Source organism: Coenobita brevimanus, chromosome 71 (assembly GCF_032717465.1).
Source record: "Coenobita brevimanus isolate Jiangsu-jjx chromosome 71, ASM3271746v2, whole genome shotgun sequence".
NCBI lineage: Eukaryota > Metazoa > Arthropoda > Malacostraca > Decapoda > Coenobitidae > Coenobita > Coenobita brevimanus.
Genome location: NC_137024.1, coordinates 4,490,602 through 4,562,690, shown reverse-complemented (window position 1 = coordinate 4,562,690; position 72,089 = coordinate 4,490,602). Strand labels below are relative to the sequence as shown.

Genomic DNA, 72,089 nt, shown 5'->3' with positions numbered 1-72,089 from the left:
ATTTATTACGTTCAAGCCGCTCGTAGATAAATGAGTCACTTTCCCTCTTGACGTATCTTATCGACGAGCATGATTTATGGGAAGAGAATCATGCCATGTCCTAAGCCTTGGAATATTAATCAGCAGAAGTGAGGAGCATAAAGGGTGGAATATTTGGCGAAGTTTGATGAGCAGAAAAGGTGCAATATTTGGCGAAGTTTGATGAGCAGAAAGGGTGGAATATTTGGCGAAGTTTGATGAGCAGAAAGGGTGGAATATTTGGCGAAGTTTGAGGAGCAGAAAGGGTGGAATATTTGGCGGTTTGAGGAGCAGAAAGGGTGGAATATTTGGCGGTTTGAGGAGCAGAAAGGGTGGAATATTTGGCGAAGCTTCATCCGCCAATTCCATCATATTTCAGAACATTCAGATAACGACCTCCAAAAAGATCATTCTCACGCCGAAATAGCTGATGAAATGGTCTGTGATCTCTCAGTCTTTGCTATCAGTGCTCTCTCTCTCTCTCTCTCTCTCTCTCTCTCTCTCTCTCTCTCTCTCTCTCTCTCTCTCTCTCTCTCTCTCTCTCCAGTATACCAACACATAAATAATACTCACAATGAACTCTTCAACTTCCATCAAAACACACACACACACACACACACACACACACACACACACACACTACAGAGAGAGAGAGAGAGAGAGAGAGAGAGAGAGCGGGCTCACTAAGGGTCACTTATATAACATTCTCAGCACCCCCATCTCAGCGAATTATCCGAGTGTATACCTTGTATGAGTGACATCCGCTGCCATTACTCCTCCTCGCTGCCTAGACTCGGGGTATGGGAGGATTCTTAGCAAATCTTCCTATGTGATTTATTCTGTTTACTTCTCCTTATTCTCTTTATGTGCAATTTATTTCGTTTTAAAACCTACATAATTTGCATTAATAACAAGCAAGAAAAGAGATGTAACTTGAATAAATCGCTTAGAAAAAGGCGTTACAGAGGCTCAAAAGTCCCTAAATTCCCGCCCTTACTACAGACCGTCCTCTCATTGCCCCTAGATTCTTCGTAACACCTCTTCCTTGGCGATTTATTTTGCATAGAGTCCCTTTTAATCCTCGAGCATTAATGAGGCAAATAATATCGATCCTTAAAATATATCATCAAAGTAAAACACAGGAGAAAATCAATGTGTAGCGAAAAAAACATCGCCAAGAAAAATTTGCTGTGGTGTCGCTTATTCCACCATAAATACGTTTCTCGGGACATCATGTGACGGGAGACTTCATACCGTAGCACCTCTGCCTAAGTGATTTATTTTGTGCACTGGAACTTAACATTGTCTTAATAAACCCCTCCAGTACCACAGATCCTTCGTGAGCTGAATGAAATCGTCCGGTTGAAGCAAAACAGAAACTGAAAAATACACCATCGAAGTGAAGTGTTTAAAAGATCCTGCTTCTCTAACACCTTCTGCCAGAGGACAATTTTTTTCCCTTATTCTTGCTTTCAATCATGGTTTCATTCGCGCCTTTATTCGTGCTGGTGATGCTGTCCAGGTTTGGCGTCGCGTGCTAGGCTCAGGACTCTTATAGGTTAAGCTTTGGGGTTCAGGTATTCTTTTGAGGGGAAATGTATCACAAATTTAGTAACAAAAATTAAAAAATCTAGAAAAAAATCTTAATTGTGACCGTACGGTGTGAGTGATATCTAACATACTGATCCCAAATTACTGCAGTGATTCAAAATTGTAATGTTATTTATATTTCTTACTGTATTTCCTATTATAAACATGAAATCCACGTTAAATAATGTGCTGCATGCTACGGAATTAATGGCGGCAGTAGGTCTATCTATCTATCTATTGCCAGACGCCTCAGTCTCGTATGAGGTGGCCATAAACAAATCGTCTCCATGTCACCCTGTCCAATGCCACTTCACTGCCTTGCTCCCAGCTCACACCTGCCTCTCTCATATACCTCTCCGCTCCATCTCTTTTTCTCATCCTCGGCCTCCCTCTCCCTCTCCCACCTTCCACTTCACTCGCATACATCCGAAACCCGGAAGCGAAGCACGAGCCGCTCACTGTTCCCCGAAGCCCAGAAGCGAAACACGAGCCACCCACTATTGTTCGAAGCCAAGCAGTGAGACAGCAGCCACCGTCTCACTCACACTCTCACTTCCACACAGACAACACACCATTCCATCCGGCCTTGAAATCGTTGCTATCATGTCCATATCATTTTACACAATCATTGCTTCATCATACATTCATTAATTTTGTCACCATTAAATACAGTCTTCCTGTCCACAGAACTATATCTTTATTTCGATTACTCGGTACCTTAGCCATTCGATACCATTTGTCTGCTATTTTCCAACCAACCATACACATTCTCCACACTTTGCGTCTATAATCTCCACCTTACATTTAAGCACCTTCTTTGTCTTGGTAATAGTATCTGTGCTATTTGGCTGAAGATACTGCAGCTTTATGCCATCGTATTTTGTGATAATTTTCTTATTAGTTCGCTTCTCCCATCTCGTACTTATCCGATTTGTCATTTGGACTATATTGTCAAAATTACAAATACTCTGACCTTTTCTTGTCGTTCCCCCTGTGAGCCTTTGTGATGTCACTGAAATACACAAAAACGTCTCCCAGATTAGCCAGGAATCGACAAAGGTGCTTTTGATTACTGAATATACCATATAGAGAGATCCATAATACACTAACGTAGATTTCAAGACTAGTTTCGGAAAATCTATTTCATGTTGTTCAGGAGGTGCTGGAAATGGTGTGATGTGTGTTGATTACAGAATGTTATAAATTTTTCGTCATCCTAATCTCACTTCTTTCCTAAGGATGGGGTGATATAGGATCCAGAAAACAATGAAACAGCACAAGAATGGGAGAATACCAACAACATGCCCAGCTAAATGGGCCTATCCAGTCACACACCAGTCAACCCTCAGAATCCTGACTAACTCAGACCTATCCATCTACACTTTTTACCCCCCGACCTGACATGAAAAAAGTCAGAGGAGGGTGTTGTTATCACTGGTATCAATAGGTGTAGGTCCGTAAAGTTGGGCGGCAGGGCGGCTGGCCGGGCATAGAGATTTCGTTTATGGGCCAGAACTCAGAAAGTATTCACTATTGTCATGAAATTTCACATAGTTATGTTCTTATAGTGAATTGGTGCGTTTTGATAGGTAGAACGCTCTGTCATAAGTATTTTTTTTTTTTTAATAAAGTAAAAAATAATATTTCGTTTCCGGGCTAGGACTCGGAAACTAAGAAAGGTACAGGCTTCAAACTCTCCAGGAATATGTGTTAATATGCCTCCTGGTGCCTTTTGGTAGTTACAATGCCATGAGACTATATAATGTTATGAAATGACAAAAATACACAAAACTGATTCCTTTAATGCATTTTTCTACTAAAACATTGCAACTATTACACCTGGGAGGCAGAAATTGTACATGACAAATGATTATATGGATATTTAATTATGTATGAAGTTCCATGGCTGTACCTATTATGTAATCATAAAAAATGGCTACCAAAATGAAAAAGCATGAGTAATAATTTCATCAAATCTGCTCATAACTTCGTTGTTATTATGGATAAACTACTGAAATTTATAAGTTTTAATGTCCCTGTGTTGCACGGGGGAGGGGGGGGGTCGTTATGCACTTGGTTAGGTGTGAGGGGAGGTGGGGGGTATGTGCTTGGTCATATGGAGGGTTGCAACAGTGTCATGTTACCTATGTTTATTGATTATTATAATGTGCTCCTCTGTATATAATTCATTCATCCCATCACGATCCCCATCCAGTTCCTTAGCCTTACCAACTTCCATACCTCCTCCTCCTCCTACCATATGCATCCAGCTACTAAAATTGTTATATCTCCTCTCCACCTTCGAACTCGCTAGCAGATGTCCTTTCTTCATCACTGTCTACATCCATTCTACGCATAAGACCTAATCTGAGGACATTCTTATCTTTATACCCCCAAACCAACAGACTTCCCTGCTCTACATACTCCACTTTACGCATTCCACTCACATTCCTTAAGAATCCCATTTCCACTGCTCTGACTCTTGGTTTTTCTCTCTCATGCCGTGCTAGTGTCACACCCGTACGTTAATGTAGGCACTACCCACCTTCACGACAGTACATCACAACAAATTATAAAAGTGTGCGTCTCTTGTTTCCTTACGACAGTGTGAGGGAAAACGACAAAACATCCGTCTATATCCATCTGTCAGTCAGTCTGTTTACTTATCCATTGCCAGAAGCCTTAATCCCGGAAGGGGTGGCCACAAGCAAATCGCCTCCTTTCTACACTCCGTCGTCAGTCTGCCCTCTCTCTAACTCGCACCCCGCTCACACGTATACCTCTCCACCACATAATTTAACCTAGACAAAATGAGTGCTCATCATATGCGATAAATATTAGTCCCTGTCTTGGCCCTCACCAAACACATTTATTTGTGTTATTCATTTATTTATTTATTTATTTATTTATTTTTATCTATCTATTTACTTTTTATTTTGAGTATTTGTCTCCCAGAAAACCTGTGCCCGTCCCTTCAGGTGGTTAAATGTGACTCACGTACAATAAAAGGTGGACCCAGTGAGGCCGTGGGATGCAGGTGGTGGTGTGTGGTGGAGTGTGGTGGAGAGGGATGGACCTTACACTGGCCCCTTCTACTCCCTCATCAACACTGAACCTGGCGCGGAGTTTGAAAGAATGAAAATTGTCCGCCGTAACCTAGATATACAAAAAAAAAAAAAAAAAAGGTTACTTATTCTCGCCTCATCGTTCATTTTAATAATTTCCACATTTGGGGAGCCACGAATTTCTCTTGAGCTTATAGTAAAACCGTGTGTCGTTGGTCGAAGTAAACTGTAAAGAAATTCGCAGGTAAAGGACTTAGTGGAGAGTGGTTTTGTCTCTCAGTCTAGTATTTTATCCCTGAACTAAGTAAAATCATCCTTTATCCAAAAATATACAATACTAAGTTTATCATACTGAGGAAGTTAACCTATTTCTTCGCGGTGTTTGGTGCATTTGGATATTTTTTTTTCAGTTGAGAGGAACCCTGCTTGTGATAGTAGTTCAGTCGTCGTCATCATCATCATCATCATCATCATCAGAGCCCTATTTCTCACTCATACAAGGGGGTGCAGGAATCGTAGAATTAAATCAGGAAAGAGCATATGTTGAGAATCGCCAAAATGATACCGAGTAATATGAATTATCCACTTACTCATCACACCCCCATTTACTCATACTCACTCATATATATTCTTTCTTCACACTCTCATTTATGATGGGGACATTGTTATGACTGATAAATTGATGGCTTTCTTGAGAGAGACCGGACTGATCAGAGTGATGTGACTTTTTTACTGCGTGGTTATGGTTTTTATGAACAGTAAATATGTATATATTGTAATATTAATTAGGGTTGACAGTTGACATATTTTAAATAGTTCCTCCTCCCACCGATCTATTTCTAATATAGATGTCCCCTACATTAAGCCAAGTTCCTCGCCTGACAGTCACCAGCTGATGAGTGCAAGTGTGCAATATAGGAAGGTATTGGGCACTTGTAGTCGATGGTGGTCTGCTGGGCGAGGTTCTTCACTTTTTGTACAAATTATGTAAATACATTATATTATCTTGCTTAAGTTGTTCTAATTAGGGACGACAGCTGACGTATATGGAAATGTTCCTGACTCGTCTGGTTCCCTTTCATATATTGATGTCCCCTATATTAGGTTGTGCCTCGACTGACAGTCACCAGGTGATGAGCGCAGGTATGTCATGTAGAAAGTCATTACATATCTGCAGTCGATGGTGTTCTGTTAGTCGAGGTATTTTTACCATTAGTGTAGGTCTAGCTATTTGTCTCTGTAGGATTTAGTATAGGTTAGCGATTTGTCTGTTAGGTGATTAGTTTTAGGGTCTTTAGATTAGTTTGTCTTTATATTATAAGGTATAAAACATATAAAACCAAGAAAAAATTAAAAAATAAAAATACAAAAAAATAAATAAATAAGATTAAAAATATTATATATATATATATGTACGTTTGCATGAAAATGTGTCTGTATGTATGCATGGAAGTGTGTGTGTGTGTGTGTGTGTGTGTGTGTGTATATATATGTTTGTATATATATGTATATATATTTAAATGTATATACATATATATATATCCATGGCCTTAATAACCAGGGGCTTCGGCCCCGATGGTTGATAGGCCGGGTAAAAAAAAAAAAAAAAAAAAAAAAAACTCATTTATATCCAGGGCTCTCAGTTTTAACCCGTCACGTCCCGAGGTTTTCCGCACCTCCGACATCCCCCAGTCCCAAGGTAGTTTCGAAAAAAAAAAATTTGGCTAAAACCTCTGCTTTTGGTGAGAAACATCGAAAATTCATAGAGAAATCGCTCACCTGAGGTTTAAAATACTCAATCCAGGTAGGAGTTCCTCCTTACCTGACTGGGTTTTCTAACATGCTGGCACCAAAGAAAACGAGTTCTATGGGAGGGTAACTATTTTATCCACTCATAAACGGTATTTATTTATTTACTTGGTACGAATTTATATGTAGTATGAGAGTATATTGGTTTTCAAGCAGTAATATAGGCATTATAGGCATTGTTTCACTCACTAACTAATCACCATTCATGACCTTTTTTTCCCATATTACCTGATCATTATTTCTGACTGTTTTTTCCTCTAATGCTATGTAAACCTTATCCTCCACATTGTCATCGATTGGGGAATCACTCTGGCCCTGAATGTCTTTATTGGTCAGGTCACTGGTAACAGGTGAATTGCCGAGACAATGGCGTGAGGGGGGGAGGGGGGAGGTTATGCGGTGTAAGGCATTGTCCCTGCTTGGCATCTTGTAGAGGAATAGAGGAAGGTGTCCCGTGTATACGTACGAAAAATTACGTGCGAAAATTGAAAATTGTGCAAATTAGGGACCTTGCAATTGCACGACTTACCGGTACGTCACCGGGACTGGCAAATGCAAATCGTTGCAATGTACCCATACGTCGACGGGATGGGGCGGGTTAAGGAAATTTCCTTAGATTGAGAAACCTGAGGTTATATGAAGAAATTTTTAAGGATACGGGGATTTTAAAGAAAATCTGAAGAAATTTGATGGAATTTACTTGAAATATCTGAGGATTTTTAACAATTTTTCGAGAAAAGCAGAGTAGGCAGTGGCTGAATCGGTAGAGGCGGCCTACAGTCCTGATGGACCCAGGTTCGAATCCCGGCTGGGGCAGGGAACAGTTTAAGGATTTGAATTTCATAAAAAACAGACTTTCCTGATCTACCAGAAGACCCGCCAACATGTAAAAATACCCCCGCTAATACCAATACACCAGTCCTGTATGAGACAGCCCTAGCATGTATTCAATATGGACGGTGGGAGTTAGTGCGGAAGTGGTGACATGAGGAGGTGTAGGAGGACTACTGGGCCCTGGGACAGGCTACTGCCCCCGAGATATAGGCCCTCTAGCCTTTGCCCAGAGTCGGACACACACACACACACACAAAAAAAAAAATAACAATCAACTGTCAGGAGGAGGCTATATGATGTCTTTGTTTTTTTTTTTTTTTTATTATTATATCGCTATCAAGCGTTGGTGAAAAAAAAGATAATTCATTAAAAATTATTTACAATTAAGATTCATAAGTATGGTTATTATGCATTTGGAATTTTTTATTTGATTGTGAGTTATGGCAGTTATCGAATCGGACGATTTGCAGTATTTTGTATTGCATGTATTAACTGCAAAGCTTATGAATGTGTGGTCATTGTATTTTATTTTGTCTGCAAGTAAAAGTGATGTTATTATGTCTTTGTTTAAGAGTTTTGGCCTGCTCAATAATTTTTATACGTTCGATTTACTATCTGAGGAAATAGGATCAAATTTAGAAAAAATTTTACAACTTTCCAAGGAAATTCCGCGAACAAGAACTGAGAGCCCTGTTTATATCCATTCTCTTCATTAACAAAGCATCAAAACACACCCTTCCACCTTTTGATCACCATACCTCGTTACTACCCGTCTCAAGAATTGAGACGTTTTCTCATCATGTGCAGCTCAGGTAACTCGCATATACTCATTAATTCCTTTACTTCAATAGCATATCATTGTTTATTATTTTAGCTACCAGATTATTTATTTTATTTAGATTAGAAGAGCCTCCTTGTACTGAAGGGGTTAATAAGGGTGTATCTAACCCACCCACCCCGGTTCGGATAGTCTCTCTCAAGCAGGTAACTGATCATCTAATGGAAGCAAGAATGATCAGAATATACTCGAACGTAGTGAAGTGGCTGACAATTCCTTCTCAGAAACAAGTTACATCCTTATTATCGCCCGCCTTTAGCAAGGCGGAGCGATAATGTTTTTGCCCGCGTCTGTGTGTCTGTCGGTGTGTGTGTGTGTGTGTGTGTGTGTGTGTGTGTGTGTGTGTGTGTGTGTGTGTGTGTGTGTGTGTGTGTGTGTGTGTGTGTGTGTGTGTGTATTTTCTCATTATATCTCATGAATGGCTTGAGCTATCAACATGAAACCTTCAGGGTATCAAGATATGGCCAAAATCTTGGACGAGTTCGAAAATGGGCACTCGGGCCAAGGTCAAGGTGACCAAAACGGCAGCCAAAGGTCAACTAGTTTTAATATGGACTGGCTTTTGTGAAACGTGGTGACTGAATTCCGTGGAGTTTTGTGAATTTTCTTCACATTTGTTTGTAAGTAGCCTGTAACTTGGCCAACAGCATGTTCTGGCCACCGATTAGCATTCGGCTCCCGAATGCTTTTGTTTCATTAATTTGTTATCAAATTACAATTAGCCTACTATGTTATATTAGTGTAAACATTTGAAAACACTAGACGTCACTTTACTCAAACAGTATAACAAATGTGTATTGCCATATCTTTTTTTTTTTTTTTTTATGAGAAATGCAGAAACGTAACACTACACACATAGGCTTAAAGGGAAGATTAGATAAGTCTCTACAGTCGTATGAAGTTTATCTTCATGAACAAATGATAACGAAACTCATTAAATCCATGTTTCATCCAAATTATTGTACAGGACAACAGAACAAAATCACAAGGGAATCCGAGATTGAGGCACGATTTATTTATTTATTTATTGTAACGCAGTAGAATTATGATCCTCGTCCTTTGCAACAGTGAAAGTGAAGTGCTCATTTTCCCCCTAATCCCTCTTTATCCAACAGTGAAGCTGGGGACGTGTGTGTAAATGCCAAGGTTCTGTGTCGTATTCTAAGGGAAAAATTGTGACCAAGAATTTATCCAATGCCTTAAAGTCTCGTGCAGTCGATAGGCACAGATCCTAAGCCTTCCTCTTGACGCATTGTTCCATAATGACCTAAAGGGAACAAACGACAATATAATCATCACTCATTTACCTTCAGGATACATCATTTTAGGTTTAATATTTTAGGTTTTATAGGTTAGGTTTTATATTTTAGGTTTTTTATTTTAGGTTTTTTATTTTAGGTTTTATAGTTTAGGTTCTATAGTTTAGGTTTTCTAGTTTAGGCTTTTTATTTTAGGTTTTATATTTTAGGTTTTATATTTTAGGTTGTATATTTTAGGTTGTATATTTTTAGGTTTTTTATTTTAGGTTTTATATTTTAGGTTTTATAGTTTAGGTTTTATAGTTTAGGTTTTAGGTTTATATTTTTAGGTTTTATATTATAGGTTTTTATATTTTAGTTTTTTTTGTTTTTTATTTTAGGTTTTATAGTTTAGGTTTTATATTTTAGCCTTTATATTTTAGGTTTTATATTTTAGGCTTTATATTTTAGGTTTTATATTTTAGGTTTTATAGTTTAGGTTTTAGGTTTTAAGTTTTATAGTTTAGGTTTTAGGTTTTAGGTTTTATAGTTTAGGTTTTAGGTTTTAGGTTTTATAGTTTAGGTTTTAGGTTTTATATTTTAGGTTTTATATTTTGTTTTAGGTTTTAGGTTTTATATTTTAGGCTTTATAGTTTAGGTTTTATGTTTTTGGTTTTATAGTTTAGGTTTTATAGTTAAGGTTTTATGTTTTAGGTTTTATAGTTTAGGTTTTAGGTTTTATAGTTTAGGTTTTAGGTTTTAGGTTTTATATTTTAGGTTTTATATTTAGGGGAGTGCAAGGAACAGCGTGGTGGACTGAAAAGGTGAGACAGGCTGTGGCACAAAAGAAGAAAGCATACAATGAATGGATGAGAAATAGGGGCGTGGAAGAAGTTGAGAGGCGGAAGAGAGAGTTATATGTAGAAAGAAAGAGAGAGGTGAAAAGATTAGTAAGAGAGAGTAAGAAGAGAGTGGATAAGGAATTTGGAAGGAATTTGAGTGTAAAGTGGAGAGACTGTAAGAAAATGTTCTGGAAAGAGGTGAAAAAAGTAAGACAGGGTGGAAGTGAGGTTAGCAGGGGAGTGAAAGATAAAAATGGTAGATTACTAGTGGAGAAGGGAGAAAAAGTGAGCAGATGGAGAGAACACTTTAAGGAATTGTTGAACATAGAGGATGGAAGTAATGCGAGTATAAGTGGCTGGGGAATGGCTGGGAGAAGGAGGGAGGTGAGAAGACAGGAAGAAATCAGTAGGATAGAAGTTGTGGAAGCAATGAAGAAAGTTAAATCGGGCAAAGCCCCAGGAATTGATGGAGTGTGTGGTGAAATGCTGAAGCATGGGGGAGAGATAGTAGTAGAATGGATGTGGAAGATGTGCAGATTGGCCTGGGAGGAAGGTAGAGTCCCGGAGGATTGGAAGTCAGGTATAATTATTCCCTTGTACAAAGGAAAAGGGGAAAAAGAAGTGTGTGGTAATCATAGGGGCATTTGTCTTCTTAGTATAATAGGAAAAGTGTATGGTAGGATACTTATTGACAGAGTTAAAGAACAGAGGAATTAGTTGGAGAAGAACAGGGAGGCTTTAGGAAGGGAAGAGGTTGTGTAGATCAGGCATTCATTCTTAGATCTTTAGTGGAAAACTTTCTAGAGGAGGGAAAGAAGTTGTATGCGGCTTTCATGGATTTGGAGAAAGCATATGACAGGGTGGATAGACAAGGATTGTGGAAAGTATTAAGAATATATGGAGTAGACAGGAAGTTATTGAATGCTGTGAAGAGTATGTATGATGGTGCGAAGGCTGCAGTGCGTGTGGAATGTGAACTGAGTGAATTTTTCTCTTTGAAGGTTGGGTTGAAACAGGGATGTGTCATGTCTCCATGGTTGTTCAATCTGTACATGGATGGGGTAATAAAAGAGGTACAAGGTAGGGTAGTGGATGTTGGAGTGGCCCTGGTGAGAGAGGATAGTGTTTGGAAACTCCCTGTACTGTTGTTTGCAGATGATACTGTGTTGTTGAGTGAAGACGAAGGGGAGCTGCAAGGCTTGGTGGATGAGTTTGGGAGAGTGTGTAAGAAACGGAATCTAAAGGTGAATGTAGGGAAGAGTAAAGTGATAGTCTTTGAGAGAGGTGAAGTCAGTGAATGTACAGCGAGGTTGGATGGTGAGGAATTGGAAAATGTGAGTACGTTTAAGTACTTGGGTAGTGTGATGAGTAAGGATGGAGGTTTGGAGGGTGAAGTGCTTGAAAGGGTACAGCAGGGAAGAAAGGTTGCTGGTTCTTTGAAAGCATTGATAAGAAACAGAGAAGTGAGCATGCAAGTGAAAAAGTTACTACATGACAGTATTGTGATACCAACTCTAACGTATGGAAATGAAGCCTGGACGTTGTTGGAGGGACACAAGTCAAGAGTGAGAGCAGTGGAAATGAGTTATTTAAGAGGAGCCTGTGGAGTCACATGGAGAGACAGGCTGACGAATGAGGATATGAAGGAGCGTTGTGGTGTGGATGTGGATGTGATAGGAAGCGTTAGGAGGAACACACTGTTTGGCCATGTGGAGAGGATGGAGGGTGAGAGACTGACGAAGAGAGTGTATGTGAGTGAGGTGGAGGGGGGAAGAGGGAGGGAGAGGCCGAGGATGAGATGGAGGGATGGGGTGGAGAGGTATGTGAGAGAGGGGGGTGTGAGTTGGGAGCAGGGCAGTGAAATGGCGGGGGACAGGACGACGTGGAGGCGATTTGTTTGTGGCCACCCCAAACGGGATTGAGGCGTCTGGCAATAGATAGATAGATATGTTGTTATGATCCCGGCTCATCTGGACGTGGACCCAGTGGACTGCAGGCTGGAACTGCCCTCCCTCAGAGTACGATCCTCCCTGTAGGTGGTATGGAGGCTGGTGTGAGGGAGGTGAAGGACGTTTGTATGACTGGACAGCAAAGTTACCTGGTCATTTATGCTAGGACTCTGTAATCCATTCTCAGAGGGCAATATTAGCAAGCATGTTTATTGATAGAACGCGTACCTCATTCCTCCCCCCTACACAGACAGACAGACAGACAGGCAGAATGGGAATGAGAGTGCGAGTGAGAGGTGAAGAGAGAGAGGCGAAGGGGGTGCGAGAGGGAGAATTATTATGTACAGTCGCTGACAAGAATATCGCTCGGAATTAATGTGTCCAACCATTACGAAACGCATACTCAGTGTCTTACAAGCTTACGGGGCTCAGGGGATGGCACTACCGAGTTCAAAAGGTCGTTGTTGCTGTCTCGTTGTATATCGAAGGGAAGTGTATCGCTATTTATGCTCCTGTCTGTACTGGTGAGACACGGGGATATCCACTATGATATTTTTTGTGGTTTGTATTTAAAGCCTAACTACCCAGTGGTCACGATTTTATTTATTTAGTCATTTATTTGAGTGTGTGTGTGTGTGTGTGTGTGTGTGTGTGTGTGTGTGTGTGTGTGTGTGTGTTTCCAACTTGAGAGGTAGAGCTGCCAACCTGTTCCCTGACGACCATTGGTTCTCCTAAGTGCAATGCACCTTCACACGTAACCACTTCAGTGCTAATATCGACTCTTCATACTGAATACATGCTAGGGCCGTCTCCTTCGGGACTAGTGTACTAGTGTTAAAAATTGTATTTTTGCAGCACCCACTGGGGCGGCCAAATATTGTTTGTCCTTAACTGTGTCACTCACTTATGCACTCACTGAGTCTTCATACTGAGATTTAGTTTTAGTATGTGTCTAAGGAAACGCTTATGTTATTGAAGTACTATATACATATCTCTCTATCTGTCTATCGATCTATCTATCTATATCTATCTATCTACATCTATATCTATCTATCTATCTATCTATCTATATATATATATATATATATATATATATATATATATATATATATATATATGGTACAGTATCATCAAGTAATTAACTTCTTCAGTCCGATGACGGATATTCTGTTTTAATCTTGCTTGCCGGGGCAAGGAACTGGTCGGCTCTGCTGCCCGGTTTTACAAACGTCCCTTTACCCCTTCCCTGTCCACCGAAAGGGGGAGGGTGGATTGCAGGAGGAGGGTACCTTCAGCCCGCGGTCCACTGGGTTCACATGAAGATGAGGCTAGGGTTGCAAGTGGAACTACTGTTACTACCACTACTGCTACTACTACTACTAACAACAACAACAACAACAACTATACTACCACTAATAATAATTGGCAGAACACCGTAAAATTGTCCAAGAACGATTTTGATACAGGAAAATTTCCCACGTCCATTGCCTACTAGAACTCGAGCAATAGAGGAACCTTGAGATCAAGGTCACTGATCTTGTGCATGTCACCTTAGGCCATCACAGTGTATAAGTCCACCGAGTTTGGTGGCTCTGTCTTTACTCCTTCATGGAAAATTAGGCGACATCCGGAATATCTGGAAAAGTCCCAATTTTTGACCCCAGGTGATCTCAGAGGATAATCATCCAGTTGGAACCATACTGCCTTCCGGCCTGCGTCCACTTTAAGGTTAATTTGTAGCAAAATATCAGCTCCCTCTCTTAGGCAGTTTTTGAGACAATATGGCTGAGTCACTTTTCCGTGTTCCGGATAATATCCGGAGATCTGAATGACAGCTTGCCACGATATGTGGCCAAAAAAAACAGACAGCTGTCTGACAAAGTTGACCAAGTTTGAAGGCTCTGGCCCAAATAGCCTTTGAAGTATAACTAAATAAACAGTAGCAGTAGTAGTACTAGTATGGTAATAGTAGTAGTAGTAGTAGTAGTAGCAGTAGTAGTAGTAGAAGTAGTAGTAGTAATAGTAATAGTAATAATCTATCTATCTCTATCTATAGCCCGACGCCCTAATCTCGCAAAGGGTGGCCGCAGACAAAACGCCTCCAAGTCACTGTGTCACCCACCATTTGACTCCCCTCCCCCCAACTCACCCCCCCTCCCTCATATACCTCTCAACTCCATCCCTCCACCTCATCCTCGGTCTACCCCTCCCTCTCCCTCCCTCCACCTCACCTACATACACCCTCTTAGTCAGTCTTTCATTCTCCATTCTCTCCACATGTCCAAACCACCTCAGTGTATTTCTCCTAATCTTTTCAACCACATCCACATCTACCCCACAACGTTCCTTCACTTCTTCATTCGTCAACCTGTCCCTCCACGTCACTCCACATGCTCCTCTCAAGTAACTCATTTCCACTGCTCTCACTCTTGACTTGTTCCCCTCTTGCAAGGTCCACGCCTCGCTTCCATACGTCAGGGTAGGGATCACAATACCATCATGCAGTGACTTCTTAACTTCCATACTCACCTCCCTATTTCTCATCACTGCTTTCGGTGTACCAACAACCTTTCTTCCCTTCTGTACCCTTTCACGTACTTCATCCCCCAAAGTTCCATCCTTACTCATCACACTACCCAAGTACTTGAATGCATTCACATTCTCCATATCCTCACCATCCAACCTCACTGCACACTCTGTGACTTCATTCCTCTCAAACACCATAACTTTACTTTTGTTTACATTAACTTTCAGCTTCCTCCTCCTACACACTGTCCCAAATTCATTCACCAAACCTTGCAACTCCCATTCATCTTCACTCAACAATACTGTATCATCAGCAAACAGCAACACCGGAAGCTTCCAAATCTCACCCTCATTCATTAGGGCCACCCCCACATCCACTGCCCTACCTTGCACCTCCTTTACAACCCCATCCATATATATATTAAACAGCCATGGAGACATCACACACCCCTGTTTCAGTCCCACATTGAGATCAAAGAACTCACTCAGCTCACCATCCACTCGCACCGTAGCCCTAGCTCCCTCGTACATACTCTTCACAGCACTCAACAATTTCCCCTCCACTCCATATATTCTTAATACCTTCCACATACCTTGCCTATCTATTCTGTCATAAGCTTTCTCCAAGTCCATGAAGGCAGCATACACTTTCCTTCCCTTCTCTAGATACTTCTCCACTAAACATCTTAGAACAAATATCTGATCTACACACCCTTTTCCCTTCCTAAATCACCCTTGTTCTTCTCCAACTAGCTCCTCTGTCATATGCCTAACCCTATCAATGAGTATTCTACCATATATTTTACCAGTCACACTAAGAAGGCAAATACCCCTATGGTTACCACATACTTCTCTCCCCTTTTCCTTTGTACAGAGGAACAATTATACCTGATTTCCAGTCCTCTGGAACCCTTCCCTGTTCCCAAGCCAATCTACACAACTTCCATATCCACTCCACAACAATCTCACCCCCATACCTAAGCATTTCACCACACACTCCATCAATTCCTGGGGCCTTTCCCAGCTTAATCTTCTTCATCGCTTCCACTACTTCCGACCTACTGATCTCTTCCTCCCTCCTCTCATCTCTTCTTCTCCCAGCCATTCCCCAACCACTTATACTCACACTGCTCTCACTCTCTACATTCAACAAATCCTCAAAGTGCTCCTTCCATCTCCTCATTTCTCTCTCTTCTCCACCAACAATCTATTATTCCTATCTTTCACTCCCCTACTATTTCCCCTTTCACACTGCCTTACTTTCTTTACCTCCTTCCAAAACAGTTTCTTACTCTCCCTCCATTTCACACTCAGATTCCTCCCAAACTCTTCATCCACTTTCTTCTTACTCTCCTTCACCAGTCTCTTAACCTCCCTTCTCCTGCTCACATATACCTCTCTCTTCTCTCTCTCATCTTCTCCCCTACCTCTACTCGCCAACCATTCACCATATGACTTTTTCTTTTGTTCCACAGCTCGTTTCACCTCATCATTCCACCATGCTGTCCCTTGCACACCCTTGCATCTCCTCCTCACTCCACAAACCGCCTCACACGCTGCGCTTATCTCTTCCGTGAATATCTTACATACGTCTTCCACCCCTTCCATCTGCTCTAGCTCATACCTTCCCTATCTTTCTTCCACTATGCTCTTATACTCTGTCATTTTCTCACTATCTTGCAATTTCTCCACTCTTCTCACAGGAGCTGCTTCCTCCTGTCTTCCCCTTCGTCTCCTCAACCACTTTCTTTGCAGCTCTACCTTGGCCATCACTAAGTGATGGTCCGAGACTCCATTCCCCCACCCTCTCCACACCCTTGCATCCAACACTTGTCTTCTCATTCGCTCATCCACACACACGTAGTCTATCATTGCCTTTCGTTCAACAAGTTCACCATCCATCCTCCTCATTACTCTCCATGTATACCGGTGGATCATCTTATGACGAAAGTAGGTTTTGGCTATTGCCAACCCCTTACCAGCACAGATGTCCACCAAAGCACTACCATTCCCATCTACTTCAGCTGGCACACCCCACTGACCAACCACTCCATCCACTCGTACATTCCCAACTTTGCCATTCATGTCTCCAATCAACAGCACTCTCTCGCTCCTCTCAAACTTGTCCATACATGCTTCTACTCTCGCCCAAAACTCATCTTTCACTCTTGCCACTCGATCCTCTGTTGGAGCATACACACATACAATCGCCCATGCTTGTATACCTACTTTCATCCTCACCCATACAATCCTTGCACCCACTGTTCCATACTCTCTTATATTCTCCTTCCACTTCTTGCTTATCATCAGACATACTCCCTTTCTTGCCCTCTCATTCTCACTGACTCCCGCACATATACCTACACCGTATTCCCATTCTCTCATCCTTTCACCTTTCCATTTAGTTTCGGTCAATCCACATATATCCACTTTTGCGTCCTCAAGCACCTGGACAATCTCTCTCTCTTTCACTTCATCATTCACTCCTCTCACATTCCATATTCCTACCCTCAGAATGTCCTTTGTCCGTTCCTTAGTCGTCAACGTATGGTCCGTCCGGGTCCGAGGCGCTTTATTTGCTTTTTTAGTTAGTTCTTTTTACGGGGTGGGGCACTGACCCACCACCAACCCTTTTAGTCGCCTCGTACGACAAGCAGGGATACTGGGGGAGTATTCTTGAAACCCCCCTACCCCCAGGGGGTAGTAATAATAATAAATAATAATAATAATAATAATAATAATAATAATATTAATAATAATATTAATATTAATATTAATATTAATAATAAAATAATAATAACAATTATAATAATAATATTAACAAAAGAAAAAATCCCACAAGGATGTGGGAAGTTTTGATAATAATAATTAGAACGGCGTAAAATTGTCCAATGACAGTTTTGATACTAGAAGCCGTGCTATAAGCGAACCTTGAGGTCAAGGTCACTGGTCTTCTGCATGTCACCTTAAGTCATCACAATCCATGAGCCCACAAAGTTTGGTGGCTGTAGCTTAAATCCTTCATGGAAAATTAGAGAACATCTGGAATATTTGGAAAAGTCTCAGTTTTATAACCCAAGCGATCTCAGAGAATAGTCAACCGATTGGAACTATACTCCTTTCTGCAATGCCGCTGCCTTAAGACTACAGTATACTGTGTTGTGCTAAAAGTTCTGCTTCTTAGCTCAAGAGGTTCTTGAGATAGCGTGGCTCACTCACTTTTCTGTGTTCCGGGTATTATCCGGAAATCCGATTAATGAACTGTCCCTATATTTGGCCAAACGAAGCAGACAGCTGTCCGACTAAGTTGACCAGGTTTGAAGGCATTAAGCCAAATAGCCTTTGAAATATAGCAATTCTAAAATAAGAATAAGAATAATACTGACAATAATAAAACTTCATACAGGGATGTGCGAAGTTTCAATGATGATGATAATAATATTAATAATAATAATAATCGTTGTCCTTTTGCTTCCCAAAACTACCAGGGAATGAACTGCGCAATTTATGCCCAGAAATGTGTGAAAAGAAAAAATCAAACTGCTCTTCCTCGCATCTCCCTCATGAGGACATCTTTCGCTGGTTAATTAAGTCTGGTAGTAGGGATCAAGAATAAAACAAAAAAAAAATAGTTCTTAAAAGGAGTTAACGACCATTGTTTGACCCTAAAGTAGAAGAAAAAATCCAAACCTGAATAAAATCGTATGAAAAGAACTAGACTAAAAGAGAAATTCGTGTCATCTTTGAAAGCATTAAATCATTCAGTACGAGTATGTCTTGCTAACCGCTGAAGATCTTATGCAGTTTAAGGAGGATTTCTCAACAGTCTTGATGAAACCCTTCGCTAGGTTCTTCCCAGTATGTATAAGAAATGGTTCTGGAATCTGGTTCTACGGGACACATGAACCCTGCATGACAGACAGATAAAACCCAGTGTTTGTAATATAAACTGCACCCTGTAGAAGATGGAATAAGGGATAATCAAATTCACTTATGTTGCATTATCTGTTTACATAAGCTGTTGATTCACCATAATTATGTGTATCAAAAGAAAAGCACACATCCCACAAAATGTTGAAATACGTAACCTAACCTAACCTAACCTAACCTGAAAAACGCATTTGTTAGTCACGGCAGGTATACTTCTCCAGGTGGCCACAAAAGCAACGAAAACAGTAACAAGATGACGGGCAGCAGCAGCAACAAGTTCGACGACATTCTCTCCCGACTGGGCACTGGCAGATGGAACCTCTTCATCCTCTTTGCCATGTCTTACTGTGAGTCCATAACCCCAAGTTTAACCATTCCATCCGGATAACGTCGTGTGTTTGTGCTTTGATCTGTCTTCTCCCTGGCATAGAACAGATATTGGATGTGGAAGGTGCTGAGAATATGTGGAGTAGACAGGAAGTTGCTGAAAGCTGATAAGAGTTTGTATGAGTGTGCAAGGGCCGCAGTGCGTGTGGAAATTGAACTGTGTGAATTCTTTAGTCTGAATAATGGACTAAAACAGGGGTGTGTCATGCTTCCAAAGTAGATTAATTTATGCATATGGATGACTTTATAAAAACAAATCATAGGCAGAGCAGTGGATGTTGAAATGTCCCTTGTGAGGAAAGAAAGTGTTTGGAAATTGTCTGTACTGCTGTTTGTTGATGATGAGTTTTGGTTATGTGAATACGGGTGGGAGTTGCAAGGCTTAGTGAATGCATTTGAAAGTGTATGGAAGAAACTGAATTAGAATGTAATAATTTTGAGAAGAATAATAGTCAGGGAGTGTACAGTGAGGCTGAATAGTAAGGAAACGAAAAACATGCGTGTCTTCGCATATTTAAGGCTGTGTGATGAGCAAGAACATGGGTTGCCAGGATGAAGTGCAGAAAAGGGTGCAACAGTAAAGAAAGGCTGCAAGTTCGTTTGAGGTGGTAATGAAGAACAGGGAGGTGAGCATGGAAGTAATCATTGCAGGACAGTACTGTGATTCCCTCTCCAACGTATGGAAGTGAAGCATGGACTCTGTTGGAAGGATAATAGTCATGAATGAGAGGAATAGCAATGACATATCTGAAAGGAGCGTGTGAATTATGTGGAAAGACAGCCAGACAAATAAGGAAGGTCGGGAACGTTGTGGTGTCGTGTGGATTTGCTGGGAAGTGTGAGAATTACTCTGAGATGGTTGGTCGATGTGGAGAGAACAAAGAGACTGACTAGGAGGGTCTGTGAGCGAGGTAAAGGGAGAGAGGGGGAGGGGGAGACCGAGGATGAGGCGCAGGGATGTAGTGAAGAGGTATATGAATGAGGGTGGTGTGAGTTAGAGAAAGGGCAGGGTGATGGCGGAGGACAGGGTGACATGGAGGAGCTTTGTTCATGGCCACCCCCTCCGGGATTAAGGCATCTGGCTATAGACTGGTGGAAAGATTGATTGATAGATTTAATACTGACGCTGTTTATATCAATGGCTCTGTAGAAGAGATAAAAATTGATGACTCCAGTGTGGCATTACCAGTGATGATGATGATGATGATGATGATGATGAGAGAGAGAGAGAGAGACAGAGACAGAGACAGAGCATGTGTGTGTGTGTGTGTGTGTGTGTGTGTGTGTGTGTGTGTGTGTGTGTGTGTGTGTGTGTGTGTGTGTGTGTGTGTAAAACGCTTCTCACAGTCAAGTTGGAATCCACACCACATTCCTTTTCCTCACCCTTGAATTCACCACCCAAATGTAATCAGTTGTGTCCATGTGCATTTATTATCTACGTTACATCTAAAACAGTAAATAAACTTTTAGAAAACACAGTCCAGCTTAGGTATCTCCCATTAACCCCTTTAAACCCGCGAAGTATTTTTTTTTTTTTAATTTTCAGATCGTTTCATCCCGTATAAGAGCAAACTTTCAGAACCAGAGCTTTTTTCTTTTACCACTTCACTCCTAAAGATCCCTATTAAAGCAAAATAAAGCCATTTGGAGGCAGCAAGAATGAAATATAAAATACGTGATAGGAGTGATATGGTAAAGGATGAATTATTTGCACACACAGGGATGACACAGATACCGTTCCAAAGTTTGTCGGGCGCCTTCCTCACGCCGAAGGTCCCACACACCTGCCGCAGCCACTCACCCACCGCCAACGCCACCTCTATCACCAACACCACCGCGGCAAACTACACCCACGAGGAGTAAGTACATTGACTATAAATCCAGGTCACTAGCCTGTTGTGGGTTAATGTGAAACGTAAGTGACACGCAGCCTTTACTTGATGCATATGTTTACTCGACCTTATAGTCAGCAGTTTGAATCATCCATCCTCACCAGATACGTAACTACAACAATTACCTCTTTACTCTTTGTCAGTCCCTCTCTCTTCTGTAATTAACCCTTTGATTGCTGATGTCACACCTACTTCTACAAGGCCACCGCTTTCAATAGAGGGAAATGCTGGCCGTCAGAAGATTAAAACTGTCATTATTTTTTACCTATAATCGCATCAGGGTGACTCCTCTCCTAGCGAGTGAGCGGGAACAAGCACCAGCTTACAGGCCTTAGTTCCTCTGACGCGTAACATGGATGGAATGAATATCTTGAAGAACACGCGTGAAAATGAAGGAATTGGTCCTTCGGTTAGCTGCCCCATTTGCTTGTTGGAAGTGGTCGAAATAAGGATAATTCGTCCTTTCGTCTCAACACTTGCTAGTGCTAATTCAAAACGTATGGACTCGCCCCCATCCCATCTTTCTTTCTTTCATTAATGAGTGGATTTTCTAAATTGATTAGTCTCATTAATCATATATATTATAAATAATTCTGGTGTAGTATTTTTATTAGCAAAATGAAAAGGGCATTCTGAGAGACTTGGACAACTACATAATACAGCAAAAACATGATAAATCTTTGACAACAATTATCTGAAATTTTAGGTTACACTAAATTTTATACTACTACAAATGTTTTGAGACTATTGTACCGGCTAAAGCAGTATTTGATTGTTAAGTGAAAACATTAACACAAAAAAAAGTTTGCAGCCCTATTGAGTTCGCTGTAAATACCCTGTAACTAGCCTTGCACTGGTAAAGGGAGGGGAATATTGTGGTAGGGGCATCTCCTGTGATAATAAACAGCTGCCGTCAAAATTCCTGTCGCCTTTCCTGCTTTCCTCTCTCCAAGGACTCAGCAAATCAGTCTGGTGAGTCTGCAGCAACTGACACTAATAATTATGCCACAGAACCGGATTGTAGAGAGATTTTACAGCGCCTCTTCCTCAGCGATTTATTTCCTCATCTCTTTATCGTTTACTGCGGTACTGAGGAATAGTATGTCGATAGTAGAGGTATATAAGTAACATAAGAGAAAACATCGTGGATTCTTTGTGTACCTTACGTATTAAAATCACAAATAAAAGGGTCCCACAGTGTCTCCTATGCCACCTAGACCACGGCCCTCTTTGTCACCCTTGTCGGTTGTTGTGGGAGAGAGAAACTGGAGGCAACAGGACTTTTGCTGTGGATTGTACAGCACATAAAACCTGGGCTTGGATTCACAAACAAGCTTAAGACGAAATCCCTCTCGTAAAGCAGATTTTTTTTTTTTTTTATTGTCAGGAAGAACAAGGGAGGTATCTACATCCTCCATCCCTTGTCCTCGTTGGGGAAAAAAAAAAATGTGATAATTTTCGTTTCGTCACTGCTCTTTTCCTGTTACAAGAATGTCACTGAAAATTCAACACTTTGTCTTTCCTTCATAAACAAATCATTATAACGTGAGAGTTGATTGTAAATGTGAATCCGGTCCGTGGTTTTATTAAGTCAGAGAGAGAAAGTGTGGGCAAACTCTGAATAACATATGATTTCTAATGCACATGATGAAAATTGAACATGCCTATAGCTTGTTTATATCGTACCTGACTGCGCTTTTTTATTGTGGGATGGAGGCTAATCGGCTCTAATAACTTTTCCATAAACGACCATCAAAAAAGGAAGGCTTATCGACATACAGTATCTCCCCTCTCAGTGTTAATACTAATCCCGTGTCTTACCTCTTATGTGTCAGGTCTCAGTGTTCCTACTTGGTGATGGGCGCCAACGGCAGCGTGGAGGAACACCCCTGCACAGAGTGGGACTTTGACCAATCCATCTACGGCGTCACACTGACAGAGGAGGTGAGCATCAAGGACTTAGTTTGATTCCCCGTTGTCCCTCTTCACCCAACAGTAAAAATGGGGACCTGGTTGGAACACTATTACTATGAGAGTCATGTTGTACGTGGGGGAGGTTGGGATTCGGCAAAAATAAAATGTCTGGCTTCATAACCTTCGTACAGTTTATAGGTATATGAGTCTAATCCTTGTGACACGCCATCTATATCTATCTTGGATCTCCCTGATAGATATTAGAGGTTCAAGGTACTTATAAAATCGTTCATATTAGTGTCTTAGGAAAGCTACGATTTTCCCCATATTTACCTCTGTCGTGAAATCTCATACAACAATTCCCTAAACTTCGTCCGTCCACTGTTTACTCTAGCAGTGGAAGTAGCCTCTGCTCCTTCTACTCTCAGCATATCTCCCTGGTAGTAGTGGCCCTACACGCATACCAAGCAGCTGTCACTTCATACAACACTTTTCGTTCCGTAGTCAAAAGCCCCAGCGCCCCTACATTCCCCTCACTGATATTTTCTCCCATCTTGCAGTCTACCTCCAACACCAAAATCTCTCCTGTGAATCCATGCATTACAAGTTTTAAAAAGGACAAAAGCCTTCCCAATTCCCTTTTTCCACGCTGCACAAGTTCACGCATCTTCTTCCACGACAGTACTTCCCTCACACCATATAATCATGTCCTTTGTCTTCCTAGTATTAACTTTCAATGATTACCATACAAATTATTGCTTCGACTACCGAATTAACTACAGTGCCCAGACTCAAAGTTTATCCTTCTCCTGCCGTACCTCACCACCCATCATACCAGCCTGTCCCGCCCACTCATTTCGCCCTCCCCACCCAGCCCTGCTACATCTGAATTAACACATCTCAAAACCACAGCACCGATACAGGTGATTTTTGGCACATGCCCTCAAAAACATAATCCGAAGTTATATGTACTGACCTGAACTGACTAGATGGACCTGAAGGGACCTGAAAAATATTAAATGTCATTGAGAATCTGCTCCCACCATAATCTGGTTACGGATTTCAAGTTTGTTACACAAGAGGCATGGTAAAATTTTTAGCGCCAACTTTATTCGATAACATAGTGTTAATCTATCATTCTGAAATTTTGATTGTAAGTAGCAGAGGCCAAGATGATTCGCTTTAGGCCAAGTTGAGCCAGTTCCAGTGAGTCGAGTCATATCAACCATGCTAACATTATTACCGTGGGTTAGAAAAAGTAGACTTTAATAACCAAAATGGCTTGAATCTATCTTGTCTGAGTGAAGTGAAACCAACTGGAGCCATGGTAAGTGTGGTTTTATTGATAAAGTATTGAAAAGAATGCAAAGAGGTTACCAAGCGAAGTATTTAGCGAGCAGCGCCAAAGCTCACGTTCCGACCCTCAAGGCAAACACCTATCATTTTTTTTTTATAAGATCCCCAGTGATATGCGTAAATCGACTAGTGCTAATAGTCTACGAAATAAATAGTTTCGGTGTTGTTCTCTACCACTCTACAGTACTACTTGTCTGACGGTATTCTTTCTCGCTTCTCTTGATTGAAAAGTGATATTTGTGTATATTACCTGAAAATCTTATCTTTATTATTCCTTGCCTCGCGTGCAGTCAGATGTTCATATTAACCTATTCCCAATGCAGTCGAATTTCAGGGTGGAATTTCTGTGATAATGATAGCCATACATACATACATACTTACTTACATACATACATACATTCTTGCATTCATACATACACATATATATACAACAGATTTTTCCATAAGCAAGTTCTGCATTCAATTCTGGTTGATCTATGTATTATTAAATCCGGAATTGACTGATTAGGAAGATGGCACAAATATCTAATGGAAAGCTAATAAAATCAATAAAAAAGGGCCATCTTCTTAGCCCATCACCTTCTCACTCATCAAAAAAAGGAAAGAGAAAAAAGAAAGTAAGACAAGAGGAAGGAAGAAAAAATGTCAGCTATTCTTTCCTCTCTATGTTCATTCATTTGTGTGTTAAACCAAACATTAATGATAACCATTCCTGATAAATATTCCTTACCTTTTTCTCCTCAATTGACGGTCAGGTGTAGTCAGACTTGAGGGTTAATTGGACTAGTTACCAAGGAGACTCGTTTTTCCCTCATAATTAAGGCTTACCGATTTTTACGCAACCACAGCTTAATTAGTTTTAATCCAGTATCGCCAGGTGAACGCCAACCAGGTATACTTCCTTGCTCTCTCTCTAGGCACAAAATGGTGAGGTAATTATTCACGCTAGTCCTTTACCTCGCCATGAGACATACTTACGCAGACTACCCCTCCCCCCAAAGGCCTCACTTACGATGATATTAGCTGTGAGATGACCACCAATCCCCCGCCATAAGAAGCAATATACAAGGCATCAATCACCATCAACAGAGGCAACATAAAAATCATCAATCACAGCTAACAGAAGCAACATAAAAAGCATCAATCACAGCCAACAGAAGCAACATCAAAAGTATCAGTCAGTAATCTTCCTACCCACACATATCCTCACCGTTTCAGTTCCGGCTGGTGTGCGACAGAAAGTTCCTGAGGCCTTTGTATAACAGCATGTACTTCTTTGGGTCATTCTTCGGCTCGCCAGTGAACGGATGGATTGCAGACAGGTATGGTAACGCTTCCTAACACTTCCTTGACTCTTCCTAACGCTTCCTAACACTTCCCTGACTCTTCATAACACTTCCTAACACTTCCCTGACTCTTCATAACACTTCCTAACACTTCCCTGACTCTTCATAACACTTCCTAACACTTCCCTGACTCTTCTTAACACTTCCTAACACTTCCCTGACTCAAAACTTTGCTGTGTATAGATTTAGTGAATGACATAAATATTAGAACACATTAGTCTACATATATCCTTGTGTTTTTCGGTTATTCAGTTGAGTTCTAGCTCACTCCCTGACTCAAAATTTTGCTTGTCAGTCTGCTGTATATAGATTTAGTGAATGACAGTAATATTACAACATGTTAGTCTACATATATCTTTGTGTTTTTCGGTAATTCAGTTGAGTTCTAGCGTATGAAAGTCGAGAAAATCCCTCGTAATTAAATAAGCAGTAGGAAGTAGGGATGCAGTTCCAACCACCTGCCGAGTTCTGCTGCAGGTACGGGCGTAAGATGATGGTCGGGTTGGGCACCGTCATCTATAGCGTGCTGGCCAACCTTATTAGCTGGATGCCAAACTTCACAGCCATCCTGGTGGTTCGTTTCATCGTTGGCTTCTTCCATACTTCTTGTCTTCAGGCCGGGTACTCGTTGGGTAAGTTGGTGCCACTGTTTTGACTGCCATAATGCTTGTAGTATCTTGCGTACCATCCACCTTCACACGTCACCACTTTTGCGCACGTGTCTTTGCACCTCACAGAACGAGCTGTTTTGCCTACGCCCAGGGTCGGACATATAAAAATAAATACTAAATGGTTTCAGATGTTTGCTGTATATAATGAAGTTAATGGGAGAGACGAAAAGTTACAATATTGACGGCTCTTTTTATAACGCTGGGTCATGCAATAATCTGTGTGTGTGTGTGTGTGTGTGTGTGTGTGTGTGTGTGTGTGTGTGTGTGTGTGTGTGTGTGTGTGTGTGTGTGTGTATGTGTGTGTGTGTGTGTGTGTATGTGTGTGTGTGTGTGCGTAACTAGGACGTGCACATCTGAGTCTGTCCCACGGTAACACACAAAATAACACCAATCCATTAGATCATTTGAAAACCACTGGAAAGTTAACCCAGTAATACCATAATATAATAATTAGTCTCAAAATATAATACATGATTTAGTAATGGCAAGGCAAGTAGACCCCCCCGCCCAACCCCGACCATTAGCGAGGACAAAACCTTCAATATAAACTAAGATGAGTGGTGTTGGTGCGGGCCACTGGGTTTAGGGTTTCGGTGATTGAGAACTGATGAGGGATTGGTGGACAGTCAGCGGCAGTGGTAGGCGGTGTATAATAAACAGCAGGAGTTGTACGTGTCCAGACAGGGGGCAGAGAGTCACCAGGGATGGGTGTGACAAGGAAAACTGGCAGAGATGAAGAGGAGAATAGTGCTGAACGAATTCTTCAGTGTCAAAAAGCCACACCAGGGACATGAATGCTTCGGACCCGGTCGAGGTGATTGACATCAGAGAGAACATCAACCATTTGGGAGGAAAAGGACGGAGAAGAGGGCGGAAATTTGGTCAGACATTGTGCAGCGAAGCAGACACCGTGCACATGAACTGAGTCGGTAACAGGACACGGATTGAATTCAGTATGCATGTTTACTACTTTGGTTGACCATGGACAGTGAAGAATGATACGTGTGACTTATTGAACAGGGACGGTGAACAATGATACGTGTGGCCTATTGACCGGTGAAGAATGATACGTGTGGCTTAATTCCGTGCCACTTCAAGAGGTGGGAGCTGTTCCGAGGAGACAAGGAAGAAGGGATGACATGATAATCAAGAAAGCGAACATACATCGGGTAAAATGTCCGACAATGGAGATGCTGACCCCCTACGAGCCACTAGTGAGGATATCGAGGAGGTCAAGTCTGAGCCTCGCTGGGGTTGGATCAGGTCCTTTCCCCGCGGCGATGTGCAGGGAAATATGAGGAGGTTTGGCTCCCGCGTGGAAACCACAGCTACTTTGCTTCTCCCAGGATGCACAGCGCCACCACGTGTAGGGTCCTCGTCAGCGCCATTGTTAGGAAGTGTGCCAGGCCAACGAGAATACAGGCCAGCATTCTGCTTGTTCTCGTTGGCTTAACAGGCTTTGTATCGCCTTTCTCTCTCCGATAATTTTCAGATGCGGGAGCACCTCACGGAGCGGCTCAGTCAGTTAATCACACCTAAGGACTTTCACATGCACGGCAATTCACCCAAGCAAAGCCCCATATGGAGACTCGCTGAATGCTGTTAAGTTTCGCAACGTTGGTGATGCGTAAGAATAACTCGATTTTGGACTGAGTGATTTACTGCCATTTTTTGTGAGTTAGGGTGTGTGACTTCCCCTCATAAGGAGATACGAGCAAATATTTTGAACATGAGTAGCGCTGAACAGTGAGGGAAGGATTATTTTAAAACTGATTAATGTATATGATGGTGTACTTCTTGCTAACAGTGAACGAGATATTCGGAGACTGTTCAGAGTTTTGCTGAGGTCTGGCAGCGGAGAAATCTGACAGTAAATGAAAATATGAAAAGTAAGGATTGTTGAGAGAGATGGAGACTCAGACAGTAATGGGTTAGTGAACAGGGAAAAGACTTCATTTAGTGGAAAGCTTAAATACCTTGGTCCAGAGATAAACAAACAGTGAGAAGTATAAACAAGAAGTGGAAAACAGCTGTATGAAACAGCTTGAAGAATTGAAATTAACAGACGAAGAATAGAAATGGACGGACGAATAATGTTTGGAGATAAAAATAAACCTATTTTTAAAATCTGCGAGTCAGTGGAATGGTTTCTACCCCACATGACGTGGAATATGTACGGTCCAGTGTCGATGCCCGATATACTTGTGTTTATCCTAAGTGTTCTAGTTTCTTCATTTTCTATGATGAATGGTACACCCAGAGAGAATGTGATATCACCAAATCCAGTGTGGCTGCAGCTTTGATATTTTTAAAATCTGCTCTGTTTGGAGTGATTACGAAGCTCAAGTACAGTTGCATCCACAGGTGCCTGATTTACCCAAGGTGGAGAGTATGGAGAGCGTCTAACCCTGCTTGATTGCAAATAACTTGCTTAAATTAGTGGTTTTCAACAAGAGAGGCGCGGCCCCTAGGAAGGCGTAAGGAATTTCCCAGGGGATGAGCGGGGGAGGATGACGAAAAAAAAACAAAAAATCTCGATGTGCGGAGGGGGGTGCTTCCATAGAGGGGCGTGAGCAAGGACCCAGATAGAAAACAGTGGATGAAACAAGTGTGTGTGTGTGTGTGTTATTCACCGGGTCGGTCAGGATCAGTTGATAGTTGTGATGATCAGCTTTTACCCTCCCGGAAGGGAGCTGAGAGCTCATATAGTCCGATCTAAGGGCAAGGCTTGACCTTCACACACGCACACACCCGTCCCCTTGCTCAAGGGGGACAGTAACCATCCACTTCGTCAGTGAAACTTTTCGCAACCTGAGCGAGGCGCGAACTCCCGTCCACCAGTTGGCAAGCGCGAACGTTACCACTGCACCAGCGAGCGGTGTGTGTGTGTGTGTGTGTGTGTGTGTGTGCAAAATAACTCGAGCAGTATTTATCCGATTTTAACCGAACTTGGTGAAAGGGTAAAAACCAGTGAGTCAACCTGATGTTTTATAGAATCGTAGATTTAGAACTGTGGATCAAAGGTCAAGGTCAAATGGCCAGGTTAAATGTTTACTTAATAAATTCAAGTTATATATTTTTATCCACTGTAGAAAAAAATTAGAGAAATTATTGAAGGTAAGGCAAGAAAGAAATGATTCATTTTTAAAAGTCAGTCAAAGATTAAGGTTACAGGACAAGGTCAAAGTTCGACCTGTGTGGGTGACTGCTTACAAAATTATACAGTTTTGCTCCAGTATTAACCAAACTTGGTGGAAGGGTTGAGGATAAAGCAAGAACGAAGGCATTCAGTTTTTTAGAACAACCAGTCAAATATCAAGGCTACAGAGCAAGGCCAAAGTTCTACCCGTGTGTCTGTGTGTGAACAAAATAACTAAAACAGGTGTGAACAGATCCGGATCATATATGGTGGGTAAGTTGATGATCATCCAAGAGGTTGACCTTTTTGGGGGGGCGGGGGGGGAAGGCTATGTCAAAAATTAGGGTCACGTGGCCAGGTAAACTTAAACAACTTTATATGATGGAGACTAAACTTTGCGGCAGATATTATGTTATGACAAGGATAAACATATTCGATTTTGAGAACAACCAGTCAAAGGTTAAGGTCACAAGTCACTTCAAACGATCTTTAATTTATCTGACCAAAAGTTGCTGGAAGGGTTAAGGGTTAGGCAAAAATTATGTGATTCAATTTTGAGAGTAATCTGTCGAAGGTTACGGTCATAAGGCAAAGTCAAATATTCGAACTTAGACCAGCTGGTGGGCGCGGGCATTGCACCCTCTGAGCGCTCCTTCTTCTCTGAATATTGGATACCTGATAGAACATTTGACCTGCATTTGAGTGCTGAAAACCTCGTAATTAAAACACCATTTTCAAAACTAGAATACCATTATTTACACTTGCCATGAAGCCGTTTTCCTCTTACAGTTATGGAGACATGGGAGGCGCGGTACAGATCAGCGGCAGGATTCATTGTATTCGTGCCCTTCAGTATAGGAACGATGGTGCTTGGAGGGCTGGCGTCTGCCTTTCACGACTGGCGGTGGCTGATGTTCACTGCGTCCCTCCCCTCGCTGTGTTTTCTGCCGCTCATCTGGTAGGTCAGACTTCTGTTCAATGATACAGCCATAGAATTAAGTATCTTGTCTAAACTTTGGTGATTACATTGTTAAATCGAATCCTCCGAAACATGCAATAGACTTTAGTTTTGTCTTACTACTTTTTAAATAGTTTTCAGAAGCAACTGGAAGGGATTATCTGTTTGAACAATTCAGAGGTGTCATTTCATATTACCAAAAGGAGCATAGCAAACTGTGAACTCAATTACTAATATTTTGTCAGTATTTGGTGATGAAGGGGTGAGATTTCCACGTGATCTGAAAATTGCTCTGAGAAATGGGGGGTCAGTGTTCTTAGGTTCGAAGCTGCCGACCCGATACCGTCAGGGTTCAAATTCTAGACAGCTGGCGCCATTTGACTCAGGTGTCCATTTACTCTTTGTGGGACAGTGGACAAAATGGGTGACCTGATGAACACCCAGAGAGGTAACCCTAATGACCTTAATGATGCAGTGACCTTGTATCCCACGATAGTAGGTGATTATTCCGCCACAGACACCGCTGCTCGTCACCTCATAGCGTTTGGCCCTACCTCAACCTTTCATTTTACACCAAACAACTGGATGAAGAACGAGTCTGTGGTTGTACAAGGTGACTCCAAACAAGCTGTACCAACTGTGTGACTCAGAAACAAACTCGGCGCTGCTTTTATGAGGTCATCCTGTTTATATGGGGAACGTTGATGCTCTTAATTAAGGTGATTACAGAGGCCTGAAACTGTTAGGTCAGCTGATGGAGTCAAGGAGAGAGTTTTGGACCGTATGACTGGGGAAAGAGTGATTACTAACGAGAAGCAGTTTGGTTTCGTGCCTGGCAGAGGGATCATTGATGCAGTATTTACTGATAGGCAACTGCGGTAACAGTTTGAAAAATTATGTTCACATCTGGAGGAACTGCTGACACGGAGAGATACAACAACATTGACCTGTTATGGAGAAGTTGGGTGGGGGAAGTAGGAAAAAAAGATGGGAAGGAAGCAGCAGGAATGTGAAGAAAGGGAGAGGGGGGAGGGGAAAGAAGAGATTGTGAGGGGAAGGAGTTATGGAGGAAAAGGATTAGGGACACAGAGATGAAAAGAAATGAGGGCTAGGTGTGTCTGCGTATATGTATGTGTGTGTGTGTGTGTGTGGGTGGGTGGGTGGGTGGGTGTGTGTGTGTGTGTTAAAGTATACGAAGTTCGGTATTCCATTTTTCAATTTTCCTGGCGAGTTTTACCAATACAACATAAATAGACAGAGATATAGATATAGATATATTCAGGTTTCTTAATAAACCAAACTGGTCAATAGATGGCCGAGTTGCAGCTGATTTTTAACATCACAAATTGTCGGAAAAGGTAATTGAAATATAACAAAACATTTAGCCTTACATCTCCCGAACTAATTCTCCTAGACATATGAAATTCGGCATGGAACTACTATTATAACAGCAGAAAAATGTGTATGAATATTAACTCTTTACTACAACAAGTGTGTATTGTATACCTTACCACATACCTTGCTGCAAAACACTGATAATTTCCGCTGCATGGAATTCGGAATGTGGGATACGTGATTTATTTCTTGACAAGGGCTTTACTAATAATAAGCATTACCTCACCACTGGGGATCAATAGAATACCAGCATATTAGGGATGTCTGTGAATTTTGGTTGTTGAGATTCATGCTCCGCTACTTTTCGGGCCTATTTATATACAAACATAGGTCTTGTTATGCACCAAAATCAATCTAAAAGTCTGTATGTAAATCAGAGGTAAAGAAGCAGAGGTAAACACACACACACACATTTCAATTTTTGACCCACATTCCCGTGACAAATGGCGCTTGAGACTAATACTTGTGCCAACACTATCCCTATACAGCCTACATTATCTACCGACACTGCGAAGACTAGGATAGCAATAAATGACCTACAGTGGATTTTTAACATTGCTGCCAGAGATCGTGCAGCATGGACAGCTAGTATCGGGTGAAAAAGTTGACATATGCAAGGACAATCGGCATGAAAATCCAGTCGCCTTTCCTCTGTGTGTGTGTGTGTGTGTGTGTGTGTGTGTGTGTGTGTGTGTGTGTGTGTGTGTGTGTGTGTGTGTGTGTGTGTGTGTGTGTGTGTGTGTGTGTGTGTGTGTGTGTGTGTGTGTGAACTTTGAAAAATAGTCTCTTGAACCCGAACTGAACGACATTGACACCTGTGCGCAGTTAAGGCCATCAGCGTGTGTAGCATTGGACTCACCTGAGAGACTTTCAAGATCCATAGAAACAGATGCAAAAGACTTGACAGAGCTTTTGTTGCAGATAGCTCAGTGCCATGTAGTATAAAAGGAATAAACGAAATAAAAGGATAAGCTGGTCATCTATGCCACGATAACTCCTTACAGGTACCTGGACGAATCCCCAAGATGGTTGATTGTCAGTGGGCACCATAACAAGGCTCTACAGGTGCTCAAGAAGGTGTCTCGCATTAACCACGTCTCACTCCCACCTGAACGTGAGCTGCGAACGGTGATGGAGGACATTATGATGGAGGTACAGTCATCATCATCACCATCATCATCATCATCATCGTCATCATCATCGTCATCATCATCATCATCGTCATCATCATCGTCATCATCATCATCATTGTTAATAAGGATAACTGGAGCTGGGTTGTAAACATAATATGGATTGAACATAATCCTACTATACTCCTCCCAAGGCTGCATTGCTCGGTTGATCAATTGCATGGTTTCAAACTTGGGTGAAGTTTATGGATTCCCTGATGGCTTTCGATGGCAAATTCGCAAGGAACTGCTTCAGGTGATTTGAACCTAAAAATGTACATTGAATAAATATGAAAGGCATGCAGTAACGTTTTATACTTGCGTTCAGTGTCTGTTTCACTGATGAAAGAGAAAATGTCATGCTTAGTAGAGATCATTATTATTTTGTGTTTGTGCTGATCCCAGTTAATAAGATATTTAACCTGGAAGGAAAAGGAAGTATTTCGTGTATTGTGATGAGGCTGCCTGTTATGAATGGCACATAGATTACGAGTACAATTGATATAAGTGTGAGTGTTGTTTTCAAGTATGGATAAAATAGCATCAAAAAATTGTGACAATAACTTCTAAAGAGCTAATTTTCACAACAGTTCTGTTCATTTTAGCGTCTGTCTTCAAGTTTTTAATCGTTTAATTTAGCAGAATTCTGTTTCATGACTAATTGGTTCTGATGTACAGGGATTTAAGTAGCCTTACTGAACTTTATTTTCTTTAGATCATGTTGGTTGATCACAAAAATGTTAAGAATTACTCCACTAAGGCCAAATAAACCACGCTGACCCCGTGTGCTAGTAATGATGTCCGTGTGTGGGTGCACTGTCTGTGGGCATATCGTGCAAGATTGGTAATATGACTGATTTGGCGAGGTGTTTCTCCCACATATACAGTCCCATGGCTTCCCTAATGTCTTGGTTGGCCTAAGATCTCTGAAATATACGCCACTGGACCTTGCGATCCTATACAGAGTGATGTGTAGGTCCAGTAAAGGATAAAGACAAACCTCGATGCTAACGATGTCTTTCACCACCGCCGATGATGGGTTTTGTGGGCTTTATATATGTCTGTAATTATCCCATTGCCCAGAACATACCATCCCAATCGCCCACACTTACCTCGAAAACTGCTTTCTGCCTCGTTTGGTGAAGAAAGATCAAAGAAGAGCTCTATTTAGGATCTTCCCATCTCATCTGAATCTGGGAGACGTGATTAGTCACGGTATTTGTCTGTGGGAGACTTGGTTAAGATGAAGATGATGATGATGATGATGGTGGTGGTGGTGGTGGTGGATAGTACTGTAGTAGTAGTAGCAGTAGTAGTAGTAGTATATCAACACAGATAGTTTAACACAAAACAAAGTGTATATATTCTAATGATATGATTTTTTTTCTCACGACCACCGCCATACCGCAGTCCAGCAACCTTGACGCGCCAAAGAAAGGGGGTCTGTCTTCCCATATCAGGACCCTAATTGGACACTTCACCATCCTTTTCAAGTAAGTGACTTTTATACACAAGGTCATCCACTGAAGAGCTCTTATCTTTCCACTTCAGATTCTTACCGATCCTTCAGAAGCAGCCAAAGATCCCTCCAACAGTTTAACTTTTTCTTTCCCTCATCTTTTCCATAGTCGGTTCTGCTGTGTTTTTTGCCTGTTACCCTGGATGACTGAGGCCTTGTGATTCATCTCTCCTCCCTCCTTTGTTTTTTTATTCCTTCTATAGATGTCCTTTCCACTTTCTCTTGCCCCAATAAAGCGTATAGTTCTGTTACGGTCCCCCTATTCTCAAGACCTGTACTGCTTCTGTCCTGGAAAGCAGTACTCTTCCACGCATTTTACTATATGTTTGCTCTCAGTCATCCCATCTAAACGAAAGGTGACTATTCTCAACACTGTAGCTGCTTATATCTTGTACCGTCAGGCATCGGCATTCATGAAACGCTCTTTTCACGAATTATAATATTCATATCAAAGTCAAAAGCTCCATTATCAGCACAGTCACGGATACGCACTCAGTATTTGCCGGAAAATTACCAGTGAAGCAAACGAAAAACTGCACTTTCAGACACCTGACATTCGTGCATAAACTCTGCCACTGAACCAAGTATATAGACATGGAATGTATAGAATGATTTATATGATGCAGAGTACTTGAGAATGCCTTAGAGGAGTATAGCGTTTGTATATAGCTTTTTGTTGGTGTCCAGAGAGTGATTTATAAAGCCTAGAGTACTTGTGGAGCATGAATGAGAGGACCATAGAGTGTGTGGTGTTATACTTGTCTATAATGTGTGTGTGAGGAATGAATTATATAAATGGAGTGAAGAGGTTGACTTTAGCCAAGAGGCCAGAGCCAAAGTTGCCTCGTGACATTGATTTTATTACATGGCATATGTGGATTTGTTATTCACGTGTGAATTTCATTGCCAATCAGTGCAAATGTTCAAGCCCGACTGTCTTTCCAGAGTCTCCAAGCAACTCTTTATCCGGAGTTTTTTTTTTTTCTATTCGCATAATCTATTCTCGGTGTGGGCTCAATCAAGGACGTTTTACTGGCAATATCCTTAACCAGAAAGCCATTGTGACGCCACCTTTACATTCCTTTCAGATCAGACCAATTAATCCAAGACCCTCGACCAAACATGGCACAAAACTTTTCTTTCAATGTGTTTTATCAATTGGTCTATTCCTTGCGCACATTGTCTCTTAGGTCAGTCGTATTTTGTTAAAGATGGCCACTCTTCTTCTAAAGCTGTTAACGGGGGTTCATCTCAGTGTTTGATCCATTCACCAGCTCTCTTCCGATCATTCATAAATGATCTTTTGAACTGTACATCTAGTCCTGTCTGTTCTTGTGCAGATGTTTCCACCTTCTTTTATCTGTGCGCATCTTGAAATGTCCACCACATCAGTTGCCAAAACCTTGCCTGAAGCGGCAATGGCACACATTAACTCTTAATTTCACAATAATTTCTGACGAGGGGGAGAGAAGCATTTAGTTGTGTTTAATGTAAAAAAAAATCAGCATATCTTTCTACAGTATATGTCACGCCCTTCACACACGATTATCCCCTTGCCTTCACTGGCACACAACTAACTTCGCCATTTCTCGGTATTCTTAGTATTTCCTTATCTTGTGATCTATCCTGGAAACCGCTCAACATTTTATCTTGCAGAAGGAACACCTCAGAGGTTGCTGCTCTGAACCAGCGCTGTGCTTCCTTACTTTGTACAGTTGCTTACTTGGTACAGACACCTTATTTATCACTGTGGTGAACGATGTGCAACATATATATATATATATATATATATATATATATATATATATATATATATATATACTTTGAATTTCTTAAAATCAGACTTTACCGATCTACCGGAAGACCAGCCGACATGTTGTAAAAATACTCTTGCTAATACCAGTACACCAGTCCTGTATGAGACAGCCCTAGCATGTATTCAATATGGACGGTGGGTGTTAGCGCCGAAGTGGTGACATGTAGGGGTGTATGGTATGTAGGAGGACTACTGGGCCTTGACAGTAGGCTGTGAAGCCTATGCTCAGAGTCGGACTCATATATATATATATATATATATATATATATATATATATATATATATATATATATATAAATGAGAGGAGGGAGGAGCCAGACAGACAGACAGATACAGAGTTGTCATGTGGTGGGTGAGCCTACTATGCACAGCGCTTACAAAGTGAGTAGAATTAATGCTTTTTGCCTCAGGTCTAACACTGGGCACTGTTCTTATAAACTCTCTGCCTTCATGCTCTCCTTTACAATGGGCTCCCAGGACCTGTTTATCCACACACACACTCTCCCAAAATCAGTCTAACCTTAATGCATGAATCTAAGTTTAACGCAGTTTTTTTTTTTTTTTTTTTTTTTTGCATGTACACAACTGACCAAGTGAAGCATATCCCTCCTCAGTCTTTCTTTGACATGCAGTGTGCCCAGACGTCTTGAACTGAATTCCAGTGCACTTTTAAGTATCTGTAGATTAAATATTTTACAAGGTTTCAACCCTTGGATCCCGCGTTTTTTATCTGGTCCATATGAAGAACATGAACAGTCTTTCGTATTTAACTATATTTCTTCAACAGGACCAGGCGAATACGGCACATAACACTGACCCTGTACTTCCTGATCGCGTCGTGTGGGCTTGGGTACTACGGGTTGTCACTGGGCGGGGACACGTTCAGCACCAGCCCCTATATTTACATGGTGGTGAGCGGCTTGGTGGAGTTGCCAGACAGCACTCTCACCATCCCCCTCGTAAGCCGCTTTGGACGTCGCTACCCCAACATAGTCCTGTTTTTCGTCACAGGAATCGTCGTCCTCAGTCTGGCCTTCATTCCAAGAGGTACGATGATGTGGTATATTATCTCACCACTAGTAGTTCTGTTGCTAATAAAACAAAGGGCTCACACTTCTATCTGTCTGTTGCCAGACGCCATAATCCCATAAGGGGTGGCCACTTTACTTTGAGTTATTTGCTTTACGGAGAGGGGCACTAACCCTCCACCAACCCACTTGTTGACACGTAGGGAGCACGTATGGTTTGATTATATGGTTACCACCCAGCGTTGTAAATGCTTTCTTGGCTTACAGGAAACCATTTGGCTTGTCACTTAACGATAAATATTCCATACTGCCTGGATATTGTAGTCATAGAACTTTAAAGTGGCGGTAAACAATTGATTAATACTGAAGTGACTTACAGCAGTGCCTCCTAATACAAAAACAGGATTTTTATTTCAGAAATAAGTTGGTTGATGATGACGATGGCTCTGCTAGGAAAGCTGACTCTTGCTGCCGCGTATCAGATTGTTTACCTCCACGGCACTGAGCTCTTCCCCACTGAGGTGCGCACGAGAGGTCTGGGCACTTGCTCCATGATGGCCAAAGTGGGCTCCACCGCTGCCCCCTTCCTCATCGACTCATTGGTTAGTGCACATGACCACACGATGGTTTAATGTACCCTGTTTTTACTTGCTTCACATCTACAAGGCAAACTTTTACTCACTGTGGTTTCTCTACTCTCATTCTTATGTTTGTGGAAGTCAACTCTGTATCCTACTGAATGTTACATATTTTGAGCTTTAAGTAGGAATTTCTTGATTTGGTCAGGCTACATCCTCTCCGAGCTGACACCCCTGAATATAAAGAACGTCTTGTGCCGTCTCAAAAGGCTGACCGTCAGAAGTTGAAGCAAGGAAGACTTTATTGTGCTCGAGGAATGAATCACAACGTAAGATGCAGCAGGAAAAGCTCAAATACAGTACATCCTTCTCTCACCATGCAGGGCCCATGACCGCCCGAATTTGAGGAGAACTCAGGGCTTCTTTTATAGGATGCCTTATCTTTTTCAGTATCTTATTTCACTTGTCAGAAAGTTTATTGTGTTAGGTGGGAGCGCCAGTCGTCCACTCACTTGTTATAGCGATGCAGTGCCTACAGATGACTACATTCTGTGACATGCAATATTATTTCCTGTCTTTCCGGAAACTATTTATCATGCTTTTATGGCTAACCTAATCATTTCTTGGGGATAAGGGAGAGAGAACATTGCCTTCACATTCACTGTATACCAAATAGACGAAAGGAGAGAGGATGGTGTGGCCGAGTGATCCCCCATCCCTATATATCTCCCTTCCAGTGATCCAGGAACCAACATATCTGGATTCCATGCCTACCTGAGTCCCATGAAAACTAGACAGGTCGGTATGGCTCTGTGGATTGTAAGGTCTGCTAATGAAAAATATGAGAGAGTGAAAGCAATGTGTGTAGCTGACGAAGAAGGTATTGGGTGATAGTTCTATACAACATTAAGATGAAGGGGAGTGACCTGAATGAATGGGAAGATGTGAAATGTGTAAAGTCAGGTATTAGCAAATTTAGGCAGAGTAAAAGGCGAATTGTGTTGAACGATGAGTGTCGGTGGGGAGTGATAGATAAATACATCAACTCATGGTGCCTGTATGTCAAGAGTAAGACTGAGAGATGGTAAAAAAGTTGCTGATGATTACATGTGCTCTTTGTTATGATGACGATGTGAAAGAGTGGGAAAGATTTAGGACCAAATAAATAGCGGTAGGGTTCAGAGGGCAGTGGAAGAAAAATACGGAGGTGGTTGAGGTGGATACAAGAGAGGAGTTAGAATGAAAGAAAGTTATGTATCAGAAGTATTAAATATGTGAAGATTTAATAAGACAAGCTTTCTTAACCAGTCAAAATTTGGACAGAAATGGGGTGAGACTGAAGAACTGAGGAGAGGGAGAGACTGATAGGAAGACTGATGGATGAGTCTTTGCAGTGTGTAGAGGAATGAAGTTATCTGAGTATTATGATATTTACTGGAGTAGGGTTAGAAGTGGATGGAAGAAGTTTAGAAAGTTTTTATCTCGCTTTACATATGAGGGGATCTTCTTTTACACTTTGGGAATTTGCATGCTGTGTGTGTGAAAAGTGTATTGCGTTATGGTATCAGAGTTTGAATATGCAAAGAAGAGAGGCAACCACAGACTTACGCGTGTGGAGCTGAGGATTCGTAGATGGAAATATAGTGCTTGATTAAATGACAAAGTTGCACATAGGAGGATAATGAGTGAGTAGGGGAGACTGAATCGGATCTGAATTCATTGCTGATATATGCGTAGAAATAGATTTATGTGGTTTGGACATGTGAGAAAATTAAAGGATGAAAATAAGGTGAAGAGATAAAAAAGAAGACATAGGATGAACAAAATAGCTTTAGGGTTAGGGACGGAACAGATGCTGCCAGGGATCAAGCAGTATAGAGATCTGCCATCAAGTGAACAAAACTGACACATGCAAGTATATGTATGTCCTTATAATACACACACACACACACACAGTAGAAGCGCAGGGATGTTGTTGTCTGCCTTCATCACATGTTCTACGATACCACTTCACACCATCTTGTCTGAGGTGATTTAAAATGATCAGTGAACTGTTTAGCATTTCGTGAGTCTGTATGAGAGGAACTGTTTGTGCTTTTGCTCCAGAGGATAAGGTAAAAGTTAATTATCCCCACCAAAAATAAAAACTATAATTACTTAAACATTACGCCCTTCCTGTTATCTATAGTATAAACCTTGGTGGCTATTTTACATATCTGTGCACCAAGATTCATTACTTTTTTTCCACACTAAATGCAGCATCCTAGAGCCTTCCAGTTTACCTTTCAAATGCTTACGAAAGAAGGACATAATACCCAAGTACAGGTGTAAACTCAGTCGGGTATTTACTGCATGATTTTGTCCCATGTCAGAGATGTATGTAATCCAATGGCTGTGACTACTTGCAGCGGATTGTGTGGGAGTCGGCCCCCTCCGTGGTCCTTGGCTGCACCTCATTGCTTGCTGCAGCCGGAATTGTCTTACTACCGGAGACCAAAGACACCGCACTGAATGACACTGTCGTCTCCCTAGAAACATCTGGCCTTGTTAAGTATGTCACTTCATCTGCTTGTCTTCAAATTAGAAAGCATATTCAAGGAAGCATCAAAATAACTTGTGACTTCACCTGTAATTATGCATTATTCGGCATGTATTATGTTGAAATTGAATACCATGAACTTACAGCAGGGTATAATTTAATCTATCTGTCTATCTATTGCCAGACGCCTCAATCCCGTAAGGGGTGGCTACAAACAAATCGCCTCCATGCCTCCCTGTCCTCTGCCATTTCACCGCCCTCCCCCTAGCTCACACACCCTACTTTCATAAACTAGACATCAAGGAATGTTACTCTTCTTCAACCAGGATAAAGGAGCCGGGCAGGGATGAGATGAACTTCACTGCAATACACACTACAACAAACAGTGGAAGGCCCGACCCATGAACGTAATATACAAACCCCACAAGAGAACCACCAGCTTGCCTGCCGGTGTTAGGCTTGTAAAGTTTATTTCAGGTATTGGTTTTAGATATATTTGAGTGCCAATGTCCTAAAACTCTTTCCAATATATAGTGCAGCGATTTTGAAAGGCCGGATTTTTTCTCATGTAGGAGGTTGAAGTGTTTTTCGTATTCTTTTTTTTTTTTCTCATAGGAGGTTGACATGGCATCAGAGGACATTAAAGATCAGATATATGTTCATCACATTTGCCAAGCAGTGCATTATGGGGATTGTGCCAACACTGAGCATATCAAGAAGAGATGGATTCCCTCCAGTATGCTTAATACTGAAGAGAAATTGCCCCTAAAGTTTCTGTCTTACTTGGCTGGTGTAAAGAGTGGTTTTGGTACCGTTAAAGCCAGGCAGAAGAGCTGCCTATTCATGCAAGCAGTCGCCAGCGCTCCCATTTGCTAACAAGAGGACAGCGAAGAGCAGCAGAGGGGCACCTTCAGCCTGCAGTCCACCGAGTTCACATTTAGATGAGCCTGGGGCCAAACCAACAATAAAATAGGGAGTGAGGGAACCAGATTAATCATTCCTCAAGGGTACGTGCAATAAGAACCAGGGATGTGTTACGTAGTTAGCAAACCATCCAGTTCCTTTCGGTCGTCAGCTCAGAGCCTGCAGGTAGTATGATGATGCTGCCAGGAGGGCCTGTCATTGAATCTGGAGAATAGACTTCCTTGCATTTTTCCTTTTTTTTTTTTTTTTTTTTCAGTAAACGATCTCTGTAATAAAATCCAGAGGGAGTGGAGTTAAAATCCTAAGGGTTTTGTCAGATGGAAAGATGGCCAGTGGCATGGGTTTCGCAAAAGTGGCTTAATTTGGAACCAGTTAGCATGGAAAGATTATTTGACAGTCTAACCACAAGTTTTTCTGGTATGATGATTTAAGATTTTATTTCCTCTCTGTGACTGACTGTTAAGTCACTTGATGTACCAAGATCAAGGCTGTATTTGGCCTCCTGTATTGCGAGAACATAACTTTTTAAACACACTTAGCGACAGGTGTAATCCTGATGTGGTGGTATGGTCTGGAGCTTCGGGTAGTCAGATCACTTGCTTGTACGTCTTCCAGTTCTAATACAGGTCAGTCGCTCCCTGGTTTGGACATTTAAGAGGGCGCAGTATTTCACCTTAATATGTTCGCACGTGTTCGTCTCCTGTTAAAGTTCCCTGATAACACACACACACACACACACACACACACACACACACACACACACACACACACACACACACACACACACACACACACACACACACACACACACACACACACTCTCCAACACAGCTTCCACATGCACTTTCCATCTTACACTCCAAATGCATTCCACACTTACACCCATCCATGTTGCGTTGGATAGGGGGCAGCTCACTTCCCCCAGTATCAAAGTGGTTCGTTCGTTCGTTTAAAGTTTTCTGCACTTGTAGTGCAGGCCGGGCCATCTATTAGCCCCGTCAATGTGGGAAGGCTTGTATAGCAACAGGGAATATATGGCATGTGCACTGCGGTGCCCCAAGGGCTTAGCGGCACACTGCGTTTTTCTGCTGATTTTTTTTTTTTTTTTTTTTTTTGGGGGGGGGGTTGGCTATTGAGGAGGTGGGGCGGTTTGTGCCACTTCTAAGAGGGTGCGAGTTGGTGCAGTGGCGATGATGTCGGCGGCAGCCTTGTGGAGCATGCACAGGAGAATAGGATGATTTGGGGATCTTAGGATGTCGGGGTTAGGGTAGGGGGGTTTGACCCGAAGACGAGATGTGTTCCTCGACTCTGCAGATCGGTCGCCCTTCAGGATTCGTAAAAATTGGCTGTGTACCCATATCAGGCATGTGTAAGCCGGGAACTGCAGTACATACCCATAGATATGGCTTTAGGGTATGATTAAGTGATTGATGATGTTTCCTGTGCCAGATTATCGACAAAGTTCAAAGTTACTCGTTTGACTTAGAAATTAACCATTTTTTGTATCACTCGTATTCATAACAGATGGGTTTAGGAAATAAAAGTCATTCCCATTCTTTCAAAAATGACTGGAGATAATTTTATGTATTACAAAAATATGACGGAAATAATGATTAATATTACGAAAATGCGACGAAAACATTTTTATGACGAATGAGTAACACACCCACATTAAAGGCTTACTTAATGTGTTTGATCAGAAAATGTTAACTCTAGAATAACGCCATAATCTCAAGTCAGCAAAATCCTGATAATTAAATGACAGCACCTGCGAATCTTGTCACCATCCGCATTATTAATTCAAGAACTCCATTTGTTGTATGGTTTTTACTTACGGTCTTGAAAGCAGTAATTTCGCACTGAATATTCTGTTTTTTTAATCAGCAAGGATTTCGAGATAAACTCAGGGTAAATTAAATCAATCCTCCTTCAACACCATCATTATCGTTATCATTGGCTTAGTGTCACTTATTCAGCGGCTTAGAACATGAAAATTGTACATAGACTGGAACATTTTCATATTTCGGTTTTTCTTTTTCTTTTATCTGGCTCTGGGCATAGGTTTAACAGCCAGTTCCCTGAGGCCCTGAAGTCCTACGTACCACACATTTTTCACACATCACCACTCCGGCGATGACAACCACCGTCCATACTGAACACATTTCTCATTCCGAACTGGTGTACTGGTATTAAAGGGTATTTCTACGGCATGTCGGTGGATCTTATGGTAAATCAGTAGAGTCTGTTTTAACTAAATTCAGCTCCTTAAACTGTTCCCTGCCTAATAGATCGAACTCGCGTCCACTGGGAGAGGTGGCTCAATCGGTAAAGAGGCGGCCTGAAGTCCTAACGGACCCAGGTTCGAATCCTGGCTATGGCAGGGAACAGTTTAAGGATTTGAATTTCATTAAATCAGGTTTTACTGATCTGACCCGCCGACATGTCGTAAAAATACCCCCGTTAATATCAGTACACCAGTCCTGTATGAGAAGCCAAAGCATGTGTTCAATGTGGACGGTGGGTGTTGGCGCCGAAGTGGTGACATGTGGAGGTGTATGGTATGTAGGAGGACTGCTGGGCCTTGATAACAGGCTGTGAAGCCTATGCCCAGAGTCGGACACATAAAAAAAAAAAAAAAAAAAAAAAAAAACTCTCTACTCGCAGCTCTCAGCAGCGGTGGATCAGGGGACGGACAGCGGTCGAAGGGAGACAAAAGTAATGCTACCTGAAGTTTTCTTGGAATGTTTCACTTTAGTCACAGTAGCTCCCTTTTCTGACCTGTGAGCCCAGTGCCATTGCTTCACTTCAGACATACGCTGGTTGAGAGGTGGTAACCCTGTAACCTTGAGCACAGTTACCTGCTCTTCAGAATCACTAAATTTGAGGGGGGATGGGAATCTCTGGTAGATGTCAGAAACAACCTTTTTATATTTATCATTGATCAAAGTTTATTATCCAGTGCCGTAGGTGGCTGTGTTGGGGTTACACCCTGTTAGCTCGTGCATTGGCAAGAGGGATGGATGGTAGTGTTCATGCTTTGCTGTAATATAGGCAATATCTGTTTGTACACAATTTCTTACAAAGGACCCCATGATCACGGTTAATTCAAGTTACTCTCCACTGCAATATTAAACCAAAAAGAGCAAGCATATTAGTAGTGTAACCACCAGTTCTTATCTTAATGGTTACACCTGTTAAGGCGACATTGGTGTATGCCTTCCCTGCCATGATATTATCTCCAAAAATGCAAGGTTATGTCCTTGTTGTACTCTGCCACAGTCAGGGTCGAGGCCTTGCCTGCCATGACCAGTTTGTGATCATGAGAACAGTATACGAGGAATTTTGCTCATGTAGCTCTTTATCGTTTAAATGGTTCTGTTTCATCTTGTTGACGGTAACTCAGGCTGGCTTTCTGAGCTGATAAAGAACTTTTCAGAAACAGCTGTTGAATCCTGCTGAATTTTATAATCAATCGTCTCCTTACACGTTGGTGGAATACTCCTGATATCAGTCAGAGATTAGAGAGAGGTCTTTCAGCCAAGTAGTTACTAATGGATCAGATCCCTTACGATGCCATTGATAGGGCAATGCAGACCCCTTATGACGCTGAAGAAATTAATTACTGTAAATGAGGTGCCACCATTACATGCAGTTACTTTCACAACCAAGTTATTATTTAAACTCGATCTCTTAGTGCCTTGCCTAACGCTAACACCAACATGAAGCATAGATGGTGGATTTGCCGGTACTTCATTTACAACGTGGTTCAAGTTCAGGTTTCAGCAATTAGCCAGATCAGTGAGGCATGCATAAACAGTTTCTTGATAAATCACAACAAGATCTCTCACTTCGACACGCTTCCCTTTGGTTGTGAACGGGACCATCTGCCTGTTAGCTGTTTTGCGGAAGCCCTCTGATCGTGAGGACACAAGACAACCGTCTGATGTTGCTCCGTTTCTGTTACCCCATGATTGGCGTACTTACCTGCAGTCTATCCGGTAACAGTGCTCTGGGTGTGTGATGCGGCGACGGTACGATTATTGCAGTGAACACAAATTCTCAACACCTTTATTATTATTATTATTATTATTATTATTATTATTATTATTGTTGTTGTTGTTGTTGTTGTTGTTGTTGTTACTGTTGCTGTTGTTGATTCTTTTTTAGCTAAATATTTACCTGATCACCTTTGCCCATCTCTTTCGGGCCAAGTATCAAAACAGAGGCAGAAGACATCAACTGTACATAGAGCTCCCATTATTATAGGCTCATTAAGTCCCTGCAGATCTCCAAATTTTTGTGGTGTATTTCGTATTGTGCAACTTACTGGGATGCATTTTGTGGCGACTTGATACGGTAGTAAATAATAAGGTCTGTTATTTTTACATACATAGTGTTTTAAGTATTTTGTACATACGTGATGTGCAGTTAGTTTTGTCACTTTTAGAACTTTTTATAGTAGCTGAGAAATAAAATCTCTATCTCTCATACTTACTGTAGTGTCACTGGGGAGTTTTGTCCCTATAGCTAGCATTTTTTTTGTAATTCTGATTTTAGCATTGTTTAAGTTATTGATGTATTATTCTCTGAGTCACAGCAACTGAATCTGGGTATTGTATGGCAGCAGCCAAGTGTGCTAGACATAGTGCTTCGATATTATGATAAAAGATTCGCAAGCAGTGAAACCTGGAAAAAGACCACGCTGGCAGGTGTGAGGTAACAGGCCCTCTGACCTATTTTGATAGTTGTTGTAGCCTCATCTGAATTTAAACCCGGTGGACTCCAGGCTGAAACTGTCTTCAATATGTAGTCTACCATCCTTCTTTCGGGGGACGGAGAGAGAGGTGAGAGTCATTTGTAAAGCCAAATAACGGAGCTGCTTGGTTTGAGTTGTGCCACCTGTTTAGAACAATAAAACGGATAATAAACCTAAATACCCTACTGACCCGAGAGGAAGTGAATGAAGGGAATGGGCAAGGGTCCATGTGAGTGTGTCTGAACATGGCTGAAGGAACCTGTAGTATTTTAGAACACAGGGGCTTCACTTGACTAAATAAATTCGTCTTGTGTCAGCCAGAATGAAGTACACAGATAAGGACCTGCTCTTGGAAGGGATGAAGGTTACATTTGGCTATTGATTGATTTATTACATCTAAATATATGTTTAAATACACCGTTCAGTTTCTACAATCAGTGAAATGGTAATCAAGATGTTGCTGTTTCTGACAATATTATATGGTGCTGATGATCATGAGTTCAGGAGATAAGGCTTGACTCTTGACCAGGGCAGGAGGCGCCACAAAAGGAAGGCAAGAAGGTCATATCATCCAGTGCACTACTGAGTTTGAAAGGCTTGTCCCAGGAAAGTAAGAGGTGGCAACTCCATGATGGTCCTTGAGGGAAAGTGACTCACAGCATCACCCGAAAGTAATCCTTCACATGTTTGCAGTACACTAACACTTGTCTAGGAGGAAAAAGGAAGAAATTAGCAAACAAAAAAAAAGAAAAAGAATCAAAGGCTGAGAAAGTTGAACAGAAGAAAAGCAAAATCAAGATCCGTTCCTTGTGAGCTGGTTGTACAGATTGCTTATAAAGAATGAACGTCAATGGTAGAGAAACATGATGAAGACTGTTTTAGGCCTAACCAGCTGTGTACATGGAAGACTGAGGGTACCAGTTAACTCTAGCATTAAAGAGTTGGACAGAAAAGCGGTGAAAATGAATAGCAAGATTGATACTGTTTGCACGTTGTAGTAGGGATGGGATGCAAAAAGAGCAGTGACCAGAGGAGTATGCCTAGTCATGAGAGAGAGAGAGAGAGAGAGAGAGAGAGAGAGAGAGAGAGAGGGGCTAAAGGGAGCCAGCGAGAGGAAAAGAACTTATTTCCGAGATGAGAACCCTTTGACTCCACTCTCTGTAGAATGACAATAAATGGCGACCCTCCCCCCCTCACAGGAGAGCCGTACTCCACATAAGGAGAAATAAAACCCTTGTATTAAGCCAGAAAATGAGTGAGGGTAAAGAAAGCACGGAGTCGGTACAGCACACCTAACCTCCGTGAAGCAGATTTTGTAAGAGAAGTCATGTGATATTTCCACGACAGATCATGAGAAAAAGAAACGCCAAGAGTACGGAAGAGATGGAGAACAACCACGCACTGTGTTCTTGGAGGTAGTGGATCGTAATGTGGAAGACGGGCGAGTCGAAAGATGGACGAATTGAGTTTTTGAGACATTAAAAAGAACGAGATATTTTTATTCCCAATCAGAAATAATACACAAGTTAGAAGTCAAGAGTATCAGTGTGTCGTTCTGTATATATATTGTAGTGACTTGCGATGGACACCGTGGAAAAAAGGTGGAGGAGTGAAAGGTGGAGCTAGAGGGGAGAAATCGACAAACACAAAGATAAAACATGGATAAGGGACTGGAGGGAGATATAGGTTACATATATGTGGTCATTATGCCCACTGATAAACGTAGACGAAGGAATTAATAGTGCTGTGTAAATATGTAAGTTTTGTTTGTAATCATTATCTTCTTATAATAATTCATTAGAAGGTTACTGTAATTTTGTACTTTTAAAATAAACTATTTTTTCTTACTGCACGGCATGCTGTAAATATTCCTCCGTGCTACTACTTAAAGCAACGAAGCAATGTGGGTGGGATATGCGTATCGTGGACAAGTGAGGCGGGATCAGAATTTAGGAGAAAGGTCAGTTAACTTGGTATAAAGCATTCGTGACAGCCAGGTCAGAACCATAGAAAGTGAAAAAATATTACTATTAATAATTTATGATATAATTAATTGTTTAATGTTACAATTCAGTTTAATAATAACCTTTCTATCAGTAAAATATTTAAAAGAATACCTTACAAAAAATCAAGGCAACTGCACAGTTCATACAAGTCTTTTACATTGCTTCGAAGTGCTGGAGAAGGATGCCTTCATGTGGTGGCATTGATACAGCCCAAAGGATCATTGTCCGGTTGTACAAACGTCCCTTAACTCACAAAAATGAGAATGGTGGACTGCAAATGAACAACGTAAGTCTTCCGTTCACTGGGCTCACGCTTCAGTTGAGCCTGAGCCCACAACAAAAACACTGCCTCGAAATTGTCATAACCTAATGAAATCTTCGTAATCAGATCCTCAATATTCAAGCGGGCTTCTGAAGAGACTCATCTGAAACACGAGCACAGTGGACTGCACGTTGAAGTTGACACCATTCTGCAGCTCACCATCCTCCTTTCGGGGGATAGCGAGGAATTTGAGACGAGTGCATAACCATGCAGTGGAGCAGCCTAGATAATATCAGTGCCACCACGTCAACATATCCCTCTCCAGCACCCTCCCCAGAAGTGTAAAAGGATTATTGAACGTGAGTTAATTATTTTATCATTCGTTTCTATTCTTAAGTTAGTATTAGGGTATATCCAAACACACCGCTATTTAGAAAAGGCACTTTATTATTGTCTCCTAAATTGAGCACAGAGCAGACAGTCTGTGCCTACACACTCTACCAAAAGCTTACAAAATGGTTTACAAGCTAAATTGTACTCCTATACCTGTATTTTGCCATGCACGCGTGAAGTGTTTGTTTTGGCGAGCCTGGACATTCGACACTACCAAGTTATCTAATTTTTTTTAACTAGTCAAACATAATCAGGACCCGGATTCACAGACAAACGATCAATTGCGCGACATAACTCGTTTATATTTGCAAGAAGGCGTAAGCTGCCTTCACGGATCTAAGAATGCATATGATAGAGGGATTGTGAGTGTCTGAGAATATATGCAATTGGTGTGAAATAATTAGATGTTTTATGAATACGTTTCAGCGTGCAAGGACGGTACCGCACACTTGGAAAATGAGGATTCTTTTTTTTTTATGTTGGATAGATATGAATGTGTCGTTTCCACAGGCATTCAATATATTTATGGGTGGCATTAAAAAAATAGGCAGAGGATGTTGGAGTGACCCCAGTGAGAGAAGATATAGTGTGAAAATTACCTGTTGTTGAAGGTGCTATCCTAATTAGTGAAGATGATTGGATATTACAAGGTTTGGTGGGATATGTTTGGAAGTGTGTGTAAGAAACAGAAATTGAAAGTGAATGTAGCAAAGGGCAAAGTTGTGGTGTTTTGAGAGGAATGAAGTAGCGGCGTCAGGAAATGAAGAACGCGAGCTTTTTCAAATATTTAGATGTAATGAGCAAGGATGGGAGTTGATAAAATGAACTGCAAGAAAGGCTACAGCAGGGAAGAAAAGTTGCAGGTACACTGAGGGACTTGATAATGAACAGGAAGGTGTGTAGGAAGTGAAGAAATTGCTGCATGAGAGAAAAATGATCCCCACACTAACAGATGGAAATGAGGCTTGAATTTAGCTGGAAGGAAACAAATCAAGATTGTAAGGAGTGGAAATAACTTATCAGAGAGGAGCTTGTGGAGTTACGAGGACAGACAGACAGACAAATGAGGAAGTGTTTTGGTGTTGGTGTTCTGAAAAGTGTTAGGAAGAGAGACCTGAGATGGTGTGGCCATGTAGAGAGAAGGAAGAATGAGAAAATGACAGAGAGAGATATATGACTGAAGTGGAAGGAGCGAGGGAAGGGGGAGACCGAGGATAAGGTTGAAGGCTGGCGTGGAGAGGTATGTGAATGAAAGTGGCGGGGGAAAGGGTGATGTGGAGGCGATCTGTTCATGGCCACTCACACCGAGGGTAAGACATGTAGCCATAAATAGGAAGGATATGGACAGCACATAAACTTCCCATGTCTTTCGTTCCTCTTGTTGACGTATAGTTACAAAGGGAAAATTATATGTTTTGCTTTACAGGAAGGTCTAAGAATGGAGAAGATAAAATATTTCAGCGTGTCTCTCTTCAAAGAAAAAAAAAAAAGAGAGGGAACTGAAAATATGTCTCTTCGTGAATCCGAAATCCTATGTATTCAAACTAAAAGAAGGTAGAGACTTAGAGGATACAATGGCTATTTTTGTATAGTTCTTTCACCTTAACTTGGCCCAGATTTTCGACTTTATGAAGCTTTATTCACATATCTCCGTTGCGGAAAATTACAGTGATAAGGCTTTACATCCTTGCCATTGCACTTCTTCGTGACTGGCACCATGTTTTCGGTGGTGATCTAGTGTTACAACTTAGCATTCATGACAGAGATGGTAATTTTAGATCGTTAGATTCAAAAACAAAAAGTAAGGTACACAGCCATCAGGTTCGATTGCAGTACCTGACTGTCTAAGATACACGGTACAATACTTACTGGCTGAGTGATTAGGAGCTGTAAACAGGGTAAAACTCAGAATAACTAACTCTTCAACCTGTTAGTATTCAGTGTTTTAAATCTTAAGTCAAACAACCTTAAAATTACAAGGCTGCGCTTAGTTATAATATATGGTTGTATAGGAGGATCAACGCATTTTCCTTAGCGATTTATTTGCGTAGTAACTTGACAGACCCTTTTATAACTGACTGAAACTATGGCAGTACTGAACAGATATTACTCAGATATTACCAACACACACGACAGTACTACGATGTAATCTGCAAGATAAATCGCTGAAGAAATGGTACTAGCCTCCTACATGAGCGACAACATACTGTATCCGTTTTTATTATGCAAGTTAACGCTTACAATTTTTCGAAAAAGCTAGTTAAAAGGCAAAATGTAGAGACAATTTTTACTACTGCCCTCAGCCATAGAATATTTTGTATTTAAAAAGGCATACATGAGTTATCCCATACGAAGCTTAATAAGGCAAGATTTTTTCAAGCATTAGAGTGTCCCTGAACAACTACAGGCTGTAAGGGCTAGAGAAGGCTTCGTAACATCTTTCCCTGGCAACTTATTTTTCGTATATTTCACCTGGTCGGTCTCAAACATATTATTTTTATCAATTTCATATCGAAGAACTGTGCATCTGTACAAGGGCATAGCAAGGTGTATTAAGGTCCTTCCACACGATCACTGGGCACCTGAAGTGTAAAAGGCTTAGGGAAATGATCACGTAGCCTGGATGAACTGAGTCACCATCCCTTTTGCTCCGCTCTTTATGACATGTTTCGTCACCATGCCTGGAAACTGGTGAGGAACGTGCCTGGAAAACACAGGTGCCCCTTGACTGTCTGGAAGGACCTTTGGGGAAAATAACTGCTGAGGAATAGATGGTAAGGAGTCTCCTGAGCCAGCGAGAATGACCAGGTGTTTAGCACTTGGGGTATACGATCTAACTGTAGACTATCGTAACAAGGTCATTGGGCGAGTTCCATAAGGCCGCTAGCGATTGAGAGCATAAGGCAGTTGAGAGCAATCCAAGAGCTTTAACACCTTCAGTACGATGACGTCTTTGCTAACTACTTGTGATCCACCTGTACAGTTACGCAGCCAATCACTGTACCACGATCAGGTATACGTTGCCTCACCTTCCCACATACCTGTAGGCATGACACCCCATCACCACTGCTGGCCTGGAGGGAAGAGACAACCCCTTGGCACTCGGGCAAATAGCAGCTTTTTATCTCAACCAAAACACATTCAGTAGAGACAGCATGACGGAAGAAACCTGTACTGCCACTGTCTGATGACCTGGTGTTCGATCCCCGGCATAGTATAGGTAGACTGAATGTGTTTTTTTCCGTGGCCCTAGAGGTTTCTTTCACTGACATCTTATTTGTTTTTATCTCCTCATGGTTTCATTCAGCTTAGTATAGGCCTTTCCCACTGAAAGGCCTAGAAATGCTCTCCTTAACCCCCATTAGTGCTCAGTTCAGGAAGGGTCTGTCGTGCTGAAGGTGCTAAAACGTTGCGCTATATATGCAAGGCTACTTCTTGGTTCATGCTGATGCCACTCGCTACGTTTCCTGAAGCCAGTCTGGACCCCACGCAAGAGATTGAGTCCTTCAAGCCGGTGATGTCTCGTTTATTGTAAGCTCCACATGATTTAATTCAGCGTAGGATAGACTTTTCGAACTGGGGAGGGTTAGTTATACCTCACACAAATCCCTTCAGTACCAAAGAATTTTCCTAAACTGAATAATTGATCATCAGGAAATAGCATGGATAAACAAGACAAAAAATGCGTCACGGGATTCAAAGTATTAATGCCTCACTACGATTACTTTTTCTTCTATGTTATCGGTGTTGCCGCCTGACTGTTATATTTAGCGTAAAGTAGACGTAACACAGTGAAGTGCTTAATGGATAATACTGTTGCACTACCTGGCACTGTAACTCACGGTCCTAGCACCCTAATTATCTTCCCACCTCACCTTCCTCGCTCCATCCAGGTAGGGACTGAGTAGGGGGGGGTCTTAGGTACGGATTGGGGAGGGGGTCCGTACGCCCCCTCCCCCTATTTTCGGCAAACCAGTAACTCACAAAAAAAGAGCAGTGTCATCGCAATAAATGTGTTAAATGTTATCATACAATCAATTCAATGAAAAGAAAGAACTGATAATAAACTTTGCTGAATCAGGCAGAGTCAGAGTGAATTCAGGGTTATGACAATTCTGCTAGGAATCTGCTCCCCCCTCTCCATTTTCCACAGGGCTAGATCCTGCACTACTATCATACCTCAAATATTTTTGTCGTGCCTACCGTCTCTAGGAGCCACACACACACACACACACACACACACACACACACACACACACACACACACACACACACACACACACACACACACACACACACACACACACACACACACACACACCACTGTTAACGCTAAGCGATGGCACAAAAGCATACGTGACATATTACTACAAAGGTTTTCACTGCTTTCATTAGATTACACGCTTCGGCAAAATTTTTATAAACGTATCAGTGACTGCTTTAAAAGATCCTAGTGAAATTTTGGAAAAGCTGGAACATAATGACAGGATTGAGCAAAGTGGTTGAAGATGCCGCGATACCACCAATGACTCGTTATTGGTTTCATTATGCGATGTGTGCACTTACGTTTGTGTCTGATAGGACTATGGAGGCTAGAAATGGTAATATCACTCTAATCTAGCAACACTTAATCCCTCACACCGCTCACAGTGTGGTGTGGGGCTTAGGCACACTTGATCTCTGATGGTACTTCTGCATCTATTCTTTTTTGTGTGAGGATGACAGTAACGTCGCGAGAGAGGCCACAATGTAACTTTTGAATTCGTCACACTCACTTGGCTACAGCACAGCCCCACAGTCCATCAGAACACCCAGAGCTCCTAACTTCCCTACCCAGCATCATATCCTTACAATTATAATTATCGCGGTAAACTCGTACTTGCAAATACATGGTCCAATAAACAATACCCTCTTGTAAACTATATACAATACAATGTGATGTCTTACTCAAAGCAATTCCTAAGACCTAACTAGTACTTGCAGCATCAACGTTTAGTAACTTCCACCATAAATCTATCTATCTATCTATCTATCTATTGCCAGACGCCTCAATCCCGTACGGGGTGGCCACAAACAAATCGCCTTCACGTCGCCCTGTTCCCCGCCATTTCACTGCCCTGCTCCCAACTCTCACACCCCCTCTCTCATATACCTCTCCACTCCATCCCTCCATCTCATCCTTGGCCTCCCCCTCCCTCTCCCCTCCTCCATCTCACTCACATACACACTCCTCGTCAGTCTCTCACCCTCCATCCTTTCCACATGGCCAAACCACCTCAGTGTGTTCCTCCTAACGCTTCCTATCACATCCACATCCACACCACAACGCTCCTTTATATCCTCATCTGTCAGCCTGTCTCTCCATGTGACTCCACAGGCTCCTCTTAAATAACTCATTTCTACTGCTCTCACTCTTGACTTGTGTCCTTCCAACAACGTCCAAGCTTCGCTTCCATACGTTAGAGTTGGTATCACAATCCATGACAGTATTGTGATAAATTAACTGTATTTAAGTACTCTGCTGCCATGACGTGATAATCCGTCCTATACACAAGATTCCAAGGCTTCAGATGCCACTATTTAACTGTTGCCCCTTTTTTTTTTAATCAGTCCTCGGGGTAACGAAGGAAATAATGCTGCAGGGTATTTCTTCGGCTGTGTTAATAGGCGACTTGAAAAAGGGATAAATTGGCAACCTGACTGCCCCTCTCCCTATACTGGCGTAGGGATGTTGATTCTCCCCCCCCCCTCACTTCAATACATCGTGGTTGACAAGCCCAGTACACTTCTTGGTTTAGCAGGTTACATCGTGGCCTGCGAGCACCGATTCCGCTAAGCGTCAGCGTTGACACCCTCAGGACGGGGACTATTTTTTAGTTTATTATTACAATTTACAGACGAATTTATTAAACTCTGGGAGACTTCGATTCGATGGGGTAGATGTAACAATGATATGCCTCTTCACTACTACAAGTCCTGAGTCGAATAAAATAGTCGGAAGATAGCAAAAATTCACTACAATAAGTCATCGGTTTGAAGCGCCAATTTGTCGAATTTCGTTCACGCCCTATGTGCTGTTATTGTTGCTGCTTAACCTCCGTTAGTCTGGTAGGGCTGACCTGTCGATCTAAGTCAAATAACTGCTTCTGTGGGGCTGTCCTACAGGTACAGTGCGTTCAGGAGAAACGATACACATCTCATTTCAGTGTACTATGGTATCCATTGGTGGTAAGATTTGGAACTAATTCCCTCACTTGTTGGCGCATTGACACCCAGTGCACCAGGCAGTAAGTGAAACAGTTCCACATCTCACCAACAGTAGACTCTACAGTAAATAATATTAGCAGATGTGTATCGTTTCTCCTGAACGCAACTGTACATACACCGTTTAGGGATTCGGTATTCCCTTGCGGTAGACAGCGCCTCTCCAGGGTCGGACCAACGTTCTTCCCCACAGCGAAGAACAGGGAAATATGAGAAGGTTTGGTTCCTGGGTGTATACCACAGCTGCTTCGTTCCACTCAGGGTGCACAGCACCATCATGTGTGGGCTCCTCGCCAGCACCTTTCCCTGTGTGCAGTACTGAAAACATGGTTATGATTATCACTTATTAGTCCACTTTACCGCTGCCATTAACTGAACAAACCATTTCAGTGCGATGCTTTCAGAGCTTACAGTGGCAGAAGTCTTTTATCACTTATCAAACCAGAAATACTCCTTGCTTACACACAAACTTCTTACCTCACCACAACAAACCTCTGTTAAAAGTATTGTGCTATCGTACTAAAGAAAAGCAATAAATACTATGTCCGCTAACAGTACTAGAAGCAATAATATCAGAAACGAATATATACTTATAATAGTTCCTTCAGCATCTAAATACGTAATACTGGGAATAATACAATATTTTACATTATATGACAGCCGTGGCCATCACTAAGAGCTTAATGTTACCTTTGCAGAAGCTCACTTTACCATAACCTCTCTTCAACATTTTAAATCCAACTCACACCATCTGTCTAGTGGCGAATGGCTGGTTCGGCTTCGGCCACTACTTATTTATTTACGTTTTCTTTTTCAATGTAACCTCTGCTTTTCTCATCTTACAGCTTTTTCTCGGTACTGTCACCCCTTTCCCTCATTTTTCTCTTCCTTTTTCTTTTTTTATTCAGTAACAAAGAAAGAAGTTAGACAAGTAGGTCAAAGGAACGATAGTTGAAAAGTGCCGTATTCTAAATGGGATAGAAGGCTCCAAAAACACCCCTTCTTCAGCGATATGTTTTGCGTGTTAAACCTTCATCGCTTGTATGTTAATTATACCACTTTAAACATCCATATAATATTCATCAGTGACATGCAAGAGGATAGTGATGAGCAGTGTGCAGAATAAAACGCTCAGGAATAGGTGTTAGGAAATTTCAAAAGCCACTCAGAATACGATCCACATCTTTTTCCTACAGCCCCCACTCCTCTCCCTTCATCTAAACCTCAGACATCCAACTCGCCACGACCATCACTGCAGTTCCCACATAGGCACTACTTTAATGTGAGCAAAATGGGAGTAACTTTCAGCATTAATCTAACCACTTGTACATTAAGCTTATATACGCAAGTTTGATCAAATTTTAACCCTTTCGCTAGGATGGCATCTTTTAAAACTAAATTCTTGTTAATGTTAGACGATTTTACTTGCTTAGAAGGGCATCCTGGTATACTGAAGGGGTTATCTGTTAATGCCTCAAACTGCTATAGTGGGATAGGGCGTGCAACCTAGTATAATATTTGCACTAGATGCTCGAAGGAATAAGCAAGGCCCTAATTTTTTATGGTCTTTTGTGAAACACCTGTATATGTTAGATGTAATTAGCCTGCGTCCCACATTACAAAGAACTTTCACCAACGATTGAGAAAGGCCAGACAGTAGAAGAAATCCACGTGGTTCAGGAGCTATCGCAATAAATAAATAAATAAATAATCTTGGGGCCTGTTCACACCTTCGTCCACACCAGTTTGATAATAACCCTTCTAGTGTCTTCCCTTTGCCTACTGCCTCATGAGGAGAATTTTAAACATATTTAAGATAAATTCCATGTTGTAATTTGGATTCATTTTTGCAAGAAGAATGAGACAAAAAAAATCTGCAATCTCCTTTTTCGTGTACTTCTATTATTATTATTATTATTATTATTATTATTATTATTATTATTTTCCTCGCACCTCTGATTAACTTTTGCAGAAACAGCAGATGACACAGGAAGATTCTACTCTCCCCTCCTATGGAAAACGAAACTTTAATACGAAAGGCAATCGATCGTAAATTTGTTTCAAAATCCAGCCCCATAGCCTCGAAGTTCATAGAGTAGCACCAAGCCCGGAATTCCCTCCTTTATCAGCTTTAGAAACTGACCCCAAACGGTACACAGTCATTTTGCTAAGCGGTAAAGAGTTAATAATATTTACATCTGACCTCTCTAGCTCGAAGAGTGAAGATTATTGAGTAAAATCGTCTGGTGTCAGTAAGAATTATAAGAAAGACGTCATCATAGCGAAAGGGTTAATTATGAAAGAGGAATTTGCTATGTTGTACAAGATTCCCAGAAAGAGATCAAATGCTAAGCTCGCTCCATCCAAAAGCTAAGCCACTTTAATTAACATCATATTTCAGCACGTAATAGCACACTTGTTTTCACTGTCTTTGTTTTGCTGTATTTAACCCCTTCACTCCTATGACCTATGTTTGTTACCTTAGACGCTCTTGTTTAGCTTAGGAGAGACTTTTGCATCTAGAGGAGTTAGATAAAATCACCACTAACCCCTTCAGTACGACGCTTCTTTCCCGAACTGAACACAATCGTCTAATAGAATACACAATACGTCATGAGACTGAAGTGGTTTGGCGTTATTCATTCCTCGGACCTCAGGCGGAATTGTATAAGTTTGTAATAATCAAATACAGAGCAATTAATAGTAGTTTGCATGGTCGGTATTTTCGTCAGCTTAGAAAGCTTCTCAGTTCCTCTCTCTTACCGATTTATTTCTGTATGTGGCACGTGGATATTCTCTTGATTAATTTATGGGAAACTGTCGATATTAGAATTAAATATCCAAGAGAATACTTAGTTCCTCTTCCTTACCGATTTATTTCGTATGTGACGCGCGGATTTTCTTGTATTTAGGTCGATATTAGAACTGTAGAATTATGCAAGAGAATAAACTGTAATATGCTAAATAAACTGCTGAGGAAGAGGTGTTAGAATGCGTCTTAAACTCACGAGACCGACCCTATGGCTGTTTAAGAAATATATTATCAACAACAATAACATTCACACAACAAAGCAACTGAAAAACATACGAACATTATAAACTCAAGGACAAAGCAAAATGAATAGGCCACAGCGAGAATATACATACACGTCACAGCTTGGCCACATAATCCTTCAGGAAAAAATATATATGTGCCACGATAATACTGCAAATATAAACTGCAAACAATCTCTCAGAGAATATATATACATGTCTGCTAGATCGTACTGTGGAAATAAACTGCTAATGTACTTCCAACAAGGCACGAACAAAGTATACCTGGGAAATTATTCTCTTGAACAGTGTATTCATAAGCTTTACCTGTCAGTCCTCTTCCTTTTGCAATATAAACAAATCAGCAGCGTTCTTGTAATATTCATTCGTCTCTACACTCCACATCTTTGACAAAACGTTTTCTCTAAGTCCTTAATACACAAAAGTTTATTAAATACACAAAATTTATATATACAATAATAACTTCCAGTAATATTCTGTTCATATCTTTTAGTCCATTTCATTGGCTATAATTTTTTTTCCACACTTCAGATTTACCGACATGAAAAATCCATTACCGCTCTCACATCACTGAAAGACACCAAAGCGGCTTGGTCCATTCCACAAACATCCATTATAGTTATTATAAGGCATGTCACAGTCGCAGAGATACGTATTCAAAGCTCAGAATCACAGATGTTTTCCACTCTGGCTTCAACCCTTTAGCTGCGATATGCTAACGTCACACGATTTGATTCATCACAGGGAAGGACACGAAAAAAAAAATCCCGATCATTTTGGCTCATAAGAACTTAGTATGTTATTCCAGCTACAGCCAGACGATTTGCTTGAGCTCACAAACACACACTACAGCCCTGAGGATTGATAAGGCGTGTCCGTAATCACACATTTCGACACTCGGTCCTAATAAGGCAGTTTCTCATGACTCAAAATGAAAAATTACGAGTGTGACCAGCTATTCAACTACCAAATCTTGTTCATTTTCAGTGTATCCAAATTTACAGAAAAATCGAGAACTCCTTTTATATTTTCATTTATTTTTTTACGTCACTTCAGTTATGTCTTCAAGTACAGTAGCAGAAAAATAATATTCAGTCGAAACCAACTCTGTTTAGAGAATCACATATTTACGTCCTTCTCTCTTTTAGGTGTATTTAACTATAAGTGAGAAAGCAATGAACACAAAATATCCATCTTTCTCGGCGTCACTTTGTGGTTTCAAGACATTTATAACAAAAGAGGGAGTCGAACTGATACGGAGCAGAACAAAATATCTTTTCATAGCTACACACATACTTCCATTCGTCTTGTAGGTGCCTTCCTCTCTTCCAAGTGTATTTCGAACATAACAGAGCACAGAGCAACACTTTCGTTCCGTGTATTCAAGCCATGTTGTAACCAAAGATGAACATGCAGCGTAGAGCCAAAACTGATTATCTTTTCACAGTAACAGGTCTATAATTCCATCCGTCACAGATGCGCTTCACCCAAACCTTATAAAGCACAAAGCAACATCTACTTCACCGTTCTTTGGTCTCAAGGCAAGATGGTACCGAAGAGGGTATGAAGCCGCAACAAGTTTTATTTATAACTAAGCATAAAGCAATCTTCTGTCTCTGTGTCACTCACTGGTATTAAGGCATGGTATAGCCGAAGAGGAGAAAGTCTAGCAGATATGTCCTAAGGAAGCGGAGCCTGTCGTCAGCTGAGAGGCGGCGTAAATAGCGTCTGTGGTGCTTGCTGCCGTGGAAGGGTCTGTCCGGGGCGGGAAACCTGGTACTGTACTCCCTCGCGCCAAGCCAGTGCAGTGTGGCGTTGACCTCCTCTCGCAAATTCTCGTACTTCCCGATAGCGTCGTACTGAAGCAAAAACACGACTGAGGTTGGAGGGGAGAGGAAAAACTGTCCTGTTGTGGGTTTTGTAGATTTGTATTGTACCTCCTGACTATGGTGAAATATAGAAAGGAAACTGATGGCTGACAGTGGATTCTGATAAGATGGGTTAACTGTTGTAATTATACTTTAAGATTCGTATGCTTCCAGGTAACACTGTATGAGAGAGAGAGAGAGACAGACAGACAGACAGACAGACAGAGACAGACAGACAGACAGAGATTTCCCCCATATCCAACCCATTTATGTACCCTTCCGTCCATCAACGTACCATTATTTATCTCCTTCATCCATCCATCAGCCTATCTGTTATTCTATCTGACTGTCTGTCTATCTATCTATCTATCTATCTATCTATCTGACAAATATTCCAGCACAAAGTTTTTTTTTCCACAAAGATTTACCTACAAACTCACGAGAGACTTATCTCACCAAAACTCAAACTCAGAATTACATAAACTTAACCAAACTAACCAATACTTACCCAAACTATACTGAAATGAAATAAAAAAAATACCTCGAAACTGTGGGGATGCCGAACTCCTTCCAAAACTGTACACACTGCCCGTGGTTAAACACAAGTCTCTTAATTTCAAAACCTACCTTACCCACAGACTCACGACAAAGGGATCCTACAATTTGACAACATAGGCGTGCTGGGCGCTGGGCTGGCTGATGTAACATAGTCAGTTCCTCAGTAACTCATCATTTCCAGGAGGCTCCGGCAAAACTGGTTGAGAATGAAGGTTGATTTAGAGAATAAGAATCTAGTTTAAGCCAGAGGAGCACTGAGAATCGTGATAACTGACCTGATTCCCAGTGCAAAGGTCAACTACATGTCCCTTTCTGCCACTCACCTATATTACAGGTATATGAGGCGAACAATTTGACAACAACCTCCTGTGTTCGTGATTTTGCACAGATAAATTACCTGTTTCTCAAAGGTGTTCCTCAACCTGCCAGTAATTGTGTCCCTCAGTCTCCCTCCACCGGGCCTTTCATCTGTTTCGCTCAGCCTATCTGTCTACCTGCCTCAGATACAAGGAATACCTGTCTCTGCCTGCTTGCTCACCTGTACAGCACAAGGGGCACACAGCTCCACTACGGGCCTCCAGTGCTCGTTCCTCTGTGCAAAGGTCCAGGTGCCGTTCACAGGCGTCACCCACTGCACAAACTCAGAGAAGGTGACGTTCTGGCCCTCACCTGTCACCTAGGAGGGAAGAAGAAGATATAAGTGATTAGGGGTAAATGTGCGGCCATACCATAGCAGCCTTCCTTACACCTGGGGATATAGTTACTTGGGCCCTATTACTTTTTACCACCTCAGTCTCGCGATATGTTTTACTGACTCCTTCTTGCTGCCTTCAGACGATTTTATTTATCCTGGAGGCTTCTCGAACTAAGGGGATTAGATGTAGCCTTCATTAACCCCTTCACAGCGAGTGTCCCTCTCTTAGGCTGCATGAAATCGTCTGCAGATAGGAAACATATCTAAAAATACTGTATCGCAAGGGGTCTCTCCTAGGCTGAAGAAAATCCTATGGCTGAATAAAATAAACGTCAACGTACTGAAGAGGCCAGAGGGGACTTTCTAATCACTTTCACTACATGAGGTCTTCTATCTACTGTGTCTATAGCCCGACGCCCTAATCCCGCAAAGGGTGGCCCCGACAAAACGCCCGCAAGTCGCTCTGTCACCCACCATTTGACTGCCCTCCCCCCAGCTCACTCCCCCCTCCCTCATATACCTCTCAACTCCATCCCTAAGGTGTGTCCCCCACGAAGGCAACTAACCCCCGTCTTGGTGATATTAAAGTCTGTTATTTTCTACAGGTTCCTTTCCCTATCTTTCTTACCTTCCTAAATAACATATTCTGTATTTACTACCTCTTACCTCCCAGTCAAACTTTTCAGCTACCATCTTTTATACCTTCAAAGACTTCCCCTCCTTAAATCTTACCATCTTCCACGGCTTCTCTCCTCCCTGTCTCATCTCCTCCACTTGTGTAGGCTTAATCTCCAGTTCCTCATTTCCTTACCCTCTTGACCATCTTCACTTCCTTCCTTCCTAGTTCACCTTGCCTTCCATCTCCCCACGTCTTTTATCACATAATCTTCCGTATCTGCATCGCTCCCTCCTTCACTTTGCCTTTTCCCTCTTTAGCCTCCTCCCTCCTTCCTTCCTTCCTTCCCTCCCTTACCTTGCCTCTGACCATCTTCTCCACCTCCTGGCCAACCTCCTTGTGGAAATCGAAGGTGCTTTCCACATCCTCGCTCTCCAGTTTGTCCCTGTACGCAGACACAAGGCGCTCGAGGGGGTGGCGCACGAAGATGAACTTTTTGTATGTTCTCAGCATCTCCTCTTTTTTCTCTTCTGCGGGGGAAGGAGAGAGAGGAGGCGGTGATGGAGGAAGAGAGAAAAGAGAAAAAGACTTGGTGATGGAGGAAGAAAGAAGAGTAGACTTGGTAATGGAGAGGAGGGAGGGGAAACAACTGACTGAAGGAGGGAGTAGGAAAGATAAAGACAGAGGAAGGCAGAAAAGAATACGACTCGTTGATTATCATGGAGAGAGGAAAGAAAGCTTGAAAAAATGTTCAGTGAAAAGTAGAAGTGATCCAAGAAACTGCAGAAATAGTAACTTTTCGTAGGTCGTTAAGTGTCCCTCTTTCTCTATGCCAGTGGTTCAAACTCGGGGTGAATGACAACACTAGGATAACCGAGATTTTTCACTGGGGTACTTGCGTAAAGGGTACACTGCAAAAGAATGGGGAAAATACAAACAATACATTTATAGGGTATGTATGAATATGATACAGGTTTGGATAAAGATGATCTAACCCTCTTCTATGTGGTGTTTGATCTCAGATTTGTTTTCTGTGACTTATCCCATCCTTCTTTCCAATATCCAGTCCTGTATAACCCCATGGGGAATCAAGGCGCCTGAAACTACGCGACTCCATTTAGATATGTAAGGCGAAGACTGTAAATATATTGTATTTTTTACATATCAGCATACTTATTAATTGGTGTCTTGGGAGTTACTGCTTTCCGTGTAGCTGTAAAAACATATCCAAGTGAGAAGTTAAATCTGTTTTCAAAAATCAAAAATTTTCCTCAATAATACGATCGTAGTAGGGGATCGTAGTATTTCTCATTCAATCAAGTGGGGGTGAGGTCATTATGAAGGTGGCTATTGGGAAAAAAGCAAATTTCCCGAAAATTTCAGAAACCACTGTTCTGTCATGGAGGGAGAGAGTTTAGATAACACGGGAATGGGCGTCTGTTTCAATATATCTCCATATTTTGCCGACATGACATTCACCAAAGTTAATGACTATTAATAAGTACTAAGACATCTTTTTTGAATTATGGTTTACGAAATCATGCCATTTAATGAGATTCTTCATGATACCTTTAGAATTTACCCCCAGTCTGTCGGTAAACTTGTGTAAATAAATGCATACGAGTAAACTTATATAGACAAATTACGAACTTGTGAATTAATAGAGCCATGGAGCCTACTTACGCGTGTACTTGTATGACGCGAGGGTGGGTAGGTTGGGGCCGTGTACGATGGTTCTGGAGAGGGTGGTCACGTCCTCCTCGTCATCCAGTATCCCAGACAGCCAGAACCACAGCCGCTTCCACGACGTGCACGCAACCTGTGGGGCAGAGAAGGGTGGTGAGAAATGGAGGGAAAAAAAGACACAGGGAGGAAAGGGAGAAAGCTGGAGGAAAGAGAGGATTGAGAAACGGAAGCGTCACTGATCACTTCTGAAAAGGCTTGATTCTGTGTGTCTGGGGGATGATCAGAAAACGACCAGCCGTCTAGGAAGGATGGAAAGGAGATTTTTATGCAAAAGAAGAAGGAACCAAAGCTAGAAGCCCGCTATAACTGTTCCCTCCCAGTAAAAATACGATAGACAGCCAAATTCAAGATCCGTTCATTTCGAGATGCTTGGACACATTGCGCTTAGAAAGCTGGAGGTCAAAGGTAGAAGGAAATACAGACAGGGGAAGACAGTTCCAGAGCTGACCTGTTGCTTACATGAAGGACTGGGAGTATCAATTAACTCTTGCATTAGAGAGCTGGACAAAAAAGGGGTGAGAGTTTGCTGCTAGACGGGTGCTGCGCGCCCACCATAATGAAGGAGGGATGCAGACAGACAATTAAGAAGAGCAGTGACCAATAAAGCAGCGAAAGAAAAGAAATAAAAATGCATCAATGCGGCAAAGACAATGAGGTTAAAGGGAGTCAGTTAGAGGAGAAGAGTTGATAGCTGAAGAGACGCAGCCTTTGACCCCACTCTGTTTAAAAGCACTGTGTTTGGGAAGCCAGCCCCCTCCCCCTACATACACACGCATACATTCCAGTTGTACTCCACATAGAGGGAAATCAGATCCCTGTCCAAAGTCAATAACTCTGCAGCGGTAAATAAGGCGCAGGTGTTGCAAGGGACGTAATGTGAACATTCCGCGACAGATCTAGAGAGAATGCAACCCCAAGGATATTGAAAGAGGATGAAGGACCGAGCTGTAAATTGTTGAATATTCGAGGATACTCCTGAGAAAATTTTCGACGGCCCGAAAGATGTAGGAACTGAGTTTTGGATGAATTAAAAACAACAGGGTTTCTATTACCTACATCAGAAATATGAGCCAAGTCAGAAATTAGGTAGTCCATAACCTCATTCCGTGATCGGGGCAACAACTGCTGTGACGGACGTTGTGAGAAGCGGATGGAGAGGTGAGGGGTGGAGTCGTCTACATATAAATGGATAGGGTTAGATGTACTGGTCAGACGGTCAGTGATGAAAAAATGAAGGAAGAGAGTTGGTGACAGGACAGAACCCTGAAGAACACCACAACAGACAGCTGGAAAACAATGACACTTCTACAACTGCATCTATATGTCGACCAGAGAGGAAGCCAGAAATGAAGGTACTGTACACACAGAACTCCCCCGCCACTACAGACACTCTCTAACCACCATCACTTCGACCCATTTACTATCACCACACTCCACACCACCACACATTCATCTATATACCACCACTGACCATAGACTAAATGCATACACTCTTAAATTCTCATTTTAAACAGACAAAACATTTCTTATTCTATACTGTGAAGTCGTCCGTCCATTTCATTCCTCCATCTGGCGCGCATTACAAACGCCATTTTGCACTGTTAATGTCGCTATCTGCGCTACGTGACTAGAGACGCGTCAGATTTCGACACACCATCGTACTCCAGTCTCTTCCGGGTAATTATTCCTTGTATCTTTGTTCTCTCATTTATAACTCTTGATTGGTTTTAGTTTCAGCCTAACTGAGGTACAAATAAGGGGAAACTGGCCATAGTGTGCCTGTTGCTTCTCGTGATCTGCTTTGGAAAGTTTATGATACGTCTTTAACAAAAACAGCTTGGCAGTGATTAGGTGTGCTGAACTGACCCCGTGATTTCTGTAACTTCACTAAACTCCTGACTTTGTACAGATGCTTTATTTGTGCCTGCGTGGAGTACAGCGCTCACGTGTTGTGTGTGTGTGTGTGTGTGTGTGTGTGTGTAGGGGGGGAGGCGAAGGGGAAGCAGGACTCACCATATGCAACACGTCTAAACACAGAGGACTCAAAAGCCTTCCATCAACTCTCATCTTACTCTTCATTTCCTCCAGCCTCCCTTTTCCACACGCATTTCCCCCTCTCTGTTCTGTCACTACTATTTTGATCATTACTCTTTTGAACATTATCCTGCATTCCTCTCCAGTCACAGCACCGTCTAACTAACATTTCAAGCTTTTACTGTCCAACTTTCTAAGAGTTAAATGGTACCCTTAGTCTGTTACATATACAGTTGGTCAGCTGTAGAAATGTCCCTCCTTAAACTGTCTTCCACACTGCCGATGATTCTCAGTCTTTTAAATGTCATATCCTAGTACACTGAAAGGCACTGATCTTGAATTTGGTTTTTATTTTTTTTTATTTATTTATTTTTTTTTTGAAAGAGAAAAGCGTTCCCAATAGTCAGCATTATGTTCTCTCTCTCTCTCTCTCTCATAAAACACCCTCACCCTCATTCTCACCCCTCACCTTTGTCACCCTCACCCTCTGGCCCACCTTCACATTCACCTTCACCCTCACCCTCACCCTCACTCTTACCCCCACTTGTGTCACCCTCTCAGCCCCACCTTCCCACATACCTTGGGGACAAAACAGAAGAGCGCCTGGTGCCTCTTGTCAACCAGGATGTGCTTGAAGATGGTTGTGTCGAGCTGCTGGGTGAGGTTGAGTGTGTCGCAGGCCTCACTCACCCGCCTCACCCTCACCTCCTGAAGGCGCTCCCAGTCCACCTCCTCTTGTGGGTCCTGGGGGTACTGGAGGAGAAAAGGAGATTGGTGTTAAGGCTTCACGTGGTACGGGAGACAATGGAAAGGTAACACGGATGATTTGTGTGCGCAGAACAGGATTATTTTTACTAAATTAAGGGCAGGTTGACAGAGATTACACCTGCAGTATATATATCTATCTATCTCCTTACATACATACATATATACATACATACGACATAAAAAAAAACATACTTATATAGATTAAGTGGATTTGTTACTGAGTCAATCCCTGTCCAACTAAGGTGTCTCCCGCCTAATTAAATACTTTGAATCCAGGTGTCACGAGCAGGTCTTACAAACAAATCAGGGAAGGAGAAAGTGTGCGATGGTTCAAGGCATGTAGGAATGATTGGAAGGTACGAAACAGGGTAGAGTCCAAGGCTTATCGTCTCATTAACTCTCCGCCTTTCACTGACTTCCTTCAACCTCTCTATTCGCCGCAGTGCTGCATCTTTATCCCTCTACTGTAGCTGTTTCTGTGATCCCTGCTCTTCTGAATTCTCTGTCTGCATCCCTCTACGATTTCAGCAGCCGCGCGGTAACCGTTTAGCAATATTCTCTCACGCCTTTCCTAACTCTCTAACGCCAGAGTTTACCGATACTCTCAGTGCATTTTGTTTGCATCTCATCAAGTCTGGAACTGTTTTTCTCGCCGTATTTCCCTCTGTGTATAACCTCCAGTCTTTTAAACACAGTGTCAAACATCTCGAAAATGAACGGATCTAGAATGTGGCTTTCTTTTGTTAAATTTTTCCTATAAAGACCAACCTTTTTTGCAGGTTTCTAGTCCTTGGTTCTTTCTTCTTTGCATTTAAAGAATAACTGTACTGTATGTGTGGATAACAAGTATATACTGCTTTGAGGGCCCGGGTGTAGGTGGGTGAGTGTGTTATATTGCGTTTCCTAACTGATGCGTCGCCTCCTGGGAGAGAGAGAGAGAGAGAGAGTGGTTAAGTGAGTGTGTGGAGGAGGGGGATTGGGGTGAAAGAGGGAAGCGAGAGAAAAGTATGAAGGAATGGACGTATAAGAAAAAATATGAGGGGAGAGAGGTGGATGAGTATCGTGTGTGTGTGGGTGTGTGTGTGTGTGTGTGAGCGCGGGGGGGGGGGTAGGGGAACGAGTGTAGAGCGGCCAGAACGCGAAGAAGTTAGAAGAGCTGGGAATGTAAGAGAAAAAACGGAGAGAGTGGTATGTGAAACTCATAGGGCGAAAAATAATTACCGTGAGACAGAGGTGAGTGGAAAGGTGAGTCGAATTAGTAACTCACCTGCTACGGACAGCGGGATGTATAAAGAGTAATATGAAGTGTTAGCTCCGGGCGATTTTATTCAGAGCAGTCTTAGTTAACCCCACTGTGCTTCATTTATTTACTCTTGTTCCCCCTCCCCCTCCAAAGACTTTATTGAGCAAAGAAAGAGCCCACTGTAGCCAATGGGTTTGCTACGCTTTTCATTATTCTGCTTTATTACTGTGACGTTTTTATTGCTTTTTTTCCGACTGTCAGACACTTTTCTTCAGCTTGATGTTGATCTCTCGTCGTGTGTGGGTTTCCATTTATCCCTTACAGTACGACGGCGACTTTTATTCTTCCTACTGCCACAAGATTTTAGTGAACTTACATTTCCCCCCCCCCAAAAAAAAAAAAAATGGTGCGTGTTTTTTTTTTCTCTCTCTTCCTTCTTGGTGTTCTCATTCTTCTTGCAAACACCAAGTGCTACGCCTTCAAGTTTTTTTTTTTTCTGGGTCAACTGGCCTGAAATTTAGCATCTGTGAACTATTGCCATGAAAGATTGTTCTCCCAAATATGGTCAAGGGCTGTGCGAGGATGTGGCAAAGTAGCATGCATCAACGGCAACACCGCAAACTGTAGCCATTGGTGGAGGCCGTAGGATGTGCCAAGTGATACATTTATGATTACTGTTACTAAGAATTAGGGAAGGATATACAGACTAGGACGTCCACTACAAACCAGTTTCTGCTTGGCATTTTGATAACGGAAACTGTGGCATTATCAATTAGAATAATATTATCACTCACCCTCAAAGTGGAGGGTGGTGAGGGAGGCAGGGGAGGCGGGAGGGAAGGAGGCTGGAGAGGTACCGAGGGTTAGGTGTGTGAAGCGACGTCAAGTTATGTGTGTCTCGGGGAGAGTGTTGGGAAAATCAGTTTAAGCTTCGTAATCTCATAGCGCCTTTAAACACTTCCGATGGCAAATATCCATGCTGCTTTAAGGATAAAATTGGAAATGCTCTGGTGTGATGTTCATAATCAGGTTTTGAAGTTTCGAGCCGTCTCGAGCTTTGTCTTTGAAAACACCGTGTAATTAACAAAAATTCAAGCCCAGAGGTGTTTACTATGTGTCAACAAACTGGAATAACCATGCTATCTCACTGTGGCAAGGGGAGGCTTTTTCAGTTGGTTTCAAGAGGACTAAAATTCAGTGACAAATTCGAAGCCTACACTCACTGCAAACACCTATGGGTTTGAAATTCTTTAATTTACACAGTTTTCACATTTAAAAAGACGGGGATAGAGCCATCAAAAGACGTGTACGGAACCATCACATGCCAAAACAATCACCCCAGTACTGGCACGTGTTCTGTTTGGCTTCGAACAAGGCTACGGTACAGGGTAAGTTCGATTCATATGTTGCTTCTACCTCGCTCTATTTGTACCCACGAGAGACAAAGGATCCTGTGTTTAGCCCTGTGATTCCCAAAGCGCCATATCCTTAGTGTGCTGCGAAAATCTGCTGAAAATGCAGCTCTGTGCCATTGAACTACAGTAAATTTTCACCGTTCCTAATGTAGGGTGACTGATTAAGAAAAATTTGTGGTGCACGTTAATGTAATAAACCTCATATAAAAACTTTCCTTCTTCAGACAGAATTAATGCTTTGGCGAAAAAAGATGAGGCTCTGGAAAGTGAAAATCGGCAGCTTAGCTACAGTATGTTTCCAACAGACTCTTGATGCAAATAACAAAGGCAGTGTTCCACCGATACGGTATGTAGGCAGCTTGGAAATCTAAAAGAGAAAACTAACAATGCTTTCCAAATATAGCCTACATGTTGAAAATTACGACTGGCTGAGAAATCCATTCTTTCCTGGTGTGTTAAACTGCAACCGTCTCAGTCATACAGGAACGAACAAATAATCATGATCGAGGTCTAAAACCTGATTACATACAACAGAAGTGTCACTTGAAATATTCCACCTCTAATCTCTACCGCTTAACTGTATGAACTGGGTTTCTTAACCTCCCTAACATTAAGAGGAGGACAGTGCCAAGCCTGATAAGTGCTGAAGAAGAATGTGAGTGTGTTTGTCCAGTGTTCCTGCAAATACGGTATACGGCGAATATACTCGTACAACTCCTGTCTCGCTAATCAGGTACGTTTGTATTTTAATAATGTAATTAACGTATTTCCAAAGTTTACAGTTCTGTTTATTTATTTATTGTATATATATATATATATATATATATATATATATATATATATGTTAGTGACTCGACGACCTCAGGACTTGTGGGTGGATGGAGATGAGTGGCCGGAATGAGCTGGGATGGAGGTTGGTGAGAGTCCTGCGGGAGGAATTACAGCCGGTGAATATGAAACTAACTAGAAGAGTGTGTTAGTGAGGTGGAGGGGGACGAAGGGGAGGGAGAGACCAAGGATGAGATGGAGGGATGGAGTGCAGAGATATATGAAGGAGGGGTGTGTGAGTTAGAGGAAAGACAACCAAATGGGAGAGGACATGGAGACATGGAGGCCATTTTTTCTGGCCACTCCTGACGGGAATTAGGCGTCTGGGTATAAACTAATATATAGACAGAACGCTGTTGGTCGTCCTTTTTACAATATCCATCACATCAAAGCAAAAGTGGGTGGACTGGGAAGAAAGGAATGTGCAGAATGGGCTGGGATGGTGTGGGTCATGGGGTGTGCTGGAGTAGTAAGTGAAGATGGATGTTATGAGTATGTGAAGGCTGGTAAGGTGCATGTCAGGGATTGGAGGGCGGGTGAGGTGGGGGGGGGCAAAAACTGGGTGGGGTGGGTGGAATGGGATACGATGATAGTGAGTGGATGGACAAAGAGAAAGAAGCACACCAAGTGAAGATGGGCGTTCTGGCATTGGTGGTGGAGAGGTGTGTCAGAGAAGTTTGATGAGGAGGTAAGAGAAGAGGAAAGGATGAGTGGAGGGAAGTACGTTGGGCTGGCTGGGATAATGGTGCATCGTAAAGTAAGGCAGAGGTAATACACCCTGTGAAGTTGGGCTTTGTAGAGGAGTAAGTGTGGGGTTGGAGTTGGTTCATTTTAAAACCTTCCCAGCAACAACAAAGCAAGTTCCCGCCGCTCGTGCATGCATGGTGTCTTACGGAGAGAGAGAGAGAGAGAGAGTAGAAAAGTGTGGAGAGAAAAAGAGAAAAGTTAGGCCTGTCAGGTTGAAGTTTGATGACCTGTGATTGATGTGTGACCTGATACACGCCACCTCTCTCTCTCTCTCTCTCTCTCTCTCTCTCTCTCTCTCTCTCTCTCTCTCTCTCTCTCTCTCTCTCTCTCTCTCTCTCTCATCCCCGTGACGTCAGTGGGGGTAACAATCGAAGGTGCTATTGTAATCCCCTCCTTCCTGGTCTCCCTCCCCTCCCCACCACCCCCTCCCTACTCTTCCTCCTCCCCCCAAACCCCCCCTTTATATCATCTTCCTGACGCACTGACTGTTCCTCCATCTCCTTCTCTTCCTTCTTTCCTCCTCCTCCTTCTCTTCTTCCTCCTCCTTCTCTTCCTGCATCTCCTTCTCTTTCTTCTTTTCTCCTTCCTTCTGCCTCCTCCTCCTCCTCCTCCTCCTCCTCCTCCTCCTCCTCCTCCTCCTCCTCCTCCTCCTCCTCCTTGGCCGCCCAACTCCTTCCTTGGGTAATGTTGTCATGGTTATTTCTAGAATGGATTAATTTAGCTTCCCCCTCTTCCCCCTCTCCCCCCTCCCTCTCCCTCCCCTCTTTCCTTACCCCTCTCACTCCTCCCTCTCCCTTCCCTCTTTCCTTTCCCCTCTCCCTCTTCCCCGTCCCTCCCCTCTTCCTTTCTTTACCACACGAACCCTAATGTCCCTCCCTTTCCCCTCACCCATACTACTTTCTTACCCTTCAGTCTCCTGGTCCTTTGCTCCTCCACCCCCTCCCCTCGTATTACCTGGCCCTCCCCTCACCCCCCTACCCTCCCCTCATCCCTTGCCCCCTTACCCCCTGCCCTCTCCCCTCACCTCTACCCCTTCCCTCGCCTCTATCCCCTCCCTCATCTATCCCCCTCTCTTCACTTCCACCCTCTCCTCTCACATCTACCCCCTCCCCATCTCCTCACCTCTACCCCCTCCCCATCCCATCATCCCTACCCCCTCCCCATCCCCTCACCTCTACCCCCGCCCCATCCCATCATCCCTACCACTTCCCCAACTCCTCACCCCTACCCCCTCCCCATCCCATCACCCCCACCCCCTCCTCATCCCATTACCTATACCCCCTCCCCATCCCCTCACCCCTACCCCCTCCCCATCCCCTCATCTCTACCCCCTCCCCATCCCATCACCTCTATCCTCTCCCCATCCCCTCACCTCCACCCCCTCCCCATCCCCTCACCTCCACACCCCTCCCCATCCCCTCACCCCTACCCCCTCCCTATCCCCTCATCCCTACCCCCTTCCCATCCCATCACCCCCACCCACTCCCCCTCCCCTCACCTCTACCCCCTCCCCATCCCATCATCCCTACCCCTTCCCCATCTCCTCACCCCTACCCCCTCCCCATCT

At 42.2% G+C, this 72,089-nt stretch overlaps 2 protein-coding genes across 2 annotated transcripts; both read left to right on the top strand.

Annotated features, from left to right (window-relative positions):
• Positions 1 to 18,892: 18,892 nt before the first annotated feature.
• LOC145406633 (organic cation transporter 1-like) lies at positions 18,893 to 27,272 on the top strand. The gene is made up of 6 exons (XM_080277710.1): positions 18,893 to 18,986; positions 20,747 to 20,885; positions 22,754 to 22,862; positions 25,407 to 25,510; positions 26,012 to 26,166; positions 27,226 to 27,272. Exons 1-6 carry the CDS (start codon positions 18,893 to 18,895, stop codon positions 27,270 to 27,272), a joined length of 648 nt encoding a protein of 215 aa, XP_080133836.1.
• A 425-nt stretch (positions 27,273 to 27,697) lies between these two features.
• On the top strand, positions 27,698 to 48,559 carry LOC145406632 (solute carrier family 22 member 2-like). Its single transcript, XM_080277709.1, has 8 exons — positions 27,698 to 27,725; positions 30,134 to 30,302; positions 32,702 to 32,849; positions 33,831 to 33,838; positions 36,989 to 37,248; positions 37,647 to 37,831; positions 40,216 to 40,358; positions 48,421 to 48,559. Exons 1-8 carry the CDS (start codon positions 27,698 to 27,700, stop codon positions 48,557 to 48,559), a joined length of 1,080 nt encoding a protein of 359 aa, XP_080133835.1.
• Positions 48,560 to 72,089: the final 23,530 nt, after the last annotated feature.

What these genes read in the sequence shown, in the direction of transcription:
- LOC145406632 (XM_080277709.1), top strand. Translation starts at nt 27,698, where the DNA reads ATGCGGGAGCACCTCACGGAGCGGCTCA. An exon ending in GCACCTCACGGAGCGGCTCA is followed by an intron (nt 27,726 to 30,133) that starts GTCAGTTAATCA and finishes TTCCTCTTACAG; the next exon opens with TTATGGAGACATGGGAGGCG. An exon ending in CCTTCCTCATCGACTCATTG is followed by an intron (nt 37,832 to 40,215) that starts GTTAGTGCACAT and finishes GACTACTTGCAG; the next exon opens with CGGATTGTGTGGGAGTCGGC.
- LOC145406633 (XM_080277710.1), top strand. Translation starts at nt 18,893, where the DNA reads ATGACGGGCAGCAGCAGCAACAAGTTCGACGACATTCTCTCCCGACTG. An exon ending in GCAAACTACACCCACGAGGA is followed by an intron (nt 20,886 to 22,753) that starts GTAAGTACATTG and finishes CTTATGTGTCAG; the next exon opens with GTCTCAGTGTTCCTACTTGG. An exon ending in TCAGGCCGGGTACTCGTTGG is followed by an intron (nt 26,167 to 27,225) that starts GTAAGTTGGTGC and finishes CTTATTGAACAG; the next exon opens with GGACGGTGAACAATGATACG.